This window comes from Papio anubis, chromosome 17 (assembly GCF_008728515.1).
Source record: "Papio anubis isolate 15944 chromosome 17, Panubis1.0, whole genome shotgun sequence".
In the NCBI taxonomy this organism is placed as follows: Eukaryota; Metazoa; Chordata; class Mammalia; order Primates; family Cercopithecidae; genus Papio; species Papio anubis.
This window is the reverse complement of record NC_044992.1, coordinates 23,253,446-23,320,061: the sequence shown is the minus strand read 5'-3', so window position 1 is coordinate 23,320,061 and position 66,616 is coordinate 23,253,446. Positions and strand designations below refer to the sequence as shown.

At 42.7% G+C, this 66,616-nt stretch overlaps 2 protein-coding genes and 1 non-coding gene across 4 annotated transcripts in view; all 3 read left to right on the top strand.

The window, feature by feature from the left end:
* Positions 1-6,353: 6,353 nt before the first annotated feature.
* Positions 6,354-52,137, top strand: BLMH (bleomycin hydrolase). 2 transcript variants are annotated; one of them, XM_003912555.4, is made up of 12 exons: positions 6,354-6,522; positions 6,825-7,022; positions 10,391-10,500; positions 11,934-12,075; positions 12,987-13,075; positions 14,408-14,500; positions 25,789-25,944; positions 27,079-27,237; positions 27,349-27,416; positions 28,595-28,712; positions 33,299-33,368; positions 51,156-52,137. In XM_003912555.4, the coding sequence occupies exons 1-12, from the start codon at positions 6,510-6,512 to the stop codon at positions 51,305-51,307; spliced, it is 1,368 nt and encodes a 455-aa protein (XP_003912604.1). In that variant the 5' UTR covers positions 6,354-6,509; the 3' UTR covers positions 51,308-52,137. The 2 variants fall into 2 exon arrangements, with proteins under 2 accessions (XP_003912604.1, XP_021784583.1); XM_021928891.2 differs by lacking the exons at positions 6,354-6,522; positions 6,825-7,022; positions 10,391-10,500 and adding an exon at positions 10,536-10,680 and having other exon boundaries at positions 51,156-51,596.
* On the top strand, positions 11,705-11,807 carry LOC116271093. Its single transcript, XR_004179539.1, has one exon. It is a non-coding gene; the product is annotated as a U6 spliceosomal RNA (small nuclear RNA).
* Positions 52,138-64,036: 11,899 nt separating the features above from the next.
* Positions 64,037-66,616, top strand: part of SLC6A4 (solute carrier family 6 member 4) — a 38,407-nt gene continuing 35,827 nt past the window's right edge. Inside the window, exon 1 of the mRNA XM_003912554.5 lies at positions 64,037-64,321. The gene's annotated coding sequence lies outside the window, so the exon portion shown is untranslated. The remainder of the gene's footprint in view (positions 64,322-66,616) is intronic.

Genomic DNA, 66,616 nt, shown 5'->3' with positions numbered 1-66,616 from the left:
AACAACAGTATTTTTTTTTCTTTATTTTTTTTTTAACAGGGTTCAGTTCTGTTGCCCAGGCTGGGGTGCAGTGGTGCAATCTCTGCTCACTATAACCTCTGCTTCCCAGGCTCAAGCCATTCTCCCACCTCAGCCTACCAAGTAGCTGGGACTATAGATACACACTACCACCACCTGGCTAATGTTTGTATTTTTGGTAGAGATGGGTTTCGACACAGGATTTTTCTCGGCCACTTTGCCAGCCAAAGACCTCTGGCCAGTGATGCCCCTGCCCAGGCCTCGCTTGGCACTGGGTTTGTTGCAGGAGGCACTCAGCCTACTCGGCCCATAGGCCGTGCCTGATTTGTGCTCCAGCACAGATCCCACAGGCACCACAACTGCACGCTCAGCCCCCAGTGGGAAGGGATGTGTGGGCGAGCGAGTGCAGGGTCTGGCCAGTAGCTCCAAGTGCTGGCATAGGAGAGGCTCCATGTGGTGCCTGTGGTTGAACCACGCCTGTTGCAAGAGACTCCTGTGGTGGACTCTGGCATCCAGGTGAGGGGAACGTGGTGGTGCCCAAACAGGGAAGCCTGTGACCCTGAAGCCCCCGAAGAGTGTGTTACAACATGCTGACAGCTCTTTTAGTCTAGGGTTAACCATTCTGTCAGTCCCACTGCCCTGCTCTAGCCCATGGCTCTGGGGTTCGCTCAGCCCTGCCTTAGTGTGGGGCAGCTGCCAGGTGCCAATGTGGGGTAGAGGGCTACAGTGTTGTTGCCTTTTTGTATTTGCATTCAGCAGGGTCCTGAGTTTTTGTCCCACGTCCAAGAAGAATGAGACTACGCTGACAATCAAAGGGTGAGGATGGAGAAGAGTTTTATTGAGCGATGAAATACCTCTCACTAGAGAGGGAGTGCGAGAATGGTCCCCCACCTGAAGTTGGGTGGTCTCTCTCCCAGGGTGGCTGGGTCCAGGGCTTTTATGGGCTCAGAATAGGGCAGTGTGTGTTGATTGGTTTGTAGGTATGGCAAAAAGGCTAAAACAAAGGCACAACAGTGTAAAAAATCAATTAGGGAAGGGTAGGTATATGTAAATTATGTGAAGGATGGGGTTCAGTCAGAGGAAAGCATGCCAAACAGGAAGAGGGGTTCTCAATTCAGTCCATGGATTTATCCAAAACGTGTAGCTTGGCTTTCAGGCTTTAAACTGTCTTTGGCTTGAAGGTGTGATTTTGCTGGGGACCCGCCCCTATCTGCTTAGGCATTTGACTACCTCCTGTAGCTATCAGTTTCACCATGTTGCCCAGGCTGGTCTTAAACTCCTGGATTCGAGTGATCTGCCTCCTCGACCTCCCAAAATGCTAGGCATGAGCCACTGCACCCAGCCAAAACAATAATATTTTAAAGAGAAGCCAGCTACCCGGATTTGTATCCAAAACTTCCCAATTATAAATATTGTCTCAAAAAAATTTTTCTAAGACAGGGTCTTGCTCTGTCATCCAGGCTGGAGGGCAGTGGCATGATCATGACTCACTGCAGCCTCAACCTCCCAAACTCAAGCAACCTTCCCATCTCAGACTGCCAAGTAGCTGAGACTAAGGTGCACACTATCACACTGACTAATTTTTGTATTTTTTATAGACACAGGGTTTTGCCATGCCATGTTGCTCAGGCTGATCTCCAACTCCTGAACATTCTGCCTGCCTCAGCCTCCCAAAGTGCTCGGATTCCAGGCATGAGCCACTACCCCGGCCAGCTCAAAAATTTTAAATTACCATGCAGGCCAAACAAAACGTCTCAAAGCTGAATTTGCTCCAATAGGTTACCGGTGTGTGAACTCTGAAGTTGACTATCATGTCTGGTGAAATATAAGAAGGCTTCCTAACCAAGGCAAATCTTGGAGTAAGTGGGACAACACTTAAGTATGAATGAGTCTCATAGAATTGGAGAATGTTTGTGTTAGATTCTAGCGTAGACTTCCATTCAACATAAAAACCTGGTCTTTTCTATTGAAATAGAAGTAGTTGTGGCCAGGCACAGTGGCTCACGCCTATAATCCCAGCACTTTGGGAGGCCACCTGAGGTCTGCCCACTTTGTGGGCAGATCACCTGAGGTCAGGAGTTTGAAACCAGCCTGGTCAACATGGTGAAACCCTGTCTCTACTAAAAATACAAAAATTAACTGGGTGTGTTGGCCAGGCGCCTGTAATCCCAGCTACATGAGAGGCTGAAGCAGGAGAATTGCTTGAACCTGGGAGGCAGAGATTGCAGTGAGCCGAGATCGCGCCATTGCATTCCAGTCTGGGAGACAAGAGCGAGACTTCATCTCAAAGAAAAAAAAAAAAGAAGTAGTTGACAAACACATGTCAAAGATTGGTGGACAGCAAAGGAGGAGACACAGGGTGGGCAATCAATTTGCCTTGAGACTGGCCTTGTTTGCTTTAACTTGGTAGAGTGGTGTGGAAGCAACAGGCAGAAGGCATGTCTGCTGTGGCAGATGGTGCTGCCTCACAGGATTTATAAAGATTTTCTTTTCTTTCTTTTTAGAGACAGCTGAGTACAGCAGTGTGATCATAGCTCACTGCACCCTCAAACTCCTGAGCTCAAGTGATCTTCCCATCTCAGCCTCCTGAGTAGCTAGGTCTAAAAGTGTCTGCCACCACATTCAGCTAATTTTTTTCTAAAATTTTTTTCTTTCTTTCTTTCTTTTTTTGTAGTGGTGGGATTTCACTATGTTGCCCAGGCTGGTCTTCAACTCCTGGCCTTTAACTCGAGGCAGGAATCCTCCCACCTCAGCCTCCCAAAGTGCTGGGATTACAGGCAATATTTTCTTTTTTAATATTATGGACTTCATACTAGAATTCTGTTTCTGGTTGCCTTGTCCCATGAGGTGTCACTGGGCTGTACAACATCTCTTCTGGCTGGAATAAGAGGGCTAGAACATAAGAATTTTCTTCTTGGAGAAATGTCTTCCTGGGTGGGTCATCTGGGGGCAACCCACTGGGAAACCAGTTTTATTCTGTACCTCCTCACCATGCCCACATGGGGGCTGAGTGCATGGGTGTGAATTGCTGGGTGGAAATCTGGTAATAAGGGTGCCACCCTGATGATGAGGACAGAGCAGGATGCTGGCAAAGAGATGATGATAGAAATCTCTGGGCATGGGGTGGAGAAATGTAATCGCCAGCATGGAAAGGGTGGCAATAGCTGTAAAACTGGTCCCCTCCACCTTCCCCAGTGATTCCATCTCCTCCTGAGCTCTTACTCTTGCAATTGTATCCTCTCTGACGTATATTTAATCTCTCATCTGTACTGATTCCTTCCTTTCATCCTCCAGTAGACATAAATTTACCCTTTCTCCCCAAAGAGCTTCCTTAATATTTACCTCCCTCTCAACTCACTACAATGTGGCTTCTGCCCACCCTTCCCCTCCACTAAAACTGCCCTCTCTAAGGTTGCCTGCAACCCAGTTGCCAAAACCAATCTTACTTTTCTGCAGCTTTTAGTTCAATTCACTGTCCTCGCCTTGCCTTCCTGGGATTCCAGGACGTAACTCCCCAGGTCTCCTACTTCTCTGACTGCTCTTTCTGTTTCTGCTGGCTCCTCTGTTTTCATCCATACTTTAAACATTATCATTTTCAGAGCTAATGCTACCCCCATATGGCATCCTTATAAGAAGTCGTGAAAGGGGCCGGGCGCGGTGGCTCATGCCTTTAATTCCAGCACTTTGGAAGGCCGAGGTGGGCGGATCACGAGGTCAGGGGTTCAAGACCAGCCTGGCCAACATGGTGAAACCCCATCTCCCTTAAAAATAGAAAAATTAGCCAGGTATAGTGGTGCATGTCTGTAATCCCAGCTACTCGGGAGGCTGAGGCAGGAGAATTGCTTGAACCCAGGAGGTGGAGGTTGCAGTGAGCCGAGATTACACAGCGAGACTCTGTCTCAAAAAAAAAAAAAAAAAAAAAAAAAAGTAGTGAAAGGTACATCATACTCTGTGCACAGCCTTGGCCAGGGTGCATGGCTTGGCAAGCAGAGCCTGGACTGCATTTTAGTCTCTACTCACCACACTCAGCCTGGTGCCCTTGTGCCATGAACACCCTGTGCCACTGCACATTGCAGCCCAGGGCACTATCTGTGGTCTTCATCTCTTTCTCGCTTTATCCTCTTTCCCTCTGTAACCCTGCTGACTTTTCATGGTTCCAACTTGAACTTACGTGTCTCACCTAATCTCTAGGTATCTTTTCATCTACCTCCTGAACTTCTCTTCCTGGGTGTCCTGTGGGCATCCTAATTTTGCTATAGCCCAAACTCAGTTCAGATCTGCACACTTGCAAATATGCAAATATGCCTATTTTTCTGTATGCCCTCTCTTGGTTAATGATACCACTTTCCATCTTCTTATTCAGCTGAAAACCTCAAGATTATCGATGCCTCTTCCCTTTCTGCAATTTAAGGCTTTTGTCCTCTCCCAAGTTCACTACTGGAAGAACCTTCTAAGCAGTTTCCCCATCTCCAGAGCCTCTCCCCTCCAAATCACTCTCCCCACTGCCACCAGGTTTCTTTTTTCACACGGACTTCAGCATGTTTTTCCTTTGTTTCAAAACCCATTTTGTCTTCTAATTAACCATAAGATAAAGTCTAGATGCTCAGGCATTGCACATAAAACCCTTTATATCTTGGCCCAAACTCACACTTTTCCAGTCCTACACCTTGCCTCTGCTCCCAACACATGCCTTGCTCTTAGCCACATCCGATTATGATGCACCCTTTCTCGAACATGATTTTATTCTCTGTGCCTTCGCTGGTGCCTTGAATGCCCTTCTCCTGTTCTTTGACTTATAAAAATCTCATCCACTCTTCAAGATCATGCTCTCTTGTCACTTCTATTTTCAGGCACCCTTTGGCCCTAATTGATGGTGCTCTCCTCATTGCTTCTACAGTCTACAGCGCTATTGGTATGCTACTACAGAGAGTCTAAAAGTTGTTTTGCATTTCTTTCCTACTACACTGAGCTTCTTAAGGGCAAGATTAAGTTTTGCTCATCTCTATGTCATCAGTAGTTTGTCCAGTGCATAGTACATGTTAGATATTGAATAAAAATTTATTATTTGAATTGGACAGGATGCTTGAACATCATTTTGTGAAAAGACCAGTGATTTCTTTCTGTATAATTCTCAGCCTCTTCTTTTTCAGATATTGAAAGAACCTCAGAATACGATGGTTGATGGGCCCACTTAAAATAGTTGCTATGTTATAGCCCCAATTTTTAGCTGAGTCTCTCTAGGGACATAGAAACTGTGCTTTCTTGAATGACTGGTGCCTCAGTATGGATTTTTCCAGATATCAGAGTACCTTAGAACTGCGATGATTTTCAACCTAAGAAGACCTAGATTCTAGGTTACACACACACACACACATAAAACCTTATTGTTTTGAATAGCAGATACGGGGTTTCAGTGTTTTTGTTTTACCCTCTTTGGGTTCTAGCCCAACATCTTACTAAGGGCTGAGATTTCAGGGCATGAAAAACGGAATCAACAAAAACAAGGTTTTTACAATCTCAAAACTTTGGGAAACTGTTATCTTGAAAGCCTAGAGGGGGAAGCATCAGTTAGTTTTGTAGAGAACTCGGCAAAACAATATTGAGGCATAAGGCTAGCCTCTGTCATCCTCCTGGGTTAAACCCAACGGGACATGCTGGACTATACAGGAGACACTCGTGAACTCCGTGAAGACCAAATGGGTAGCGTTCTTGAAATGAGCAGCTGTCTATTTGTAGAACTCTGGTAATAGCTTTGGAGTGGGTGGGAAAGAGCTTGGTTCCAATTTCCCCTCAAAGACAATTATTTGCTTCTGACGAGAATCCAAGCAACCAGTTGCCATTGAGAATGCAGTGATTGGTCAGCAAACGAAGCCTATAGGAAGAGCCTTCGGGTGCATTCCTTGTGACCCGTCCTAAGCCTGATGCTTAATTATGGGACCTCTCAGCTCCTCCCTCCCGCCTCGAGCTCCCTTTTGGCTTCTCACAAGGATTCCTGGGGACGATTCCCCGATGCTAGAGTACTTGGGGTCTGGGCCCGTAGGGAACACGTCAGCCTCCCTCCTCGGAGCGGGCCTGATACCGAGAGGGCGCCCGCGCGGCCCGGAGGCGGGAACCCAGGGGGCGAGGGCTCCGGCACCGCCCTGCCTCGCAGAGCAACTGCGCGGTAGTGCGCGGGGGCAGGCGCGGCCTCGGGCCCCCGGCACTGGCTGACCCAGCGCGTCAGCGAGGCCGCCCCCGTCGGCCCTCCCCCGGGCGGGGCCAGCCCCGACGGCGCTGAGTCAGCAACGCGAGGGGGGAGTTTTGTCCCTCCGCGGACCCCGTTTCTCCCGGCCTCAGCCTCCCCGCCGCCACCACCAAGCCGGTTTCCTTTTTCCGGCGCTCCGGGTGCGAGAGGCAAGTCCGGCTCTTTAGGCAGGGAGCCGCAGCGCAACCCCGGCGCTCGCCCGAGGACCCTGGAAGCTACCGTTACGCCGCCGGGCAGCGTGGGCGCCATGAGCAGCGCGGGTGAGGTGCCGCCGTCCCCCGCCGCGGTCCTCTCTGGAGGAGCTCCGCGGTCCCCGTGAGGCCCGGCGGCGGGGAAGGCCGGGGGCTGGGACCCTGGGCGATGGCGGGGAGGGAGCTTTCGGGGCGAGTTGGAGTGGCCTGGAGGGAGACAGCGCCTTGGAGGAGGATGCAGCTCATGGGCTTCCCCGCTGCAGCGGGCATCCCAGGATGCGCCTGCGAAGTTAGATCCGGGACGCGGGAGCCCCAGATCAGCCCTCTTCCCCCTCTTTTTGGCGTTAAAATCCCGTTTGGTCTCCCAACAGGACTGAATTCGGAGAAGGTAGCTGCTCTGATACAGAAACTGAATTCTGACTCCCAGTTCGTACTTGCCCAGAATGTCGGGACCACCCACGACCTGCTGGACATCTGTCTGAAGCGGGCCACTGTGCAGCGCGCGCAGCATGTGTTCCAGCACGCGGTGTCCCAGGAGGGCAAGCCAGTCACCAACCAGAAGAGCTCAGGTGTGGGCTTCAACTTCTCCCATACTTTCCTTGACCTTCCTGACAGCGTCCCATTTTGGTGTCTTATTTAAGAGTGGTCTTAAATTCGTACTGAAAGAACTGGTTGTAAATTCTTAGAGAGTGAGGCACAGGTACAGGCAGGTCTAAGAACATTACCCATGTGGTTTGTTTTGGTGTTCTGTGGCTTGTTAGCACATGTGGTTAGAATACTAAAGTGACATGTCCACGAGTATACGTTTGAGTGTAATTGACTATATTATGTTCCGATGTTTTGTGGTTTGTAGCCCATGTCTTGGAGATACATGGTTTTGGTCACAAAGCAGAATATGTGAAAAGGTTCATATCCTTGGAGGACTCCCCAGAAATGCCCCGAAGGCCCTATACTATGAAATAGAAAAGATACAATGTAATTACATTAAAATGCCATCAGATGTTACTTTTAAATTTGCTTCTTGGTTACAGTTGAAGCTAATGTGCTGATGGGCTCAGTTCCCACCAGTAGATCAATTTGTAATACAGAAAAAAGTTATATTCTCATGCCTTACTAGTCAAGAAGTCTCGTTTTGCTATCTGCTTTCTAGCACCACTCTCAGAAAAAAACAGGTATAGTGAAAGATTGGATATCCAACAATCTAAATAAGGAGCACATTCTCACAACAAAATTGTACTAAAAGGATTTTTCTAAAGTCTTTATCTACTTGAAGACCCCCAGTCTATCTATATGGACAGGAAGCACATCAGTGCTTGTTGAGAGTTGGTCAGAACTCACAAAGCACACATTTAACTTGAGTACATTTTATTGTATGTACATTTTACCTGAATAAAGTTGATTTTTTAAATGTTAAGGAAAAAATCAAGACCTTACAATAATTAATGTTTTGCTCTAGAAGAAAGTGCTTGGAGTGGTATGGGCTCTCAGGCTACAGATGATCCGGTTAGTAATGTCACAGTGGTCCTACATAGTTTAGATTGCAGTGATTTGTTAGGGAACAGGTCAGGTCTTACACATTTTGCAGTGTCACTTTTATACACAAAAGATCCAAATAGCATGTGAGCTATGTAGTTTATTTTCATGCAGTTTTCACATCACCAGTGCATCCAGATCCCTTCTACTAGAAATATATAGCATATAGAAGAGAGGTGACATACAGGTAAATCTAAGGTAAAGACTAATAGTAAGGCACTGGTGACTTTCAAAAAACACTGTAGTTAACTAGAGTTTTCTTCTTGTTACAAAATTATTTTTGTTTAATGTAGAATATTTGCAAATACCAAGTGAATATTTTTGCTGTATATTTGTCAGGTGTGTGTGTGTGTGTGTGTGTGTGTGTGTGTGTAATGTGGATTGATACCTTATGCATTGTTATGTAAGCTACCTATCTTTTTCACTTACCAATATATTATAAACGTATTTTCATATTAGTAAAAAAGTTATACCCAATACAAGTCAAAGTTTTTCCCTCAGAATTTTGCTTCAGAAAAGAGATAATTTCCCTATACTTAAGACCTTAAAGGATTTTTCTAATGGGCGCTCTCAGTTAATTTATTTTGAAGTAGAGTACAATTTGGGGAAGACGTTACTCTGAAAAACCTCAGATGCGTACTACCTTTGCATGCTTACAGAGATCCTTTGATTGAATCAGCTTTTTTTAAAAGGGGACAAATTAGAATAAATTGATGTTGCATATCATTGTAAATAGACCTTTTAAAGATCATTTAAGTCAGAACAGGAAGTGGTGACATGGAGTTTGTGATTATACACATACAGGACAAATGAATCTGATTATATAGTTGATGCTTGGCATAGAATTTTCAGGGACAGCATCATGCATGGATTCAAAACATTGACTCAAACATACTAGAGGAAGAGAGATGACGTGTGCTGACTGAAAGAGTGGATCTAATGATGGCACAGACACTGATGGCTAGGTACATGTGAAGAGTATGAATCAGTGTGGAAATGAAATGTGAAGTAGGAAAAACAGTACTTCTAAATCAATTTATGTTAACATGATTTTAAGTATATATTTAAATTTATAAAATATTGGCCGGGTGCTGTGGCTCATGCCTATAATCCTAGCACTCTGGGAGACTGAGGCAGATGGATCACTTGAGGTCAAGAGTTCGAGACCAACCTTGCCAACATGGCAAAACCCTGGCTCTACTAAAAGTACAGAAATTAGGTGGGTGTGGTGGCACGCATCTGTAATTCCAGCTACTCAGGAGGCTGAGACATGAGAATCAGGAGGCGAAGGTTGCAGCGGGCTGAGATTGCACCACTGCACTCCAGCCTGAGTGACAGAGTAAGACTCTGTCTCCTAAAAAAAATTTATTAAAATATTATGGGTAGACAATTTACTATTCCTATATGTTTCTAAGTGTTTATAAAATCCAGTTAGGGAAATATCTCCACTTTTTTGGCTTATCACTGGGAGAATGGAGTATTGACTTACGTTAAGGTCAGCCTATACCGAAGCATATACAATCACCCTATATTGAAGCATATTGGAATGCATATTCCAGATTAAAGGGTAGGGGCTTTTTATTTTTTATTTATTTTTTGAGACGGAGTCTCCCTCGGTCACCCAGGCTGGAGTACAGTGGCACCATCTCGGCTCACTGCAACATCTGCTTCCTGGGTTCAAGTGATTCTCCTGCCTCAGCCTCCTGAGTAGCTGGGATTACAGGTGCTCGCCGCCTTGCCCGGCTAATTTTTGTATTTTTAGTAGAGACAGGGTTTCACTGTGTTGGCCAGGCTGGTCTCGAACTCCTGACCTCAGGTGATCCACCCGCCTCGGCCTCCCAGGGTGCTGGGATTACAGGCGTGAGCCACCGCCGGATGGGTAGGGGCTTTTTAAAGCTTTTGCTAGGTATTGCCAAATTGCATTCAGGTATTTTATGCCTATTTAGATTCCTATCGAGATTGATAATGATGTTTATTTCCCCAAATGAAATATAAGAAATGATCTTTCCCCACTTAACAGGTATCTTATCATTAACTTTTACAACTGCTTCTTTGTCATTTGTATCTTTTTTGGCCACTGAATGATCTATTTGTGGTCTCTGTTCACAGTTTTCTAGCTATGTTTCTTTTTCTAATGTGATTTTCTTGGGTGATATGTAATGGATTCTTTATTTTATATGTAAAGAGTGTTTTTGTGTTAAAGATATTAAACCTTTGCACATATATTGCTAATAATAATTACCACCTTTCTTGTTTTGTTTTGTTTTTAATTTTTCTGCTCTTTCTGATTTACTCTTTCTGAATTGTCCAGATCTTGTCATGAGTTCATTGGTGGGAAATAACAGTTGGAGCAGTGCAGTCTATGTGAACCCTCATAATTTCTTTATGTGCTTTCTTGTTTCAGGGCGATGCTGGATCTTTTCTTGTCTGAATGTTATGAGGCTTCCATTCATGAAAAAATTAAATATTGAAGAATTTGAGTTTAGTCAATCTTACCTCTTTTTTTGGGACAAGGTATGGGACGGATCTGGCAAGATTCTTTTTGTATTGATTTCAGCATTGGTAGAGACTGCCTCTTCATTTGTTGCTTTTTCATTTATACCCTGCCCTTTCATAATGGGTGAGACACCTTTTATTCTGACTTCCAGAGTATCAAAAGTTGACTCTTTCAAAGGCAAGAACTGTTTTTGGTTGGTAGGTGGCTATATTTTGCTTGTCTATTTAAAATTTTAAATTTATATTCAATATTCAATTCAGTGTATCTCCCTTTTTAACATCTTTTTAGGTTATTTGTTCTTTTCTAGGACCTAATTTCCCTTCTCAAGTACTTGTCTGAAAAACAGTAAATAATGTTATTTCATTGTTTATTTATTTATGTATTTATTTATTTATTTTTTGAGACCGTCTCACCCTGCCACCTGGGCTAGAGGGCTGTGGCACAATCTCAGCTCACTGTAACCTCTGCCTCCCGGGTTCAAGCCGTCCTCTCAACTCAACCTCCCAAGTAGCTGGAATCACAGGCACATGCTACCATGCCCAGCTAATTTTTGTATTTTTAGTAGAGACAGGGCATTTCACCATGTTGGCCAGACTGGTCTCGAACTCCTGACCTCAAGTGATCTGCCTGCCTTGGCCTCCCAAAGTGCTGGGATTACAGGTGTGAGCCACCACTCCTGGCCATATTCCATTTCCTAATCTTCAAAATGTATATTACTGGCCTGGTTTAGTGGCTCATGCTTGTAATCCCAGCACTTTGGGAGGCTGAGGTGAGAGGATTGCTTGAGCCCAGGAATTCGAGACCAGTCTGGACGTGGCAAAACCCCGTCTGTACAAAAAATACAAAAATTAGCCAGGTGTGGTGGTGCACACCTGTCCCCCCAGCTACTTGGGAGGCTGAGGTAGGAGGATTGCTTGAGCCCAGGAGGTTGAGGCTGCAGTGAGATTGTACCACTGTACTCCAGTCTAGGCAACAGAGCATGACCCTGTCTAAAAATCAATAAATAAATAAACAAAATATATATTACATAGGTGCTCATTAAATGTTTATTGATTAAAGACTTTAGATATCAGGTTTTGTTTTAGCATTGAAATGTAAACACTGTACACATATACGCAATATATTGGAATACATACACAAGTATAAGAAACTTCACATATTCTGATGAAGTCAGATACTGATGTTTATTTACCAATTTTAGTTTAAAAATACTTATGGTTCTTGTTTCAGCATCACAAATACCCAAACTGGAGTGATACAGAAAAGATTAGCATGACCTCTATACAAGGATGACATGTAAATTCACTAAGGGTTCATGTTTTTAAAAATAAAACAAAAAACTATTATGTTGATTCCATGGTAATTCCAAGACTCCCATTCTGTTGATAATGCCAATAAAATTACTAACTCTTTTTTCTTTTAATTTTATTTAACTTTCTTTACTCTTTAGGTTGAGCGCTGTTATTTCTTCTTGAACGCTTTTGTGGACACAGCCCAGAGAAAGGAGCCTGAGGATGGGAGGCTGGTGCAGTTTTTGCTTATGAACCCTGCAAATGATGGTGGCCAATGGGATATGCTTGTCAATATTGTTGGTAAAAGTTCTTTCTTTAATGGAACTGAAACTCAGCATGATTAAGTAAGCCTGTAGTTAGACATGGGCCATTTCTTTGGTGATTATGTACAGAGTAGAATTGGTCTCCAAGAAGGTTATATCGTTATTTCTAAGAACCTTTAGTTCACATTCTCACCTATTAAGTGCCTTTCTTAAATGAGGAGTAAGGAGAGAGCTACTGTGAAGGATGGGTTGGAGAAGAAAAGGTAGTATTAAGTAGAACTAATTTTCCATGAAAAAATTGTTTTCTTCTCCATTGATGTAATCAGGAAACACATGAAAACTGTAGCTGTTTTAAAATGTCTTCAAAACATCTTTTGGGGAAGTCTCATCATGCTGAGCACTTCACAAAAGTATGATAGATACGCTTCATCTTGACCAAAAGGCTGAGAAGTGACAAAGCATAGTGGATAAAAAGAATAGAATTAATTCTAACATAGACAGATAAATATGCACATTAAAAACCTACTTAGGCTGAGTAAGGTGGCTCAGGCATGTAATCCTAGCACTTTGGGAGACCAGGGCAGGAGGATTGCTCAAGCCCAGGAGTTCAGTACCAGCCTGGGTAACATAGTGGGACCCTGTCTCTACAGAAAATAAAAAAATTAGCTGCACATGGTATCATGCGCCATAGTTGTGCTACTCAGGAGGCCAAGCCTGGGAGTTCAAGGCTGCAGTGGGCCAGGATTGTGTCACAGCACTCCAGTCTGAGTGACAGAGCAAAACTCTGTTTAAAAAAAAAACAGAAAAAAACCCCTGCTTAATAATATGAAGTATAAGATTTTCTGAATTAAGCCAGCAAAATATGGCCTATTTTTTGAAACAATCACTATTTTTGCCAGGGTTTCTAATCTTTTACCTTATTTAACACTGGAATTTGTTTTCTTTTAGAAAAATATGGTGTTATCCCTAAGAAATGCTTTCCTGAATCTTATACAACAGAGGCAACCAGAAGGATGAATGATATTCTGAATCACAAGGTACAATATATGAAGCAGGGTTGGATTGAGTTTAGTGTACTTTCCTTAAAGCTTACTTTTTAGAAGGGGTTCCTGGGTATTTCAGTGTATACTGTTTGTGTACAAAATAACTACTGATGTCAATGTCTGTCAAAAGCAATGTAGCTACATAATAACTTTAAAAATAATTAATATTAGAGGGTTTTTGCTTTAAAAAACTTCCACTTTTATTTCTGTTGATGTTAATGTCTTCTTAGGGGGATAGTTAGGAAATAAAGTCCCATGTCCAATTAATACTGGCCGCAAGCACTCAGGATGCTGTGTCTCTCACTTGGTTCCAGTGGAGGTGGGCTAGGACTGCTTTATGTGCTAGTAAAACCAAAAGAACTATTCGCAAGATTCCCTTAAAGAGTGTGCTGTGTTCTGAGACTTCCCCAGACCACATCAATGTGGTTTATCCACCCACTAAAGATTTGTTGTAGTTATTGAACTGCTTTTTATTTGCTTCATTATCTTAATGAATCATTGTGTCTTCTCTACATAACCAGTTTTCCCGAGGAGAATTATAATTCCTACAGGGATGCTGCTTTTCTAGCCAGGCCTCGTTTTTGAGAACTAGGAGTTGCCAGAATCTGCTGTCCTAATCCATGAGGCCAAAATTGGATTTTTCATCTCCCTGGGAGAAAGATTACATTTTAAAATAAACTATAGGTGTGTCTCCCCAACATTAGAAGTGGGCTATTTTCCACCCTGGAAACACTGGGGATTTTTATCCAAAGGCTAAAAGATCATTAATAATATGGCATTTGATTCCATTTGAAGTGAGAGCAACAGCTTCTTTAGCACTGTGGTTAAATTTCAGACTCACCTTTATCTTAGTGAAAAAATGAAATGAAAAAATGAAAATTTTATTGGGGGCTGGCATAACCATAGTCATAGTCAGTTGGCAGAGAAGGAAAAATGGACAGCTATTGAAATTCTAAGTAAAAATCTACTAGAGTAACATAGTGGCATAATTATCTTGTCTCCTGCTTTTTCTGAGTGATAGGCATTATGTAATCATGTGTTTTCCCCATGCCCAGACACATAAAACATCTTTATATGATGTTTGCAGAGCAGGAGCAGTTCCATCTAGTATTTTGGAGGAATAATGTATGCCTTTGCTCCTTATGGAAAGCATTTTTAGCTATGTGTTTAAGTGGACAAGTTGAAGAAAAACACATTTGCCTTTATGAACTTTGCCACGGGTCTGGCCTGAGTTATACTTCAAAATAGAACTTGCGTTGGTCTATGAGACTCATTTGTGATTGAATTTGGGTAACTGTTGGAGTGCTGAATAAGTTTCTGTCATAGATGAGAGAATTCTGTATACGACTACGGAACCTGGTACACAGTGGAGCAACCAAAGGAGAAATCTCAGCCACACAGGATGTCATGATGGAGGAGGTAATAACAAAATTTGGATTTTTTTGTGACCCTTCTAAACAACTCTCAGAATATTCCCATCTATTAAACTAATGATTAGGAAGCTTTAGTCATGGCAACGAACGTTTAGTTGAATTGAAAATTACTTATTTTACACTGAAAAAACTGAGATTAAAACTTACTTTGCCTTTTAGTATAGGACTTGGACTTAGGTTTTCTAATGGCTAGTTTAGTGGTCTGTATAATCATTCTTTTATCATTTCATAAATACTAAATACCTTCTATGAGTTTGGCACTGAGGAAACAGGTGAGAAAGACATAGTCACTGCTCTTAAAGAGCTCAGTCTCTTGGGAAAAACACATCTATAATTAGAATAAATCCTATGCTAGATGTGTAAAACTGATTTGGTGGTCATAGAGCAGGAAGTGACTAGCTCAGTGAGCTGAAGGTTTCATAGGGAAGATAGCTCTTGAAAGAGTAGTCAGAATTTACCAGGTAGATAACAAGACCATTCTAGGCAAAAGGAATTGTATGAACAGTGCCATGAACAGAGATAGAACCTTCAGGGAATCGTGTGGCTGAAACATAACTTTTGTCAGTATGATGGGTAGCAAATTAAGCTAGAAAGGTAGAGATACAAGGGATGTTGGATAGATGCCAGAACATTTGGCTTCTTTCTGTAGAAATAAAGACAGGGAGCTATTGATGGTTATATTTGTTAAAATAATGTATGTAAAAACATTTTGGAAAATGTAAAAATCACTAAAATATGTGGTGGTAATATTATTTATGATCAAGACAGTTAAGAATCTTTATTATTAATACTATCCATGTCCAGAATGAATATGCATAAAACTGAAATTGGTTTGAGAAAGAATAAATGTATCTGTTTGTCAGCCAGTGGGCCCTTAATTAGGCTTCGTTTCAAGACTGTATGGAGTTAAAATGGCCTACTTTTTTTCACTGCAGTGGAAAACACTAATGCTTCACTCCTGTTTTCCTTTAAATTTTAGAGACGCAGCATAGTGGAGTAGTGGAGGGTGTAATCTCTGAAGTCAGGCTATCTGAGTTCTAGTCTTCTCATTACTTAATAGCCATATATCCTGGGACAAGTTCCTTAAGCTCTAAAGACTCCGTTCATGTTTAACATGTCTAGCCTAGTGCTTGACGCAATAACTGTTTCTTAAATATTTGTTGAGTGGACAAATGCAGAAATTTCATTTACCAAATGCATGTAAATAATCTCATTTTTATCTCTTAAATTCTTATGGAAGAGAGGCATCTTAGTATAGTAGGAAAAAAATAGGCTTTGGAGTCAGACATACATGGGTTTAAATTCTGACTCTTTTACTTAACAGTCTGTGATCCTAGGTAAACCTGTCTGAGATTCAGTTCAGGATCTGAAATATTTTCCTTATTGGATTTTTGGGGAATCTGTCTTGCAGAGGCTATATCTGCTACATAATTTGCCTTTATTTAGGGTTAGATTAAGATGGTGGGGGCCAGGCACAGTGGCTCACGCTTGCAATCTCAGCACTTTGGGAGGCTGAGGCGGGCAGATCACAGGGTCAGGAGATCAAGACCATCCTGGCCAACATGGTGAAACCCCGTCTCTACTAAAATACAAAGAATTAGCCAGGTGTGGTGGTGTGCGCCTGTAGTCCCAGCTACTTGGGAGTTTGAGGTGGGAATCACTTGAACCGAGGAGGCGGAGATTGCAGTGAGCCGAGATCATGCCACTGCATTCCAGCCTGGCAACAGAATGAGACTCCATCTCAAAAAAAAAAAAAAGATGGGGGCATAGTAGGAATGAGGGTTCTGCAAACAGTTATGGAAAACGGCCTAGATAATACTTGCTGTAGATCATAAGCATCCTTTTGGCCTTTGATGTTTGCTTTAATGATCTTTGAACTAATGATGTGTCTAAGATTGATGTCCTCATCATTTGTAGAGCATGGTAATTGGCTGATAAGAATTAGGGCAGATATGTTTCACATGTTTTTTTCCTCCCCTACTCCTGCCTCTGAGAAATAGTAACATCCAACTTTACCAAGTCCTGAGTATGAGTATTTTATAGGATTATTTACTTAATGATTCTGCCTAAACTATTTACTACAGAATTCTGTGTGTAAGGGTTTTTCCCCCCTTAGAGACAGAGCTCACTTTGTTGCCCAGGCTGGAGTGCAGAGGCGCAGTCATAGCTTACTATTACCTTCAGCTCCTGGACTCAAGTGCTGCTTCAGCCACCCAGGTAGCTGGGACTACAGGTGCATGCCACCATGCCCAGCTCATTTATTTAAAAAATTGTGTAGAGATTCAATCTCACTATGTTTCCCAGGCCTATCTCCACCACCTGGGCTCAAGCAATCCTCCCACCTCAGCCTTCCAAAGATTGCATGTATTATAAAGTGTGAGCCACCATGCGTGGCCCTGTATATAAGGTTTTAAAATTTTTACAGTTCCCCAGATGACTTCTTTTCATTGAACCTGACTCTTTGGTAATGAAGAGTCTAGCTGCAGTTTTAAAGCCACAAATTAGTACCTATGATTTGTGTAACCTTGTAGGCAAGTCAAAATGATGACTTAATCAACAACCATGAAGCTCAGATAGCTTTGAATAAAATGTGTTTATGCTAAAGGCATTCTTACTGAGAAGTGAGGTGTAGACTGCTTGTTGAGATGACAGGCAAGGCAGATTTGTTTTGGAGATGTGTGGTTACCTCTATTGCAATGTTATCTCAGTGTCCATTTTTTTAGCCTGCAGATCCCCTTAAGATTATTAATGTATTCTCAGTTGGGCGCAGTGGCTTGTGCCTATAATCCCAGCACTTTGGGAGGTTGAGGCAGATGGATCACTTGAGGCCAGGAGTTCAAGAACAACCTGGCCAACATGGCAAAACCCCGTCTCTACTAAAATACGAAAAAAATACCTGGGCGTGGTGGTGCACGCCTGTAATGCCAGCTGCTTGGGCAGCTGAGACACGAGAATCACTGGAACCCCGCATGTGGCAGAGACCAAGATTGTGCCACTGCACTCCAGCCTGGGTGCCAGAGCAAGGCTCTGTCTCAAAAACAAAACAAAACAAAAAACTTTGTCTGTTAAAAAGCAAAACATAGCCAGGCATGGTGGTAACACTTGTAAATTTTTTGTTTTGTAACAAAAAGAATTCTCTTTTTTGTTTTGTGACACTTGTAGTGCCAGCTACTTGGGAGGCTAAGGCAGATCACTTGAGTCCACATGCCCAGGAGTTCAAGTGCTACCTGGACAACACAGTGAGACCTCATTTCTAAAATCAATCAATCAGTCCATCAAAGACCAAAAACAATATTTGTTGGTGCCACAAAAAGGGAAAAGAAGCCATTATGATTGACTTAGGAAATTCTATAGCAGTGGCTCTCAGCTATTAAAAACAATATATAGGCCTAACTTGTCCCAGATCCACAAAGTCAGTTTCCCTGAGAATAGAACCTAGTTATCTGTATTTTTATTTTAAAGACATCTTTGATTAAAAAATATTTTTTTAACATCAAATATATAAAATGTTCAGATGTGGTGGCATATGCTAGAAGGAGGCTGAGGTGGGAGGATCACTTGTGCCCAGGAGTTCTAGGCTGCAGTGAGCTATGATTGTCACCACTGCATTTCAGCTTGAGTGACAGAGCGAGACCCCATCTCAGAAACAAAAAATTTTTCAGGATATATTTTGGAAGTGAAGCTGTCAGGACTTGCTGATGAACTGGATGTGGAGGACGAGGAAAAGTACTGGGATAACGTCCTGGGATCTTGAAGGGTGGACTTACAGATAGGAAAGAAGGCTTTTTGGCAATTAGGGCAGTGTGAGGGAACCAATGTGTAGAAAAGGATAGCAGGTGTGAATGAGAGAAATAATAATTGAAGAAGCAAGGTTTTGGAAGAGAGAAAGAGTAGATGTGGTCTAAAGTAGTGCCATCAGACTTTAATGTGCACATGAATCACCTTGGGATCTTGTTAAGATGCAGATTGATTCAGTAGGTGTGGAGCGGGGCCAGATAGTCCACATTTCTGTTTCTTTCTTTGATAAAAACACCTCTAGAAGTAATCTCAAGATCATTTAACTATTATCATCTATATGAGTTCATTCCCTTTAACATCACAGAAGTGCCTATACTTTTAAAGTGTACCTTTTTATGTCTTTCTGTGCCCGAAAACATATTTAATGCCTCCAGAAGGCATCTGCTTTTTTGCCTGCTTTTGCAAGCTTAGGTGTTTTACTTTAAAAACAAACAAACAAACAAACATCTTTGCCCTTCCTTCATTCCCTACCAGAAAGTAGTAGAGAGCTGTCTTCCCTTCTCCTCTTCCTCTGTGAATAAATAGTCACTAAGGTAGGTTCCTTATTCCTTCTCTCCTATAACTGGCTCATTGTCCCACGGCACTGAACCTTTTTCAGAGTTGAGCTGTTTTCTGTGACTGCTTTAGTGTTCTCGTGACCATTCTATTCTTTGATCAATAGGTTGTTTTACCCTTGAGACTATTTTCTCCATCAGTAAAACTAAAAAAAGCTGGAGTAGGCTGTGCACGGTGGCTCATGTCTATAATGCCAGTGCCTTGGGAGGCCAAGGCAGGAGGATCACTTGAGCACCGGAACTTGAGACCAGCTTGGCCAACACAGAGAGACCCCATCTCTACAAAAAAAATGAAAAAATTAGCTGGATGTGTTGGCGCGTGCCTGTAATCTTAGCTACATGGTAGGCTGAGGCGAGAGGATCACTTGAGCCGAGGAGTTCAAGGTTGCAGTGAGTGCAGTGAGCTATGATTGCACCACTGCACTCCAGTCTGGGCGACAGAGTGACACTCTGTCTCTTAAAAAATAAGTTGGGGTAAATGATTGTAGGGCTTTGCATTTTATATAATAGAAGTAACTAATATTTTTACAGTGCTTTAGACTTTACTGTACTACTTTCTCAACAACCCAGTATTGCAAATACAAATGAAGACTTAAGATTCTGTCTCTTCTGCGGTGGTTTCAAGCACTGAAATCTTTTAGCCTTAACAGTGGAAAGGTAAAATTAGACATAGATAAGAACTTAGAGTACAAGCATGAGAGTTTGCCCCAATTCAACAGGCAATGAGAAGTCAGGAAGATTTTTGAGCAGAAGAATGACATGAAGTTTTGCTGTCTTTCAAGTAGTTTGGTTGTCATCTTCGAACTACCTTACTATTCTAACCTCTCCTTCTTTCTGTGTCTGCCTGTAGCTGCCTTAAAAAACTGTTTCAGGTTCTCAGGCTTCTAAGATTTATGCCTTACTCTCAACTGCTGCATCTTTCCTTCTTCCTCTCATTTGATGTCTGTCATGGGTATGGGAATTAACTTAAGTCCTGTATCATTTGTCTTTAAGTTGGGATCTACACTTACTTTCCCCTTATTTCATGTCTCATTCTTTTACCTTTCTCTCCTGATTCCGCTGCTTTTACCGTGTTGTACTTCAGCAAGTCGTTTAAAATAAACAGATCTCTCCATTAGAGAGATTTATTTTTTTATTTTTTTGAGATAATGTCTTGCTCTGTTGCCCAGGCTGGAGTGTAGTGTTACGATCACAGCCCACTGCAGCCTCAACCTCCCAGGCTCAAGTTATCCTCCCACCTCAGCCTCCCAACATGCTGGGATTACAGGCATGAGCCGCTGCATCTGGCCTGAAAATATTTTTAGAGATCAGTTACAGTGGAGCTCCTTTATAAAATGAGACTTGAGAGGAAAGACCCTTCTTTATAATTCACCTTCTTATGAAATATATTTAAACTGGAAATAGGGCTTGGACCTTTCTGGCACCAGCTGCAGTTTTTCCAGTTATAGGTTGCTAGAAAGGGACTATATATAATCCACATTGTTGTAAGTTAGTTTAAGTTCCCTATTTAATTAGCTAAAGATACAAAATCTTAATCAGAAGACAAATGGCCCCAAGAGACAGGTACAGATGCACTCAGCATAGCTTCCCTTGACATACACCTGCCCCCAGGGTATCAGCGAAGGGTCTCCATCAATCAAAAAATTTAGCTCAATTTTGGGCAGGCTGTCCTTTATACTCTGGGACTCGTATCACAAGTTTAGGGGACCTTTCTCAGTAATCTATATTTAAGGGAATAATTAGAAACATTGGCTGCTTCTGTTCTTTTTAAACCAGATTCAGAATTAATAGGATCACATCATTATTTGTTTAAGGAGTTGAGGAAGAGCAGAATCTGTTGCCAGGTGTCATTGAGCCATGTATATCTTTGCCTTCAGCTTTCCAGCATTTTGGAAAGTCCATATTCCAAGTCCACACCCTTTATCAGTTTGGTTCTAAATTTGGTTTGAAATGACAAAAGTGCCCGGGGCTGGATGTGGGGCTGGACGTGGTGGCTCACGCCTATAATCCCAGCACTCTGGGAGGCAGGTGGATCACGTTGGCCTGGCCAACGTGGTGAAACCTTGTCTCTACTGAAAATACAAAAAATTAGCCAGGCATGGTGGGTGGCGCATGCATGTAATCCCTGCTACTTGGGAGGCTGAGGCATGAGAAACGCTTGAACCTGGGAGGCAGAGGTTGCAGCGAGCCAAGATCATGCCACCACATTCCAGCCTGGGTGACAGAGTGAGGCTTTGTCCCCTGCTCCGCCCCACAAAAAAGGAGTCATGTGTTCGGTAAATATTTCTTAATATATGTACCTGACACTATTCTAGGCATTGGAGATTGAACAGTGAACAACGCAGAAAAGAATACCTACCTTTGTGTAGTTGATGTTCTAGTAGGGAAAGACAAGTGTATAAGACATATAATATGTCAGAAGATAAATGCAATGGGGAAAAGTAAAGGAGAAAAGATGTGAAGTACTGGGATGGGAAGTGAGCAATTTCAATTAAAGTCACAAATACATTTCCCTAAATGGGCTAATTGTTGGTTTTAATATTAATTTAATGTGTAATTATATTCTGAGGGATGTGGTTGTACTCTTATTTTATTCAATTCAATATAATCTCTTGTGTTCAATGTCCAGCATCTTTTTCTGTGCTGAATGCCAAATAGATCTTGTGAGAAGCAGGTGACACTCCAGTGTTGCCCACCAGAGAGCAGACTTGGATATCTAAAGCTCACTGCCCAGGGAATGTTATTTCAGAACTGCAGAGTCTCTTATCAAAAAAATTTAGTATCAGAGACCATGGAAATTATTCTTCAGAGCATTTTTTTTTTTTTTTTAATGGGAGCTTATTTAATTAACTAGTGTTGTTTGGCTCAGAGTCAGATACTCCTTACAGAGTGTTACAGACTGACTTAAGTATTAATGACTTTGGATAATTTATAGTCATGGTAAACAAATAGTATAAAGCAATGCAGCATATCTCAAGTTACAAAGTTTTACTAAAATCTAAAAGAAAGAAATATCACCCTTATCCTTACTTATGCCTTAATTATATCTATTAAAATTCAGATTTATAAAATATATGTGAAGGTCATAAGTATTGTCTTACAAAAGGACTCACTGTAGAATTCATTTAGATAGCAGAAATGCAGATTTCCTCTAAAGTATTTGGGAGAAGGAGGAATTTAACCCTTTTTACTTTAAATAGGGAGTCAAGTACATAATAAGGTATTTTGCAAATTATAGTGTAAAACATTTGTATTTATCTTTAGAATATGTTTAAAAGTAAACAGAAATTCACTTAGTTATCTTCATCTTAATTGGACCTGGCCTTGCGTCTCCTTTTTTGGCCAGAGCCTGGCTGAGCTGATTTTACCACCCTTGGATAACTGAGAATTGATCGAAATGATTCCATTACTACATGTAGATACACATGTAACAATAGTTACTAGTTGAAAATACACATCGTTTAGGTCTTTAAAACCTTTCTAATCTAAGTATGTTCTTAGACCAAGTAACTGTGTAACTTTGGAAGGTCATGGTGTAAAGAGAAGTCAGCAAGGGAACTTGAGAGAAGGTAACTTCTGCTTTATAAGGAATCAAAATGTGCCCTGAAAGTGTTCATATCTTGATGATGTATGTTCAGATTTCCCTTCATTTGTCATTCAGATTCTTCTGCAGTAAAATGTCAATAACAGTAATTTGTGGACTCCATACCCATTGAGTTGACCATAGTTACCAGTGGCAATGTCTTCTTCATAATGACAGATGCCTAAAGTTGTCATTTGTAGTCTTGGCACTGAGCAAATGCAAAATGACTGTGAATCCCAAACAGAGCTCATTAATCCTTGGCTAGAGTAACTCAATTACAGTTGCTTATGTGATACTCTGCCTCCTTTCTGTGGTAGAAACCAACTTGAGAAGGATATAATGTTAAAAGAGAGATGGTTTAATGACCAAATGTTCAGGCTCATAACACACACAGTAAATCTTAATAAAGGAAGGTTCTATCTTGGAAAACAGAACAAAACAAAACGACAGGCAAGCATAACTTCTTCTCTAAGTTAACTTGCTTCTGTTAAGATAGAATCACAGCAGTGAAGAACAGATTGCTGACATACACAGCAATGTGTGTGAATCTCACAGACATTATGTCAGCCAAAGGAAACCAGACACAAAAGATATGTTCTATGGATACTTTTATACGAAGTTAAAGGACAGGCAAAACTAATCAATGGTTATAAAGTAAAAATAGTGGTGATCTGGTGGAAGTTGTGGGTTACTTAACAGCAAAGGGACCAGAGAACCTCCAGAGCCTGGAAATGTTATGTATATTGATGTGAATGATGGTTACATGGATATATATGTATGTTTTTAAAAAACGAATTGTTAGTGTGTTTTACACACTTAACATATGTTACGCCTAAGTTAAAAAGTAAGAAAAAGGAATTAGGTCACGGAGTTTGGATTTGTTGTGGGAGGTAGTAAGGAAACATTGGATCTTCAACAGGGACGTGAGTTGAGAAAAGTAGTCCTTTTAAAATTCTCCTATGGTGATATGGAGAATGGAACAATGTTCAGATCAGCTGGTATATCTATGTCATGTCGCCAGCATTGCTAGATGCTATAAAGGACACGAAGTATCCATGATCTGGTTCTTATCTTTAAGAAGTGTATAATCTTTTATGAGAGACAAGTTATATGAAAACTAGAAAGTTACAGTAAATGGCAAATAGATGGACTTTGGAAACAGCATATTAAAGTCAGCCCTGAGTTCAAATCCTGATACTGCCATTTACTGGCTCTATGACTTCCAGAAAGTGATTTATTTCCCTGAACCTGGATTTCCTTATCTGTAAAAGGGGGATAATATCCACCATCTTTGTTGAGAGGCTTAAGAGATATGGTAATGAAAGATAGTACAGCAAAGTAGACGGTCAGTACATCTTCCCTTTTTAAATCCTGTAGCCAAGGAGCAATACTTTGTTGTTGTTGTCGTTGACAGCATGTGACTTCAGTTTAGATTGTGGTTTTCCACTTGCTGGCTGTGTGACTTTAAGTAAATTATTTGGTTTCTTTGTGTCTCAATCTCTGATTAAAAAAAAAAGAAGAAAAAACAAGGTGAAGCGGAAGTGGAGGGAAATATACCTTGAGAGGGTATTACGAGAATGAAGTGGACCTAGCAAGTACATAGTATCTGGCACAAAATAGGCACACTTGGTAAATATAAAATCTGTTTCTCTTGAATGTGATAGCAGATACAAATGTGTGGCGTAAATAATGCAGGTAGTAGATGATTGGATCAGGGTGGTGACTGTGGATGCAAAAGGGAGAGGCCGATCATAGTGTTATGTTTTTAAAAAGAAGGACATTTGATATAGAAGATGAAATACTTTTATTCTGTCCTTGTGCAGGGTGTATCTCTTTTTCTATTTTTGCATTGCTTTTTTTTTTTTTTTGAGATGGAGTCTCACCCTGTCACCCAGGCTGGAGTGCAATGGCATGATCTCAGCTCACTGCAACCTCTGCCTCCTGGGATCAAGCGATTCTCCTGCCTCAGCCTCCTAAGTAGCTGGGATTATAGGCGCATGCCACCATGACCAGCTAGTTTTTTTTGTTTTTTGTTTTTTGTATCTTTAGTAGAGACGGGGTTTCACCATGTTGGCCAGGCTGGTCTTGAACTCCTGACCTCATGATCCACCTGCCTCAGCCTCCCAAAGGGCTGGGATTACAGGCGTGAGCCACTGCACCCAGCCTTATTTTTGCATTTCTATAAAATGAAAAAAATATAAAATATATCCTTGGATTGTAATGATGTTAACTTGAAGGTGTTGTGACATCATTAGAAAATATGTTGTCTCACAACCCAAAAAATTATACCTTATTACTAAAAGTTACTCCTTTTCTTTTTATTTATGAGACAGGGTCCTCACTCTGTCACTCAGGCTGGAGTGCAGTGGTGTGATCTCAACTCACTGCAACCTCTGCCTCCTGGACTCAAGTGGTCACCCCACCTCAGCCTCCTGAGTAGTTGTGACCACAGGCTCAGGCTACCACGCCTGGCTAATGTTTGTACTTTTTTTTTTTTTAAACCATGATTCAGCCCTCAGGAGATCCTGAGAACATGTGCCCCTAATTTTTGTATTTTTTAAGATAGGGTCTTGTTCTGTCACCCAGGCTGGAGTGTAGTGGCACGATCATGGCTCACTGAAGCCTCTGCCTCCTGGGCTCAAGCGATCCTCCTACCTCAGCTTCCTGAGCAGCTGGGACTACAGGCATGAGCCACCGCGTCCAGCTGATTTTTTTCTTTTTTAAGATGGGATTTCACTACGTTGTCCAGACTGGTCTTGAACTCCTCAGTTCAAGCGATCCTCCAACCTCAGACTCCCAAAGTGCTGGGATTATAGGTATGAACCACTGCACCTAGACCTCCTCTTCTAATACTTTTAATAGGCATTGTCATCCAACTGCAGCTGAAAAATTAGTTACTTTCCTATAAGTAGAGACACCTGTTGTAATAAGGAAAACATCAATGTATAAAGGGAAGGAAATCCATTTATAAAATTTGTCATTATTTGTTACTTGAAAAATAATCAGCAGAGCAGCAACTCAGATCTTGCTGGGTATCAATGGTAGGCAGATTCTTGGCTAAGGAAGTTTTAATTTTCAGGACAAGTACTAAGCACTAAATGTTAACATTTCAGAATTGCATTGTTCACAGTGTTTATTTGAGAACTCATAAGTTGACTGGTACCAAATCTCAGACATCAGCTTTCTAATTTTTGACGCAGTATTAGATTTCTTGTGAAATTTTTAGCTTGAATTTAGCCACTAACTTCTTGTGTTTCCTAAGCTTAAGGAAAAAGAAGAGGTGAAAAAAAGAACATTTCCCCCTAGCCATTTCTCACCTTTCCTCCTCCTCTCTTCCAGATATTCCGAGTGGTGTGCATCTGTTTGGGTAATCCACCAGAGACATTCACCTGGGAGTATCGAGACAAAGATAAAAATTATCAGAAGATTGGCCCCATAACACCCTTGGAGTTTTACAGGGAGCATGTCAAGCCACTCTTCAATATGGAAGATAAGGTTGGTGAATGGCACTGGTAGTCACTGGCTGTTTACTTTCAAATGGCTGTTAATCACAGGGAATGGTATAAGATTCTTGGTTAGCATGCATGAGTATCAAACTAGACAGCAAACATTTTTCCCCACTTCCTTAGAAGTATTTTATGTAGCTAATGAAGTTGGTGGTGCCAGGATTTATCAGCCTTTCCCCAGTGTTCCTCTTCAGAGACTTTTTAAACTGTAAGCCAGCAGTGATTTTAATTCCCACATACGCTCCTGTGTAGTACCAGAATCATTCTCAAGTGCAAAGACAACGAAAGTGTATCGGGTATTTCTTACCATGGAGTCAGAGCACTTTTGCACTGAGGTCCCCTTGGGGAACTCTCTTGTTGAAGGGAGCAATCTTCATTTTTCCTGTTCCCTTTAGGTCTTCCTCATCTGCCTACCAGGATGATCAGAGCCTCTTCCTTTTATTGGCTTCTTGATCCTCTTCCAAGCAGATGCCTGTCTCATAACTTGAGAGCAGGGGCCTTGTGATTAGCTCTCCAGTTTTTCTTACTCAGTGCATGTAATTTTTCAAAATGAGTTTTGAGGGCCGGGTGCGGTGGCTCACGCCTGTAGTCCCAGCACACTGTGGGGCTGTGGTGAGTGGATCACCTGAGTTTGGGAGTTTGAGACCAACCTGGCCAACATAGTGAAACTCTGCCTCTACTAAAAATACAAAAATTAGCCAGGCGTGGTGGCGCACGTCTGTAATCCCAGCTACTTGGGAGGCTGAAGCGGGAGAATCACTTGAACCCAGGAGGCAGAGGTTGCAGTGAGCCGAGATGGTGCCACAGCACTCCAGCCTGGGTGACAGAGTGAGACTTTGTCTCAAAAAAAAAAAAAATTGCTTTTGGAGCAGTTCTTGCTAGTGGGAAAAACAGGTAGATGCGTCTCCTAAGTGTGTCTCTTACAGGAATCAGAATAAGCAAGGACTTCTCTCACATGTATTTTGTCACTTTTTGTTTCTTTGTTACTTAACAATGTGGCTGTAGTACTTAGCTTGTAGGCAGAGATGATGAGCTTGATGCAAACATGAACCTAGAGGAGAGCTGTGTGTTGCTTGACATTCCTGGTTTTATGCCCTAATCAATATGTTTTTGCTCTCGATAGATTTGTTTAGTGAATGACCCTAGGCCCCAGCACAAGTACAACAAACTTTACACGGTGGAATACTTAAGCAATATGGTTGGAGGGAGAAAAACTCTATACAACAACCAGCCCATTGACTTCCTGAAAAAGATGGTTGCTGCCTCCATCAAAGATGGAGAGGTTGGTATTGTTTTTGTATTTTGCACATTGGGGTTAAAACATCTTTTACTTCTTTGGTATAATAGGAAGATGGGGTTATGTTGACTTTCTTCCTCTCTCTTCTGTTTCTAGGCTGTGTGGTTTGGCTGTGATGTTGGAAAACACTTCAATGGCAAGCTGGGCCTCAGTGACATGAATCTGTGAGTGCAGGAAATTTAAAATAGAAAGTCATTTGTGGGTTGTTGCTGTTAGAGTGTGCTCTTGGTACAAAATGACTCTGCCGAGGTTCATCCAAAGGTGAAAGTTGGCCTAAGGGCGAGTCTCTTTCTTTGCATCCTGTAGAGTTTGAGGATTCATAGCAGAAACTCCACATACTTAAATACTCTAACCCGAGACATCAAGATCACAATACTTTCTATCTGAGTAGAAATCGTTGAGTGTTCCTAAAAAGCCATCCTCTATGAGAAAGACACTTTAAAAAAATAATTGAGTACTGTGTAAATGTGTTCAGTACATTTGGGAATGTAATGAAAGATTTTGCAGGGCTCCCATTTGCTGTGTTACTTTAGTGGCTGAGTATTTTGTCTTTGTGACAAGTGGGACTAATTTGCATGCATACTTTAAAGCATTCCTCCTGGTCATTTATGACAATGAAGGTTAATTTGTAAACTAAATCATATAAGATACCTTGACAGTTCACCATTCTCCATTTTAGGGTTACTTTTAAGTAGTTGTTACTTGTAGGAAGTTGAGTAAATATCTTGATAGTCAGAGAAATCTGCTAAAAAGAGAATTAATGAGGTTTAAAAAATTTTTGAAAGCAGGTAGATGCAACTCCCAAGTGTGTCTCTCACACTAACTAGAACACGCAAGGATATCTCTCACATGTATTTTGGCTTTTGTTTCTTTGTATTTAACAGTGTGAGTGTAGTGCTTATGCAAAAATATTCCCCAATATTTTGGGCATTATTTATTTAAATTTTAATCAGCAATGATTTAAATGAATTCAGAAACTGGTTGGTTCTACCAGCTCAAAAGAGACCAGTTTTCTAAGAAGTTACTTCAAAAGCTTTTTTCATTATTTTTTAAAATTTTCTTGCCTCAATGACAATGTAAACTTGTCAGCTTCTGATGTGGAGAATTTATGTTTAATCATCTCCTTTTTTTCCTGCATACACTTGTGACACGTAGAGAATGGACTCCCACTGAGAGACTAAGTTCTGCATGTTCCATATTCTTTCTGAAGAGCTGCAGCTAGAGCCTTATTTATTTGGAGCTGTTGAGCCCCTTCAGTTTCTTCTGAATTCCTTTTACAACCAAAAGCCAGTTTTCCCTATGATCATACTCCCTTTATTTTGTACTATCATTCTTTTTACAGCTATGACCATGAGTTAGTGTTTGGTGTCTCCTTGAAGAACATGAATAAAGCAGAGAGGCTGACTTTTGGTGAGTCACTTATGACCCACGCCATGACCTTCACTGCTGTCTCAGAGAAGGTATGACCCTCAGCATGCCTGCTGGAGTGTTTGCACAGATGGATCTACATTCTCCTGCAGACTGTTTACCCAACATAGCTTCATTTATAGTGTATATGATTTCTGTTAAAAGTTAGTTTCCAAGTAAGACATTGTACCTGCGTCACTTGGGGCTTGACTGCGTGCTTAGAGGTAATATAAAAATAGAAACTTTCTATGAAGAGAATTCGGGTCAGCAGGGAACGACCAAGTAACTGTGTAACTTTGGAAAGTCATGGTGTAAAGAGAAGTCAGCAAGGGAACTTGAGAGAAGGTAACTTCTGCTTTATAAGGAATCAAAATGTGCCCTGAAAGTGTTCATATCTTGATGATGTATGTTCAGATTTCCCTTCATTTGTCATTCAGATTCTTCTGCAGTAAAATGTCAATAACAGTAATTTGTGGACTCCATACCCATTACTAGTTATATACAGAGCTTCAGGAAATTGGATATAAAGTATTTTGAATTTCCTGTGAAATAGTGTGTATAGTAATACCGCTTTTTCTAGGATACACAGTTGGAAACAACTGAAATTTTATCTTTCGCAAATAAACTCCTCACTTCCAGTCAGTAAAAATAGATATTTTCCCCTCTGTGCTCAGGGATCATCAGGAAGGAAGAACTTGAACTACTTTAATTCCTTACCACCACAAGCAAAAATATTCTCTTTCTAACCTAATTCCTGGAAACTCACAGAATAACTACCTTGCATAAATTGTTCTAGAAAATAGTTTTGGGTTTGTTTTTGTTTTGTTTTTGTTTTTTTTGAGACGGAGTCTCACTCACTCTGTCATCCAGGCTTGAGTGCTGTAGCGTGATCTCAGCTCACTGCAACCTCCACCTCTCAGGCTCAAAAGATTCTCCTGCCTCAGCCTTGTGAGTAGCTGGGATTACAGGCGCCTGCCACCACGCCCAGCTGATTTTTTGTATTTTTAGTAGAAATGGGGTTTTGCCATGTTGGCCAGGCTGGTCTCAAACTCCTGACCTCAGGTGATGTGCCCACCTCGGCTTCCCAAAATGCTGGGATTACAGGCGTGAGCCATTGTGCCCGGCTAGAAAATAGTTTGATAGAGAATTGTTTTTGCTATCCTATCCACTAGACTTATGATCTTTAAAATGTTCAGAAATATCTTAGCATATCATTATGCCACATTTTCATAACTAGCCTATCTAAAAGTCCTGATTTGTTTTTTATACTCTATGCAGAATTGTGAGTGGAATGGCGTTTTCTGTCTGTACCTTTTTCTCACCTCTTCCAACTACTTCACTTGAAGGGTGCCCTTTCAACCCCACAGCATGTAAGATCCCTGTGCTCTCTCCGTATTCAAAACTTGGTCTTAAAGGTTTAATTACATTCCTGCAAATTATAAGGCTAGTGCTTTAAGCAGTAGAACTCTGAGGTATTCTCAGTTTTATATGAGATCAAACAGTATGGTATAAAGGTGCCCTGAACTTAAGAGGCAGTCTTAATGCTGATATTTCTGATCCTCATGTAGTTTTCATAAATAAATGTAAAGATTGAGGTCTTACAAACCAGCGAGCTGTTTTCCTCATTATTCCATTCGTCGATAATCTCAGCTCTGTAGTTAGCGAGACTCCCACACCAAGAAACAGGTTTTCAGGGTTACCCAAGAGAATGTGTGGAGTATAATTTGCATTACTTATGTAGATCAGGAAAAGCCATTTTAAAATAGCAAAAGGTGATTTAAAAGTGTTATCACCCCAATTTAACAAAATTCTCACATTTGAATTATAAACAAACATAAAGTTAGGTTATAAAAGGTTTTTTAGACCGGGTTCAGTGGCTCATGCCTGAAATCCCAGCACTTTGGGAGGCCGAGGCGGGAGGATCACCTGAGGTCAGGAGTTCGAGACCAGCCTGGCCAACATGGTGAGACCCTGTCTCTACTAAAAATACAAAAATTAGCTGGGCATGGTGGCACAAGCATGTAATCCCAGCTATTAGGGAGGCTGAGGCAGGAGAATTGCTTGAACCTGGGAGGTGGAGGTTGCAGTGAACCAAGATCATGCCACTGCACTCCAGCCTGGGCGATGGAGTGAGATTCTGTCCCAAAATAAATAAATAAATAATTTTTTAAAAAAAGGTTTTTAGCTGGGCACTGTGTCTCACGCTTATAATCCCAGCACTTTGGGAGCCCGAGGCGGGAGGATCACTTGAGGTCAGGGCTTCAAGACCAGCCTGGCCAACATGGTGAAACCCTGCCTCTACTAAAAATACAAAAATTAGCTGGGCATGGTGACATGCACCTGTAATTCCAGCTACTCTGAAGGCTGAGGCAGGAGAATTCCTTGAACCTGGGAAGCGGAGGTTGCAGTGAGACAAGATTGCACCACTGCACTCCAGCCTGGGTGACAGAGCAAGACTCTGTCTCAAAAATATATATATAAATAAATAAATAAAATACATGAAAAGGTTTTTCAAATAAGGGTGCTTTATAACTAAACTAAAGCTCTTTAAATAAATTTTTAAACTATATAGAGTTTGTCTTTGTTTTTTTTTTTTTTGGAGACTGAGTCTTGTTCTGTTGCCCAGGCTAGAGTGTAGTGGCACAATCTCAGCTCACTGCAACTTCTACCTCCTGGGTTCAAGCTCTTCTCCTGCCTTAGCTTCCCGAGTAACTAGGACTACAGGCATGCACCACCAGGCCTGGCTAATTTTTTTTTTTTTTTTTTTTAAGTAGAGACAGGATTTCACCATGCTGGTGTTGAACTCCTGACCTCAAGTGATCCACCTCCCTTGGCCTCCCAAAGTGCTGGGATTACAGGCTTGAGCCACTGTGCCCAGCCGAGAGTTGTTTTTTTTTTTTTTTAAACAAACCAACAATACCTGTTGTAATTTCCAAGAGAAATTCTGCTTTTTATCATTTCTGTCTCTCTTACAGAATATTCCTATTTTTCAGAGATAAAAATAATGAATACCACTGTCATTTTCTTGGGAACTTCCGTTCTTTGATTAGCATGGTTTATTTCCTTAGGAAAATGGAGCTACCTTACGTGCTAATGGTATAAAGCAGAATTTATATTATTTTAACAAGAATTTTATATTGAACATTTTCTCTTCATTCCACTAGAGTTTTTGATCCCAAAAACGAGTTTGAACTGCACTTGAGTAATAGTACAGAGGTAAATGCATACTAGTGGTTGTAGTTCCACAATTTTCTTTCTTTTGTCGCTGATATCATGGAATCCCTATAAGGGAGTTCCAGGTATTAATAATTTTGTAATTGTAGATGACCCAGAGAACAATTTGATCTAGGTCACTCCAGGAATTCATTGGCCAACGGGAAAACATAGGAACCATTTTAAGACTGAGAATACAAGTAACTATATCGCTTTAGATGACATTGATTCTAACAGTGATATTTAAAAGGAAAGTAAAGTTGGACTACAGTGGGAGGAATGGAAAACCAAAACAGATATATGCCAGCTGCAGAATGTATAGTATATAACGATATGGTTTTAAAGGATTTTGGGGGCAAAGAGTAAGGATTAGTACAGGTAAGGGTGTCTGAAACTTGTGAGTTTGTTGGCGCTATTTGTGAGACAGAAAATTACTGAGATCCAAGAAAACTGCCAAGAGTGGAGTGTTTGGGTTAGCAGAGCCAAAGAGAACCAGATCCCATATAGATGAGACTCATCATATAGTTATTTGCAAGTGGGAGTTGACAGATGAAATCATTAGGCGATAATACAGGAGTCAGTGCTTTTCTCATGCTACAAAGATTTAAGTTGCTTTGACATCAGTAAATGTCCTGAATAAACATGAAAGAGAAGTCTTTTCCCAAATGGAGCATTCCTCTTGTCTCTCTCTGTGTCACTGTAGTAAAGGCTGTAAATGAAGGTTATCATGATGAGTATCACTGTACCTTTAAGAAGACAAAAATTGAGCTTATGTTAATAATGAAGATGGAAGAAGGAGAAAAGTAGAACTGCCTGGCTTTTGTTTATGAAAATGGTCTTTTTACTTTTGCTTTGCCATTCAGTCACTTCTATGAAATTCAATATTTGTGTAACTGGATCAGTAAAAGAATGCATTTGGAGAGTATCATTATTTGGTTTCCCCAAGTAGAAAATCAGGCAGATGATGAGTTTATTTTGTTTTGTTTAAAAAAGGCTGACCAGGTTTTAGAATTATTCCTAAAATAAAGTAGGATGCATTTGCTTTAATCAATATTGATTGATTAAAAGCAAGAATCCCTAGCTTCAAATGGTGTTTACTGCTTTTAGTAGCTTAATACAGTTTTTCATAGTCAAGTAGCATTTTTACATGCTTATTTTATGTATAGAATAGAATAGAAAGGATGAAATAGTATTTATTGCTTTGTTAGTTTATTATGTTTTTACCCCAAGAGATTCAAATTCCATTTCTATTGAGAGTATCTATCCCTTTAGTGATAGTAGGAAACTTATGGCCCTGACCAAGTACATCCTGCCTGTATAGAGCAGGCTGTTTCTTTCAAGTGGCTACAGAAGAGCTAAAATTATATGACACCTCAGCAAGGAGAATCTGGCTTCATACTACTCACCATCATCCACTTTTTTGCAGGATGATCAGGATGGTGCTTTCACAAAATGGAGAGTGGAGAATTCATGGGGTGAAGACCATGGCCACAAAGGTGAGCTCAGTTTGGTAATACTAACTCCAGGTGACTGAACCTGCTCTACTCTGCCTTTCTCGGTGTCAAGCTGCTCTAGTGTGGAGGATTTCTCAGTAATTGGCTCACTGACTAGACTATTCTACAGAAAAATCTGAGGATCTGATTTGCCCCCAGAATTCCCCTGACCATTATGGCGTGCCTGAACTCCCAGGTTGACTCTGAGACCGCTATGTGCTGCATTTGTTCCAAACTATGTTAATCCTCCCCTCTTTGTAGACCACTTGGCTAGTGAGGAGGTTGAGGTTGAGTGCCCTTGCCAGGACACTTGCTGTATGGCGTTTGATGCATTTTCTTCTTCTTTTTTTTTTTTTTGAGACTGAGTCTCGCTCTGTCACCCAGGCTGGAGTGCAGTGGCCAGATCTCAGCTCACTGCAAGCTCCACCTCCCAGGGTCACGCCATTCTCCTACCTCTGCCTCCCGAGTAGCTGGGACTACAGGCACCCGCCACCACGCCTGGCTGATTTTTTGTATTTTTAGTAGAGACGGGGTTTCACCGTGTTAGCCAGGATGGTGTCAATCTCCTGACCTCATGATCTCCTCTCCTCGGCCTCCCAAAGTGCTGGGATTACAGGTGTGAGCCACTGCACCCAGCCTTGATGTATTTTCATCTACTACATCAGTACTCTAGAAAGTCAGAAGCCTTCTATATGGGAGAATGGGACTGGCAAGAAGCTTTCTTTAGGCATTTATTAGAGACTCCGTAGAAGTTACCATTGCCTAAAGTGGAAATGAACACTTTGCTTACCACTTAGAACTTTTTTATACTGACAAATCAAAACCTAGGGAGAAGTCATAACTTACACTAGGTAGACTAAACAAAATAACAGATAATATGTGAGTTGTGGAAAAATTTTAAAATATAGATAAAAAGTCTCTAATAATCCAACCGCCTAGAGATCACCATTGATTAACAGTTTAGGGTGTATTATTGTAAAATTTTGAGACCATATTTTTAAAGGCTGTCTTTAGTAATAGCTTTTGAAGGAGATTTTACACTTTAATTTTTAGGGTTCCAAACCAAAAGTGGTGACCACCATGGCATATGTGTACATATGAACACGTAGATGTGTGTGTGCTGGGGGCATTTTGTAGCCAGCTCTTCCCCAGAGTCCTTTTTCTTTTAACCAATGAATTCTGGCTAGGAAAAACATTAACTGCAGCTTAGTAGACTAGTTAGAAAACTGAGAGAAAGCAGGTAGGAAAGCCAGAGAATTGACATGCAGAGATACTTGGAAACAAACTTGAGCATACATTTTACCCAACAGGAATTAGGCATTTTATTTTTTAAAAAAGAAAGAAAAAGAGACTTTAGCAACTCCTTGTTGTTGCCCCTCTCTGTGTTTAGAATAGTGATTTTCCAGCTATGTTCCTCACAGCGCTAGGATTTCCAAGGGTAAAAGGTAGAGGACGGGGTGCGGAGGTTTGGACGTGAGCGTATCTCACTTCCATAGCTTGTATTTGAAAATTGCTGTTTTAGAAGAGTCTGTTAAGCTAAGTTTTGAACTTGACAGCACTTTAGTATGCTGATTGGGCAGCACAGGCTTGTATATGATAGCCAGAATCTGAAGACCATTTATTTGTCATTCTAGGGCTTTTCATCTCCCTATGAGAAAAATCACTGGTGGGTTTTGGCTGACTGTCCCTGGAATCTGCTGTGAAACTCAGCAGCCCGGTGTTTATATGTAAACAAATACAAATGCTGTTACTGCGTTTCTCTTCATCATCAGATAGTTGCATGTCTACCTTCTGTGATGTCTATAATTGTTCTGTGATTTCAGGGGTGCCAAAGTTAACTATTATGAATTAGAATGCAACATTTTAAAATGGGCAGTTTCTTGTAAGGTTAATTTTATTTTGAGACAAATACACAATAGGGTCAAATAGAGAAGGGTTTAAACCTCAGCAAAGCTAGCAGACAGAGTAAAAATAACTCACAATTTAGTCGTATCTGTAAGTTGGCGATAGTGAAGAGATGGATACTTGTCTTAAATTTGAATTTGATTATTTGTAGCAAACATAAGATACTGAGTTAAAGTTTCCTGTTGCTTCCAGTGAACCCCCTGCAGCTTCTGTTTCATTTCTGGTCTAATTGGGTTTGTTATCATGTAGCTTACCACCTATGAGAAGAACTAAAGTTATATTTGTTTAGAAGAGCCTGGATCCGTCAGCTTGCTGCGATATTTTTCCATCTGTAATAGTGAGTGTGAAGATAGTAGTGTTATCTGGTTAATAGAGGATAAACACTTGTAAAATCAGGAAAATGTGTTTTATGTAGTGTGAGTTACTGTCTTTATTATTTTGAACCTAAATACTTAATTTTAGGTCACTTTACTGTATATAATTTTTCCATTTAGCTTTACCTCTTAAAAGTTTTGCTTCTGCTAACTTAACTCATTTCGTTATTATGCTGAGAGAACTGTATAATACAGGATCTTGCTATCCCTGTAACTCTTCTATAAACCTTCTTAGTGAAATCTGCAGCTATCTAGTAAAGATTAACTTTTTTGTTCTCAAATAACTGAAATGCCCGTGATTATACACAGCAAAGCATTTCAGTAGAGAGCCAAAAGATAAGAAACAGAACTGGAGTGGAGGCAGGGAATCATTCATTCAAGCCAAAATAAATTATTCTCATGTATTTCTTGGTAATGTTCTTTCTAACTTAACAGGAAGGAAGGAAAGAAAACATGATCTAATTTAATTGGCACACTTGGCCTGACCTTAGGAGAGCGCATAGTATGTCATTATGTTGGCAATATGTGTTTACCCCAGCAGGGCCTTCTTGTCTGTCATCCTAGTGGACATTGGCTGGCACGTCTGAGGCAGGACCTCTGTTTATGCTCTCTTGGGAGACATGACAACCTTAAGAAGCATTGCTGGGATTTTGTTTCTGTAGATAACATTGTTAACAGTTTGTTGCTGTTCTCTTTGGGATTTCTTACTGTTAAGATTGATGTTTCTGAAAAAGCAGTGTTGATAATACATGCTGGAGATAAACAGAGCAAAGATACCTGGGCAAGCTGCCTTTGCCCAGCCCTGGCTTTGGTTCTCCCCATTGGTTATGTTCATGGCCCTCCTGCCCAGAAACTGTTTTGTAACAGATAACCTGACTGTTTCATAAAATAGACAGAAGGTTTCTTCTCCCCTCCTTCTTAAAATACTTGACTATCCATTTTGTACCTTGTTAATGGATCATATCAGAAATGGATTTCACAATTAGATGAGGGAACAGACTTTGGGATTTGATATATTATCTTTCATTTTGAAACATTGATAAAAATATTTTGTAAAATATTTAAGAATTTAAAATCAAGGAAGTCACTTTTGATTCCTCTAACTATTAGTCAGAAATTCATCTGAGAAGAGCCTAATCTTTAAGCCAAAGTGACCTGCAGATCCCCTAGCTAGTAAAGATAGAGCCAGAATTATAACCCAGATGGCCTGATACCAGAGCCAGTTTTCTTAACCACTAAACTGTGCTTTTTCTCAGCTTCTCTGTTCTAGTAGCGTGTCATCCACTCATGAAATAACAGGTCAGTTCATGGTCATTGGTGACCAGAAACAGTGGGTGAGGGGATATAAAACTGTATGAAGGACCTGGAGATGTTATGTAAATGTCTGACACTGGGAGAAAAGGCCCCTAGAGCATCATTTGTGGCTGGGAATCTGGGTAAAGAGTGAAGAATGGGGCATTCTCTGAGGGTTTGTCCCATGTTAGCACATTTGTGACTTAGGCAAGTAAGAAACTATGCAGCCACCCAAAACCTCCCTGAATTTTGTCCATACTGCTTTATAATAAGGTTATTTCGTTCTTTTTTTTTTTTTTTTTTTTTTTGAGATGGAGTCTTGCTCTGTCACCCAGGCTAGAGTGCAGTGGCACGATCTCAGCTCACTGCAAGCTCTGCCTCCCAGGTTCACGCCATTCTCCTGCCTCAGCCTCCCGAGTAGCTGGGACTACAGGTGCTCCCCACCATGCCTGGCTAATTTTTTGTATTTTTTAGTGGAGACGGGGTTTCACCAGGTTAGCCAGGATAGTCTCGATCTCCTGACCTTGTGATCCGCCCACCTCAGCCTCTCAAAGTGCTGGGTTTACAGGCGTGAGCCACCGCACCCAGCTAAGGTTATTTAGTTCTTAACTTTTTATCTTGGACAACTTTAAACATATATAAAGTAAACAGGATTGTATTAAAGAACCCTGCATATGCCTGTCACCCACCTTCAGTAGTTATCAATATTCTGTCATGCAAATAATAGTGTATTTGATAGTCAGTAAATAAAATTCCTAGATGGTCTTTCTAATGAACCAGTCTTACTATGAAACTTTACTTCTTTGTGATTGGTTCACTTAGTTATGAGATTGTATTCCATTTCTAGAGCCTGACACAGCAGAGCTCTAAATGTGAAATTATCAAAATATCGTTCTTAATGCTTATTTGGTCTAGTTTCTCAATATGATAAGTAACAACTTTTAAGTGAAGATATGAGGGATATTTTCTAATTCTGCAATGTTCACTGAAGGAAAATACTTACCTTTAAAAATTCAGTCTCTTCTGATTTTCATTTTGAACCAAGATGAGTTTTCCATTTTTCACATTGCTTTTGTTCCTTTCAGATACATGAACATTTGAAATTGTTTTTAACCCACATTTTTAATCTTTTCTTACAAATGAGCCTCTCTGTTCCTGATTTCTTTCATTTTAGGAAAATTTTCAGACTTCCTTCTAGAAAGGAGCCTCTAAATGGTTTCAGTTAAAGAGCATTTGGCATGTTAGAGATTAGAAAGAAACATGTTACCAATTCAGATTATATCTAGATTTCTGCTGCTTCCTAAAAACCAACATTATGACCTTTAATTGTCTCACCAGCCAAACTGCCACATGTGATTTTGGAGATGGTATATTCAAAGCTAGGCATAAAAACCATCATATTCTTCATATAATGCTATGTTGTAGAACCAGGTGAGTTGAGAGACAGTTACTAATAATTAATTCTTGATTTTAGATGCAGGGCAGTAATTTAACTCATTGTAGTGTCACATTTCTATATCAATAACATGGACAATTTGTTTCTTTATGAGCTCCTACAGTTTGTATGTAGCCATCAAATGAAATAATATATGCAAGCATTTTTCAAACTGTATACTGTTATATAAATCTAAGGAGTTATAAACAGCCCATATTTCTTTTGGAGGTAGTCGAGACATAAAGCTACAGGGCATCTTGCTTCATGAGAATTCAAAGTTCACTAATAATTTCTATATATTTATCCTCATGACGTCAGAGTAGAGTAACTCAGGATGTGAACGGGGGTGATTATACCCAGGTTTTATGTGAAGAAACTAAAACTTACTGACAGTTGTGTCTTGTTCGGGTTCCACAGAATCAGAGAGAGAATTGGAATTCAAATCTCTTAATTTGACACAGATAGCTTCCCTAAAAGTATATATTACTTACAAAAGACAATCAGTTATTTGTAGGTCTCTTTGAGGTTCAGTTCTGGATCTCTAGTACAATAATGGAAATTATAGGTAATGTTGGGCCAGACTTGCTGAAACGAGAGTGAATTGTAGAACTTAAAACCTCAGGTTTGGCCGGGCGCGGTGGCTCAAGCCTGTAATCCCAGCACTTTGGGAGGCCGAGATGGGCGGATCACGAGGTCAGGAGATCGAGACCATCCTGGCTAACACGGTGAAACCCCGTCTCTACTAAGAAATACAAAAAATAGCCGGGCGAGGTGGCAGCGCCTGTAGTCCCAGCTACTCGGGAGGCTGAGGCCGGAGAATGGCGTGAACCCGGGAGGCGGAGCTTGCAGTAAGCTGAGATCCGGCCACTGCACTGCACTCCAGCCTGGGCGACAGCGCGAGACTCCGTCTCAAAAAAAAAAAAAAAAAAAAAAACCTCAGGTTTCTGATTTCCGAGAAAAGGGCAAGATGCAAATTTGTTTTGTCACCTTGGAGGGTTTCATGTCTCTCCAGGCTTGGGAAAAAGTGCTGCTACCAGCAAATCTGGATTCTGGGTTCTTTCAGAAGGGCTTTTTGTTGCTGCTGTTGTTACTGTTGTGACGGAGTGTTGCTCTGTCTTCCCAGGCTGGGGTGCGGTGGTGTGGTCTCAGCTCACTGCAACCTCTGCCTCCCAGGTTCAAATGATTCTCATGTCTTGGCCTGCTGAGTAGCTGGGATTACTGGTGCCCACCACCGTGCCCAGTTTTTTTTTTGTTTTGTTTTTTGTTTTGTATTTTTAGTAGAGACAGGGTTTCACCTGTTGGCCAGGCTGGTCTCGAACTCCAGACCTCAAGTGATCCGCCCACCTCGGCCTCCCAAAGTGCTGGGATTATAGGTGTGAGCCACTGTGCCCAGCCTTCTCAGAAGGGCTTTTCATCATACATCTTTATTAACCAAAAAGCCTGTATGACTTTGGCTGAGAAATAGTGTATGTAGATGGAATAGAGGAAGCATGTACTCTCCAGTTCACTGGTGCTTCCTGATCAAAGTATGTGACTAAGAGAGGATTATCATTATGTGGGCAAGGACAGACTGTGTGACAGAGCTCTTAACCTGCAATGAAGCATCTGCTTCAGAGAGAAATCTCGTCATATCTAAAGTAGAGTTTTGTGTATAGATGTGCTTTTACCTGTAGATAGGATCTATAATTTTCACCAGATTATCTCCAAGGTGTGTTTGCGTTGGCTTAAGAAGGATGGAGGTTTAAGCACAGAATCTGGAGCCAGACCACCTGGGTATGCATCCTGGCTAACCTATCTATATTGGCTGTGTCACAGTGGTCATTGACATTTAACCTGTCTGAGCCTCAGCTTTCTCATCTGTGAAATAGGGATAATAATTGGACCTATCTCATAGGGTTGTTGTGAGAACCATGCCAGGCGCATAAGAAGTGCTTAGAAATATTAGAGATCCCATTGCTACTCTTGTTAATGTTTTCTATAGACTAATGAGGGCAAGAGAACAAGAACATGAAGCTCCCTAACCTTTCCCTTCAAGAGGAGGGCATCTAACTTGCCCCATGGTTCCAGTTTCAGATCTCTAAATTCAGTGCCCTAGTGTGATCATTATGCTACATCACCAGTGTACTGGGTGGATGACCCATAGTGTGGGCTTAGTGTCATGAGAGAAAGCAGTGAAAGTGAATAAACCTAGTGCTGAGGAGAAACCATTAGCAGTAGCATCAACTCACATTTATTGATGGGATGCAAGGAACCGTGCATGGGCCATGGTGGAGTGAATGTCTCTGACCCTCAGAGGAATTTATACTTACTCACCTGTGACACAGGAAGGGGATTTGAAGAGGGCTGTGATGTGACAGAAGTGGCATTCATGGTGTGCTCCTCAGACTGTAAGATATAGAATAAATAGACCGAGAAAAGCAGAGAAGGGATGAATTTTTTTCCAAGAAGGCAGTTGACAGAAGAAGAACTAGGGAGTACCTTCCCTCAGTGGGGAGACAATAGGAAGACATGGAAGCTGAGGTGATTGAAAAGGGTGAGGGGTTGGAGAGAGCACCTTGGAAGCCCAGGACTAGAGGGCGTCAGGAAGAACATGGTGGTACATAGTGGAACAGCAGAGCAGACAGAAAATGGGTCAAGGAGAAAAGCTGTTGGGTTGGACTTAAGGTATTTTTTTGAAACTTTAGGAGGGGTCAGGGTGCAAGCCCAGCTATCCTATTATGCTCCATTGGCAGCATGTCAGTACTTCGTTCCCTCAAAGGCTACGTACAGTGGAGTTGCGAGGAATTGAAGCTGGGACAATTAAGACTGTACGTCTTGGCCCCATATGGTGTTTGTAACCTACTGTAAGAAAAAATCTGTAAAACATAAACACAAGAATAAGTGCAGAGTCACACACGGGATAAACTGCAAGGGAAGTGGTCAGTGACTGGAACTGTGAGGCCTCCGTAGGGATTCTTCAAGGGTGACCCTCTTTAGGGAGGATTTTAGGGGTGTGGCTTTTTTTCTGTAAAGGGAGAGGGAGGCCAGCCAGAGAAATGGTGGCTGAGAAGTGCAGCTCTTGGCATTTGGAGCATGCGTTGAACAGGTCAGAGGAGTGAAGCCAAGAAATAATGTGACTTGCCATTCATAGAGCTTTTGAGGAATGACCAACAAGCAGACTTTGTCTGAAACAAATAGGAGTAGCGATAGTTTGGGGTGAGAGAAAAGTCACTGAGTTTCAGTGGGAAAACAAGACCCTTGGATGGCATCTAAATTTGTGCTTTCCTCTCTGGGTTCGCCCTCAGAGATCCTGGAGAGCTGTGTGTGCCCTCAGGGCTGCCTGGCTCGTGCTCATTGGTCTAGAGAAAGAAGTCAGCCGGGAGGTGAACAGGCTGCTTCTGGGCTCCTTAGCAGAGGGCACTTCTCAGGCTGTGGACACTTCTGCTGACTGAACTTTGTGGTGGATGGGTTTAAAAAATACAAACCACAAACCAAAACAACTCCTTTTCTCTACCGCATTTTCCACCCTGCATTTTTCCTGGTATATTTACTGGGGAAATGGTACTTTCTAACCTTTGTTTCTGAAAGAGGCCACAAGTAATATCCGGCTATAAGAGTATCTCTTCTTTTATCAGCAAATGGTTTATGAATGTAAATGTGTCCTCACCACATAGCCAGAATTTTATGTTTGCTCTGGAGGAAGAAGAAGCCTCTTCTCAGATCACTGTTTCAAATGGCAGTCATACTTATAAGTGGTGGTTTTGGTTCCCTTCCTCTGGCCTTTTTTTTTTTTTTTTTTTTTAAAACATCCAACCCATCCTGTTATCTATCTTTCTAAATACATGCACTTAGAACACATGGTGTCTCTTGTCTCTTTGATTTAAACAGACAAAATAGCTAGCCAAACATGGTAGTATGCACCTATAGTCTTAGCTACCCAGGATGCTGAGGCAGGAGGATTGTTTGAGCCCAGGAGTTCAAGTCCGGCCTGGGCAAGATAGTGAGACTCCATCGCTAAAAAATAAATAAATAGAAGATACAAAATACATTATAAATGGACCCAACAAAAACTGGGTTCCTGTTTGTTGATATGGGATTTGTGAGCAGATGGAGTTGGTTTCAAAGTTAGGTACCTGAGCTAGACTAAGTGCTGTCTGTTGCTGAAGCCATAACTACCTCCCAAGTCTCTTTGCCCACAGAGTGCTCAACTGGAGGAAGCTGAGCCCAATGAGAAAGACGGAATTTGAATTTAAGACCTGGGTTTGATGTCGGCTTTACTTACTGCCCTCCTGTCTGACAGTATTGTTGTGAGGATTAAAATGAAAACCAGGATAGGGATGTGAAATTGCATTGTGAAGTGTAAAGTCCTCACAGAGTTTTGGGGGTATATATGTGTGCATTTTTTTGTTTTGTTTTCTAAAGTGTAATTCTTTTAGTAGATAATGAAATTACATCGTTCCAAAATCAAAATATAAAAAGATATATGAAAGAATTTTGTTTCCATCTCCGTCACTCTTCATTCCCCTGCCTCTCTCTTAGGTTATTATTTCTATTTCTGGTATGTCTTTCCTTGTTTTTTTAGTACTAACATTACACATATTTAAGTATATTATTGCCTCCTTTTCTTACACTAGTGGTAGCACACTAGGTCGCCTGCTCTGCATCTTGTTCTCACTTACAGCGTATCTTGGGGACATTTCCTTATCAGTACATCAGTATAGCTTCATTATCTTCCATTGTCTGGATCTAGCACAGTTTATGTAACCATTTCCCTTACTAATGGGACTTGAGTTGTTGCAGTCTTTTGCTATTACAAACAATATTGCAGTGGGTTATTATATATATGTACAGTGCTTAGAATAGTGCCTGGCACATGGTAAGTGCCAAATAAATATTAACTTTGTTGCACATAAATTCATATTGTATGCATGTAAGTATTGTGTATCTGTAGCATGAAGTCCCAGAAATGACATTGCTTAATGAAGAGGGTAAATGCATTTGTAATTTTTCTAGATACTGAAAAGGACAGATCTAACACCTCTGGACACCATTCCATAGGCAGTGTGTCATTTTGCACATTTGCAACATAACCTGTACAAATTCAAGGAAGTATTAGGTCATGCTTCACCCAGTGGATACCTAACAGAAGTGGTTGACAAATTATCACTACTTAATTATCTGTTGAAATTGTCTGGATTCATAGTTGGGGACTATGCCAAGGCCTTAGTGAGTAATGGAGTTTTTCGTTGAGAGTCTTGTTTCTGATGTTTTCTTATCGATTATCCTTCTTTTTTCTTGTATGTTTTTCATTATAATAGCAGAAAAATGTTTGTAAGCATAACACCAGTTAGAAACCAAAAAGAAAAAGATTAATAAATTTGACTTAATAAAAACAAAAATGGGCCGGGCACAAAGGCTTAACACATGTAATCCCAGCACTTTGGGAGGCCGAGGCAGGTGGATCACCTGAGGTCAGGAGTTTGAGACCAGCCTGGCCAAAGTGGCGAAACCCCATCTCTACTAAAAATACGAAAAATTAGCCAGGCGTGGTGGTGGACACCTGTATTCCCAGCTACTCAGGAGGCTGAGGCAGGAGAATCACCTGAACCTGGGAGGCAGAGGTTGCAGTGAGCTGAGATCACACCACTGCACTCCAGCCTGGGCTACAGAGCAAAACTCTGTCTCGAAACAACAGCAACAACAAATGTTAGTAGGCTAGAAAATATAAACTAAATTAGAAGGCAAATTACATAATAGGAAAAAAATGTTTGCAACCAATATAAATATAGAGTGTACTATAACTGATCACTATGAAAAAGAAGAAAGCTCCAATTTAAAATATGCAGAGGGCTAGGTATAGTGGCTCACACCTGTAACTCCAGAGGTTTGAGAGGCCAAAACAGAAGGATTGCTTGAGCCCAGGAGCTCAAGACCAGCCTGGGCAACATCGCAAGACCCCATCTCTATGAAAATTAAGAAAATTAACTGGGTGAGGAGGCGCATGTTCATAGTCCCAGCTACTTGGGAGGCTAAGGTGGGAGGATCGCATGTCCGCAGGAGTTTGAGGCTGCAGTGAGCTATGATTGTGTCACTCAGCCTGGGTAACACAGTGAGACTTTGTTTCTCTCTTTTTTTTTTTTTTGAGACAGAGTCTCACTCTGTCACCCAGGCTGGAGTCCAGTGGCACGATCTTGGCTCACTGCAGCCTCCACCTGCCTGATTTAAGCAATTCTCCTGCCTCAGCCTCCCAAGTGACTGGGACTACAGGCACGTGCCACCATGCCCAGCTAATTTTATGTATTTTTAGTAGAAATGGGTTTTACCCTGCTGGCCAGGCTGGTCTTGAACTTCTGACCTCGTGATCTGCCTGCCTCGGCCTCCCAAAGTGCTGGGATTACAGGCGTGAGCCATCATGCCTAGCCAGACCTTGTCTCTTAAAAAAAAAAAAAAAAAAAAAGAACAGAGTTCTCAGACACTTTAGAAAATAAAACTGTCAATAGCAAGCAAACACATAAAAGGAGAAAAGACTCAAATTGGATCCAAGAAGAAAGTTAGTAATTATGTATACCAGATATTGATTAGGATATAAGGAAATTTAATACAGTGAAGCATTGCTTAAGACAGGGATCTTTTCTGAGAAATGCATCATTAGGTGATTTTGTCATTGTGTGGACATCATGGATTGTACTTAGACAAACCTTGATGGTGTAGCCCATTGCCCCTAAGCTACAAACCTGTACAGCATGTTACTATACTGAATACTCTAGGCAGTTGTAACATAGTGCTAAGTGTTATTTGTGTATCTAAACATAGAAAAGGTACAGCAAAAATACCTTATTATAATCTTATAGAACCACTATCATATATGTAGTTCATTGCTGACCAAAATGTCACTACGCAGTGCATGAATGTAGATGATTAAGGGTGTGCACAAAGATTTACCTACAGAAATGTTTATAACAGTATTGTTTCTAAGCATGAAAAAACAGTCCGGATTCCAACAATAGGGGACTGATTAAATGTGTTTTGACTTAATCATGTAGATTCAGCACTTAAAAATTATGATGTAGATAGATGTATTTCATTATCAATAAGGAAAGAGATTAATTGGAAAACAGTATGTGTATTAGTTTGTAATACAAGGCCACCATGTAAGATGTCTCATTTTTATGAAATTTATAGCTTCTAGTACATATAGAAACTTTATCAAGGATCCATGTAAAATTTGACAGAGCTTGAGCATGTGTCCCAAGGTGGTGGGATTGTAGGCAGTTTAAAAATTATTTGTCTTCTCTTTCTCCTCCTTTCATGTTTCCAGAATTTTTTATGATGAGTCTCTGGGTAATTTTTAAGGAGTTAAAAAGCAGTGTAACATTTCAGAAATTTTGGAGAGAAAATCTCCTATCCCATGGCATAAAATTCTCAAGTTTTATTGCTGTTCATGGTTTTTTTTTCTCATGTACATCTATATTTGTAACGTAGTTGTAATTATACAGGATATGCCACTTTATTTTTATTACCTAAACATTTTTTCATGTTGCTACACAGTCTTTACAACTTCATTATAAAGTGATTCCTGTTCTGTGAGGTGGTTTCTCCCTGGTGATTGGGAAGCTTGAAATAGAAGACAAGTGCCAGTGAGATTCTGCTTTCCTTTCTGGGAGCCTTGTTTCAACCTTGAGTTCCGACCGCCAGGTGAAGGATTGGCAGGGACTGAATGAAGGGTTGGTGGTCCAGCTTCTTAGTTTCATGCTGCCAGACAGACCGTTAGAGCAGAACAGATACCTTCATTTTGTCACAACTTTTTAAAAAATGGCAAAAAATAACAGCCACATATAGTTTGTTAGTGAGGTGAAATACCTCATAGAACATAGACAACAAAGAATATAAAATATTTCTAATATGTTAAAATATAAGTATTTTATATTCTTTGTATTCTTTAGTCTGAAAGGCTTAAATCTTACATCTCTGGTGGAATTTCAGAAAGAAAAAAAAAAATGTTTTCTTAGGTAAAGTGTCTTTTTTCTCTTAAACTAGCCCATGTGAAACTCTTCTGTTTCTGAATGAATTTCATCTAACCTGTCTACAGCTATATTCACAGACACTGTTTTTCCCTTTACAGACCGACCCTACCCTTTCTGTTACAAAACACAGAAACATTGCCAGTGTTTTTTGGTTGGTTGGTTGGTTGGTTGGAGGTGTTTTGTTTTGAGGACTGTTCACTTTTCTTTCTTTCTCATTGCATGTAAACAAGACATTAAAGTTTAAACAAAATTTAATTTCACCTTAGTTCCTAAAGCTGACTTTCTTTATCTGTTCATCTATTTGTTTCCCTCAGTGTAACCTTGGGATCCCTGGAGCAGGTTTTTATTTTGTTTTCTTTTCTTTTTCCCTTGGAATGCTTGTGTCTCATGGCCAGTGGGCCTAAGGGTTAGGAACCGTACCTTCCCACAAATGAAAAGTGCCACCCGAATCCTGCCTGAGCCAGTGCTTTGCTGCTTCCTACACAGATTTCAGACATGCTGATCCTAATCTTCTCAGTCAAACTCCAAGACACACAGTGTCAACAGTTACGGCAGCCGCAAGTTCATTATCTACATAGGGCGCAATTACTTGGCAGCTACCTAGACTGTGAGGATTTTGTGGGTCCCCAAAGAACTCATATCCTGAAGAGAGAGACTAATCAAGGTGGGTCCTCTTGGCAGGGACATTGAAAGGGTGGATTACAATTGATAGGAATTTTAATTTGTGAGGACTTAATCTGATATGCTTTTGGAACAAGATAGTGTAGATGTACTTATTGTCCATATTCTGGGAGCATTCTTTGAAGATTCATTTGATTGTATGGTGATAGTATTGTTGAAAGGACACAGAATTTTATTACATGAATCTGCTTCTATCCTTCACCTGCCTAACTGCCCAGGGCTACTGCAAGTGTTTATTCAGCCTGCATTGTGGTGAGGGAAGGGATGACTAATGTCTCAAACAGTGCGGTGTTCCCTAGTGTTCCCTAGCCTGCTCTCCTGCTTGCTGAAAGCTCCTTTTTGGGAAGGCAGATGCTGAGTTTTCAGGAAGCACTCACTTAGGATGCAGTGTTTTAGTTTTAAATATATGCACTAGTTGACCTTTGAGCGGACAGAACTTTCATTGCCAGAACCTGGTGGCACTGGTGTGAGTGATGTTAATTAAGGGCCAGGTCCTGACACCAACAAAGCCAGAAAGTTTGGAATATATAATCAAGACAAGCCGGAAGTAGCACAGGCTGCAGAATGGGCCTGTACCCTCCTTCCGTCTCTTATCTATTGAAAGTAGGGGCCCTGGGTCCAGGAGGCCAGCTTATCAAGAGACAAGGATGCATTCCTTTATCTGCCTTGGTCGGAGCACTTGAACACTTTTACAGAGCACTCCCAACCCCCACCATTCCCACCCCCAAGGCAGGATCTCACTCTGTTAAGGCTGGAGTGCAGTGGTGTGAACTTGGCTCACTGAAACCACAGGCTCAGGCCACCACACTGGCGAATTTTTTTTATTTATTTTTATTTTTATTTTTATTTTTTTAAAATATTTTTTGTAGGGATGGGGTTTCGCCATGTTGCCCAGGCTGGTCTTGAACAACTGGGCTCAAGCAGTCCACCTGCCTCGGCCTCCTAAAGTGCTGAGATTATAGGTGTGAGCCACTGCTCCTGGGCTCCAGTGTTTTTGAGGGTAAATGTATGCGATGCCACATCAGGATGATCTGTCTCTGACTTCTGTCAGAGGTGAAAAACAGGATTGGGCATAGATGACTTCACAAATCAATTGTGTTTTCAGGTTAAATAGTGCCCTTTGTCACACCATTTAGCATACAAAATTAGACTTACCACTATAGTTGCCTTTTAATTATTTAAACCAGTCTTGCCTCAAGAGCAACAGTTCTCCCTAGGGCCCTTTCAGGGGGTGTGCAGGGTCTGCCCTTGAGCAACGTATCTGTGTGAGGCTGGATTTCCTTCATCTGCTTCAACCAGAACAACATACTGCAACAGATTAAACACAGATGCAGATACTGGAATTCAGCTGTCTTCTACAAATCCAGATATTAAAATGTAAAACAATGCCACTTTTCTAACTAAAAATATTTTTTTACAGAATATAATTATTTTTTCCTTAAAGTATATTGTTTATATTCATTTTTCATACTTATTTTTAAATGAATTAATATTTTTAGCTTTCTGTTTTAGTTTCTGGTATAGTAAGTTATGATAGATATTAGTCCACATAAAGAATGTTTTAGGTCCTTAATAATTTTAGGAATCTAAAGGGCAGGGCTTGAGGCCAAGAGGCTTGAGAACTGCTGCACTAGGGGACCCTCTTGGTAGAAACACCTACTTCTCCTTTCCCTGGGTCCTGTGTAGTGGGAAATGGTATAGCACAGGTCTAGGTTGATACAAACTTTCAGAGAAAAATGGCTCTGGTGTTTACTGTAAAACAAGTATCAGATACAGTCAGATGACAGTCGTGGTGCTGATGGCCATTGCTAGTCCAGGTAGCCCTTGGATGTGTGTGCCTGCATTGCTCTTGATTCAGTACACATCGTTTGCTCTGTGTTCTGTCTGTGACCCAGCAGCCCATTCTTGTTAAATATATGGACTTCAGTCTTTCACATTAATTTTGCTCTTCTTATTAGCAATGGCTTGGGTAAAGCATTTTTTTCCAATTTAAGTTTTTTTGGAGATCTGTTCCTGAAAGAACAGATTTGTTTGTTTTTGTTTTTTTAACTTTCAATCGTTTTGGGGGAAGAGGTGGGTTTTGTTTACATGGATAAGTTATTTAGTGGTGATTTCCGGGACTTTGGTGCACCCAGCACCTGAGCAGTGTACACTGGTATGTTGTCTTTGTTTTATCCCTCCACCCCTCCCACTCCTCCATCCTGAGTGCCCAAAGTCCATTATGTCATTCTTATGCCTTTGCATCCTCATGGCTTCGCTCCAACTTATATAAGTGTTTTCCATTCTTGAGTTACTTCATTTAGAATCATGGTCTCCAGTTCCATCCAAGTTGCTACAAAATACATTATTTTTTTCCTTTTTATGGCTGAGTGTAATATTCCACAATATGTAAATGTCACATTTTCTTTATCCACTCGTTGGTTGATGGGCACTTAGGTTGGGTCCATGTTTTTGCAATTGTGAATGGTGCTGCTATAAGCATGCGTGTGTGCATGTGTCTTTTTCATTTAATGACCTCTTTTCCTTTGGGTAGATACCCAGTAGAGGGATTGCTGGATCGAATGGTAGATCATTAGTTCTTTAAGAAATCTCCATACTGTTTTCCTTAGTGTTTGTACTAGTTTATATTCCCACCAGCAGTGTAAAAGTGTTCCCTTTTCACCACATCCACGCCAACATCTATAATTTTTTTGCTTTTTAATTATGGCCATTCTTGCAGGAGTAAGGTGGTATCACATTGTGGTTTTAATTTGCATTTCTCTGATAATTAGTGATATTGAGCATTTTTTCATGTGTTTATTGGCTGTTTGTTTGTGTATCTTCTTTTCCAGATTGTCTATTCATGTCCTTTGCCCATTTTTTGGTGAGATTTTTTTTTCTTGCCAATTTGTTTGAGTTCCTCGTAGACTCTGGGTGTTAGTCCTTTGTCGAATTCATGGTTTGTGAAGATTTTCTACCACTTTGTGGGTTGTCTGTTTACACTGCTATTTCTCTTGCTGTGCAGAAGGCTTTTAGTTTAATTAGGTCCCATTTATTTATGTTTTTGTTGCATTTGCTTTTGGGGTCTTAGTCGTGAATTCTTTGCCTAAGCCAATGTCTAGAAGCGTTTTTCCAATGTTATCTTCTAGAACTTGTATTGGTTTCAGGTTTTAGATTTCAGCCTTTGACCATCCTGAGTTGATTTTTGTGTAAGGTGAGAGATGAGGATCTGGTTTCTGAAGGGGAATTTGTGTTGGCCTAGTGGAGCCTGAGATGCAGGTTAATCCTCCTTATGGAAGACGACGATTACTAGGATGGGTACCCGATGACACCACACTTTTTCTCTCAGCTGAGCTCTCAACCTTAAATGGGGCATTAGTGCCAGGACACCTCTGTATAGTCCTAACCCACTGGAGAGGCCTTCCTAAGGAGAACAGGTTAAGCAGATGTCTCATTCTTCTAGTTCTGCCTGATCCTCATCATAGATTTCCTCCTAGGAAAGCAAGGACTGCTTGATCATTTCACTCCCACAGTATCATCTGCAAATAAGTGCGTATCTAGGAATGATGACATGACCCTATCAAAATGCTCACAGCATTCTACCTGATTGTTGTAGGAGTGTGTGATAGAAAGGAATGGGGGAGAACAGCCATTGACACTGGTAGGGTAAGAAGGGAAATGGGGTGCTTGCCCTTCTGACCCTAGAAATTTATGCCCTAGATGTGGCTGTATGAATGAGAAGTTTTTCTGCCTCCCTACTAGTATACAGGTAGTCACTCACCATCACCAAGGCAGCTGAGGAAGAGAGCAGCAGCACAAGATCTGGTGTTAAGTTAGCCTTGGGTCCAAGGCTCAGCTCCAAACCTCACCATGTGACCTGGGCACATCACCTAGTTACTCTAAGACCCAGTTTTCTAATTTTTCTAAAAATAGAGCCATGCCTGTCCTGTCTGCTTCACAGAATTGCTAATAAGGTTTTAAATTAAATGAAATTTACAGATGGGAAAGCTGAAAAATATGTATGAATATCAGTTTTGTAAAAGGTTTATCCTACAAAAAGGGTTTCTGCTCTTTGCCCCTTGCCATCTGTACTCATAAGTCTTCTGTTTTTTTTCTCCAGGTTACCTGTGCATGACAGATGAGTGGTTCTCTGAGTATGTCTACGAAGTGGTGGTGGACAGGAAGCATGTCCCTGAAGAGGTGCTAGCTGTGTTAGAGCAGGAACCCATTGTCCTGCCAGCGTGGGACCCCATGGGAGCTTTGGCTGAGTGATACTGCCTCCAGCTCTTTCCTCCTTCCGTGGAACCTGACGTAGCTGCAAAGGACAGATCCAGGGACTGAAGCCAAAGTTATGCAAGGGACTATGTGTTGCCACAGGACACAGTCAGATTTCCAGTCTCCACCAGGAACCTCTTTGGGAAGTGTGGTTTATGCTGAAACAGAATACTCTTAAAGAAAAAAAGGAGGGGGAAAGATCAGGTCATACTCTCTACTCTCCTCATCTCTTAACAGCTCAGGATCTCTTAGCATTTTAATCAGATGTAATTGTTTGTCTTTAACTGTCAAAAAGTTTGGTTCTGTGTCTGTGTTTTAATAAGACAAGAGAGGATGAGCGATTGAGGTGTATGGAGAGAAAACAGACCTAATGCTCCTTGTTCCTAGAGTAGAGTGGAGGGAAGGTGGCCTAAGAATTGAGCTCTCGGAACTGCATGCTGCTGGACAGTATCACTGTCTTTCTTAGATGGCAGTCACTGAATTCCATTTTTTCAAGGTAATTTCTGGTGCCTCTAATAGCCCAAAAATGGGAGGTTGATCGGGTCTGACATGATTCCTTCCTGTTCTGAACTGTGGGGTGTGCATCTCTGCTTGAGTCAGGTTTGAGTAGAGGCTTAGAGACAGTTGGGTGAGAACAACCAAAATCTTATCATGGTCTCAGTTACAATCATTAGGGGGAGCTCTAGCCAAATGGTTTAACTTCTGCCTTTGGAACTGGGGATTGGGTGGGCAGGAAAAGGTGATATCCATTCTTTCTGATAACTAGATGGTGCTGAGAAGCTTTTGAATAAAAACTTTGCTAAATGAAAATAAGCTGATTTATGGGATCTGTCTAAGAAGTGTTTGTTTAACTACCAAAGAGAGCAGCCAGGTGGCTGGCTCATGTTCTTGAAAGTGAAAAACAGGAAAAGGGCTTTTCCCTCCTCATCTTCTCCGCAAGATGTGTGCTCTTTCCCAGACTGCCGGTTCTCACCGGCATCTGCAAAGGGCTTCCAAGTGCCTGTTTAAGGACTGTTCCCTACCATGTAAATGTTCTGCCCAGATCCAGGGTCCCTGAAAGGGTGGGGAGTGAGGCTCTGTTGGGCCCAGCCTTAGAATAGGTCAGTAAGTTATCTTACTGAGATTGGCCCACCCTTTCAAGAACAAGGGTGAAATAGAAGACATTTTCACAAAAAAAACTGAGTTTGCCCCAACAGAAGGGAAGTGATCATATGGAAGGGTTGAAATGTATCAAGGAATGTAGAATAAAGAACATGATTGTTATGTGGATCAGCTACACAAAAAGCAACTATAGATGAGTCTTACAGGGTTTGAAAAAAGGTGAAACTAAAATCCATGAAGGTAGCAGATAACTAGGGAGGGGAGGTAATAGGAATGAACATACTCTAAGATCCTTGGGTCTTTCAGGAAGAAGATAAATACATTGTTTAACTTCAGACTTTGGTATGTAAACATGTGTGCCAAAAACTTCTGTAGTATCTACTAAAAATAAGCAGAGGATACAGTTTCCAGTCAAGATAAATAGAATGGAAAAATGCAATCAGTCCATAAGAAGACAAGATAGGGTAGAGAAAGAAAAGGCAGGACAAATAGAGCATCCAAAATAAGATACTAGAGAGAAATCTAAATGTGCCAATAATTATATGTAAATGGACTAAATGTTCCAGAAAAAAAGAAAAAAAAAAAAAAAGCCAAACTGGATTTTTAAAAGAAATCCAGCCATATGTGATGACAAGAGAGAGACATAGGCAACCTAGAATATAAGAAAGGATGGAAAAGATACATCAGGCAGATACTAACCAAAATAAAACTGAGAAGTTATATTCATAACCCACAAAATTAAGGCCACTCCGAATAACGAAACAGACGGTCTAATTCCAGGGTATGCTATTTGCATAACTGTAATGTGAATGTCCTCCCTAGAGCTGTGGAACACCGCAGCCCTGGAAACAGGCCTTAAGACGAAAAGCATTACTACAGATAGAACCACTACATAATGATACGCTTACCCAATTCTTCAGAAAAACGTAAAGATTCTAAGTTACGTACCTAATAACATTGCCTCAAAATATGTAAAACGAAAACAGCTATATGGAAAAATAAGAAATCCAACATCATAGTGGGAGATTTTAATATACTTCACATAGACCAAGCAACAAAAAATTCAGGTAAGTATGTAAGAGATTTAAGCATTTAGCGAGTTTGGTAAAATGGACATGTGTAGAAGACCACATCTTCATCCTGAAAGCGCAGACGTGTGGAAACCAATGACCGAGCATAAACCTGTTTAAAAAAAAAAATGCATCTAACAACTGCACTTTCATGTTGATCACATATGGAACTTTTTCAAAAATTGACCACACGCTGAACAGTAGAGTCAACCTCAACAAATTTGAAAAGGTTGTTGCCACGTAGACCACACTCCAACCACAGTGCAATTAAGTTAGAAACCAAAATTAAAAGATTACAAGATGACCTCTGTATGTTTAGAAATTAACTGATGGGTCCAAGAAGAAATCATGAAGAAAATTTAACCTGAACAATAATAAAAATATGTAAAAATGAGGGATGCAGCTACAACAGTAATTTAAAAATTTTACAGCATTAAATTAATGTTACATTAATGTATTAAGATTACAGAATTTTATAGTTCTGAATAATAGAATAATGTAAATTATTCTAAATCTAAATATAAAAATTATGCTAGGATGTAATAAAGGCTGAAAATTGAGCTAAACATCTGTTTCAAGAAATTAGAACAGCAAAATAAACCTAAAGAAAGTAGATATGCACAGAAATTAAGCATGCCATCAACAAAGCCAGAAGAAGTTGGTTCTTTTAAAGAAAAGTTGACAAATATTTTTTAAGTACACATGGAATTAAAAGGATATTATAGATGCTGCAAATATTAGAAAAATATTAGAAAACTAGAAGATACCCTCAAAGCAACAGTAAAGGGATTTGTTTAGAAGACAAATCCGGCCGGGCACGGTGGCTCAAGCCTGTAATCCCAGCACTTTTGGGAGGCCGAGACGGGCGGATCATGAGGTCAGGAGATCGAGACCATCCTGGCTAACCCGGTGAAACCCCGTCTCTAGTAAAAAAATACAAAAAAAATAGCCGGGCGAGGTGGCGAGCATCTGTAGTCCCAGCTACTCGGGAGGCTGAGGCAGGAGAATGGCGTAAACCCGGGAGGCGGAGCTTGCAGTGAGCCGAGATCCGGCCACTGCACTCCAGGCTGGGCGACAGAGCGAGACTCCGTCTCAAAAAAAAAAGACAAATCCACAAGCTCGGGAAGGCCAGGAGAGGAGTCAATGAAATATTTAAACCCAGAAAGCAGATGCAGACCTTGGAAGATTTAGCAGAGCTGAAAAACTTGAATTTCACTGAGCCCTGGTGGAGAAAGCCGGTGATAAGCAAATCGGTTTACAATGCATCGTCCCCCGAAAAGCGCAGATACGGTAGCAACAGAAAGCATGACTTCTGGAATTGGGTGTGAAGGGAGGGTTACCAAAGAGTTGAATGTCTGTTGGGTCCCCTTCCTATACCCACCAGCTTGGTGACTGCCCTTCCTCCGTTCATCAGCCCATTAGAGAGAGAAAAAGTGTAGTCTAGGTGTCAGGTGAATCCCCAAGGGGATTAAATGAGCATTTACATTCTGAATCTTCTTGCCATCCTTGGCTCCTAGAACTCTAGTAGCCAGGAAGTTGGAAGTCTTCTCAGGAGCAACTTGATTAGCTCAATAGGCAAGATGTAAAAAATGACTTTATGGCCTAAAGAATGATTTTATGAGGGTGGTATAACCCTGATAAGGATAGTGGAAAAAATACATGTAAACCTCACCCATAAACATAGATGCAAAGTCCTAAACCAAATGCAGTAATATGTAAAAAAGATAATCTTCATTACCAAATACTTAATAAAATCCATTTTTCAAATGAAATTAGGATCCAGAGGGGAGAATTGAAGCATGGTGGTTTTATCTTCTCTGCTAAACGATCAGGGAAATGGGCTGAAGTTGTAGCTAGAAGTCTCAGTTGGAAGAAACTGCTAATATTTGGGTGACGAATGAGGAAATGGGAAGGCATGGAGTTGTCTTTTGCTTTAACTCCGAATCTTAAGTGTCACCAGAGGAGAGCTTCATGACTGTGGCCTCTGGGAAGTCCTGGCCTGAGTAATGGTGACCCTACATGTCCAAGAAGCCAAGACATGATAATGAGACATGCCTTCAGGATGTGGTGTGGCCCCATCTGCTTGCCTTGGCTTGTCCGTAAAGAGCAACTTAATTCTAATTTGCTGTTGGCAGCACCAGGGCACTCGTACTTGAAGTCCCGTTCCTCCAGTGTGCGGGTGGGCACCGCTGTCCACTGCGGCTCTGGTTAGTCATTTGTTAAATTAGATTCCACTAATTTTTAAAGTAATTCCAGATGAGCATGGTCATATTTAGGACAACTTCTCCAAAACGAGTAAGTCTTTTAAGTTCTACTTGCACAATGACAGGTACACACAGCCTCTCACTGTGGCCCCTGCCCACCTGTCCACACTCGACTTACTCCCCTTCTTGTACACTCTGCTTCGGCCAACCACTGACCACCTCCTACCCTGTCCCGCACTTTGTCCCTCAGACACACCATGCTCATCTCCAACTCCTTGCTGTTCCTCCTTGCTGTTCCTTCTACCTAAAGCTCTTCCCTCAGGTCTTTGCATGGCTGGCTTCTCATTCGGGTCACGCCTTCAGTGTCAAGGCCATCTCTGACCACCTTATCTAGGGAGCCAACTTCCTCCTCCCCCTGCCTCTGCCACCTCCATGCTGTTACAGGGTCTATTTTATTCACAGCACTTACCACTTTCTGGAGGTACCGATGTATTTATATGTGTATTGTCTGTTTTCCCCAAAGTCAGTTACTCCCTGTCAGCTCCCAGGGGCGGGAACCTTGTCCTGCTAGTGACTGTATTCTCAGTGCCTGGCTCATAAGAAATATAGGGTAGGCTGACACTGAGCACACCCTCCATTCTGACAGCTATAATTAATGAACAGTTTTTACATAGACCTGAAGTCAGCTTCACTGTAACTTGCTCAGTAGAGACAACTAGAACGAGAACAAAGCCCCCGGAGATCTTTGTATTCCAACATTTCACATTAAGGTCTCAATTTCATTTCATGCAGGTGCGTGGCAGCGGGGAGAATAGGTAGGGAGAGAACAACAGAGGCTTACCTGGCTTCCTCACTGCTTGAACCTTGTTTCAAATCAGCCCAACACAATGGGAAGACCAGGGCCTTTGGACTCAGATATGCTGGCCTTGCCACTTGGCAACCATATAAGTGCTTACACCTGGCAAGCCTGTATAAATGTGGAGAAGCTACTTAACCTCTCTGAGCCTCCATTTCCGTACTTCCTTTGTTGAAAAACAATATTAAAATTTATTCACTTTGTGAGGCCGAGATGGGTGGATCACAAGGTCAAGAGATTGAGATCATCTGGCCAACATGGTGAAACCCTGTCTCTACTAAAAATACAAAAATTAGCTGGGCGTGGTGTTGCACACCTGTAGTCCCAGCTACTTGGGAGGCTGAGGCAGGAGAATCGCTTGAACCCAGGAGGCAGAGGTTTCAGTGAGCTGAGATCACACCACTGCACTCCAGCTTGAATGACAGAGCGAGACTCCATCTCAAAAAAAAAAAAATTATTAAACATGAGAACTCAGCCTGAAAAGGAGGAAAACCGTAATTTAGTTTTTGATAACATATATAGTTATCCAAAAATAATACCAGTTTATATTGCATATTTCCCATATGGTAGAAAAGAGACAGAAGATAATTCATATAATGTACCCAGCAGAGGCTCAATAAATGGCAGCTTTTATTAAAAACAGTTCTCATGGAGCTTCTTCAATGTGTCCAGTGTTGTGGGAGCCCCTCTAGGAGTTGAAACGATTCGCTTCTCTCCAACCAAATTAGTCGTTTACTTGGGAAAATAACATGTTTATGCATGAACCAGTTGAAAAAGAAGGTGACTTTATATGAGAGAGGTCTTCCAGTAAACTCCGTAATAATTGTGAAAGGGCTTGACGTTGGAGAAGGAAACGTGCTGACTGGTTTTAAAGTAACTTCAACCTACAGTGAACACAGACGTCAAGGGTGAGGGTGATCAGCTCACCAAGAAGAAAGTAAGGGAAGCCCTTCCTAGATGGAGAGACACAAGTTACCCTGAAGTTTGCTGAGAGGAAGAAGAGCCAAAGAGAGGATGAGTGTCTTATAAACTTGAGCAGGAGAAAGAAAAATGGAAATGGGATACAGGAGAGAGGATTGGCTTCAGGAGCTGGGAGCAGAGGGCTTGAGTTCTCAGAGTGGGTCTAACTCTTTGATCAAGTCTTGAGCAAAGCCTTGGACTTCACCTCTTGGCTCCCAGCATCTTTGCTAATAAATAGGAAAAAAAAAGTACTCCTTAAGTGAACAGCACTGGTGATGTGTAATGTGGCAACATTAGTGGGGTAGTGCGTCTGCTGTAACATGGAGCTGAGCTCCTTTGAACTCCCTAGGGCTCCTCCCCTCTTTGTGAGACGCCTGAGGCCCCTTAGAACATGTTTTTTCCACTTCTCCTCTTTTCTTTCTTTTCCCTCCTTTCCACCCTTACCCCTTTCTTTCTTTGCCTTTTATAATTTAAAAAATGCTTTTCTGAAAAAGTTTCATAAAAATATCACCTGTACATGGCAAATATGTAAATAGTATAGCAGGGTAGACGTTGACAAAGGGGGTTTCCTTCCACCCTAATAACCTCTTCTTCCAAGGCACCTACTGTTCCCAGTCTCTTCTGTGCACTTACAGATTTCAATACACATATCAGCCCCCATGCCTCGCCCTCAACAAATTGGAGTAACACCTGTTCTGTACATTTTTTTCCCTCCATTTATAATAAATCTTGAGAACTTCCCCAGATCAGCCCATAGAAAACTGCCTTACTCTTTTTACCTGCTGCATGGTACTCCATTGGTGGATATGTCCCTGGGGCCCTGGTTTTATGGCACGAAGTCTGGTAAGACTCAGAGGCATTTTCCAAGCCCTTCATTGCCAGTGTGTACATTGATGGAGGCTGCTGTGCGCCCACACAGTGATAGGTGTTGAGGCATGGAGACAGGCAGCAAGCACTCTGTCCCTTGGGAACCCAGAGTCTAGGAAATTCGGAGAGGGACCAATGTGCTCCAACAGCTCTGTGTGTGTACAGGGCGGTGGGGCCCTCCCTGGTTCTCTGTGCTTCTGGCGTCAACATCTCCACCAAGGTGGAAGGGAAAAACAGCTGCCCTCCAGAGTGTGGCCCTGGCTGATGCAGTCAGGGAAGGGAATCCCCTAGGGAGGAAGTAGAAATCATAAACCCTTAAGGAAGGAGACCACCACTTCTCCTGCTGCCCACCTCCCCCTCTCCACCTTCCCCCTGCCACCCCTGGCCCACGCCTAGTTTATAAGACAGAAGAAAATGAAAAAAGCAAAAAAAAAAAAAAAAAAAAAAAAAAAAAACCAGAAGTAAGATAAATAGCCAGATGACCTTGACACCACCCGGTCCTGGTGGTTAAAAAATAATAATAATAATAATAATATAATAATATTATCAACCCCTGACCTAAACTACAACTACTTGTGCTATCTGTAAATTCCAGACATTGTATGAGGAAGCATTGCAAAACTTTCTATTCTGTTAGCTGATGTATGTAGCCCCCAGCCACGTTCTCCACGCTTGCTCGATCTATCACGACCCTTTCACGTGTGCCCCTTAGAGTTGTAAGCCCTTAAAAGGGCCAGGAATTTCTTTTTCAGGGAGTTCAGTTCTTGAGACATGAGTCCGCTGATGCTCCCAGCTGAATAAAGCCACTTCCTTCTTCAGCCCGGTGTCTGAGGGGTTTTGTCTCCCGTTTGTCTTGCTACACCCTGGCTCACAGAGATTGCAGCTAGATCGAGGGGTAGTCACAGTATCTGTAAAGTCTGGGGGTCACCTACAACCTTGATTTCTCCTCATGTGTGAGTGTCCTTCAAGCTGGGCCTTTCCACATCAACCACTCCCACCTTTCCCCCTCTTTTAGAAAAAGTTCTCCATGAAGTCTGAATATACAATGAGTTAAGCAAGGGTAGCAATGGAAACTTACGTCGACGCTAATCTGAAAAATACTTCCTGATTTTAAACAATTATGACTGTGCCTCTCAATGGGGTTGTGGAAGCAGCAGGGGCGCCCCTGGTGAAGACTGAGGGAGTCAATTATGGGCCTTAGAAAGCGCTTTAAAAGTCTTAGTTATTGTTGTTGGCATTAGCATTTGCCCAGCAAATGCTTCTGGGAGGGTTTGGGGTGCTATCGTAGAGTGGGTGGTGTGGTGAGGCTGCTGCCATAACACGTGATAAGAGATAACGGGAGTTCAAGTGGAGAGGACAGTGCGGCTGGGGAGAGGGAGGTGGGAGGCCGGGGTGATGGGGTGCTAGGAGGAGGGTTTAGCAAAGGCAGAAGGCTCTGAAGGAATATGGGGGGAAGGAGCTAGGAAAAGTGACCAATGACAAAATGAACCTACTTCCAAATGTTTCTGACCTTCCTTAGGGCCGAACCTGATCTGTTCCTCTCCCACACCCCCCGCATTCCCAAAGGGACCTTGCTTGGAGTTCCCTTTAGCTTGCTTCATCTGGATGGGGTGGGCCTGCTAGGGGCTCCCATGGAGACCTCTGTAGAGAGGAGCCCAAGGTTCCCAGTGGCAGCAAGTCCTGCCTTGGAGGTGCCACTGAACATGAATGTAGAGTCACCAAAACCACGCCAGGTCCCAGGAAAAACTGGGGGTGTCGGGGAGGCGCTGGTGGGAATGGAGCAAGACGACACTCTAAGGACAGAATACTGTCAGCATTTTCCTGGGCCTGAGAAAAAGCCCACAAGGAGGGGTGGGCCTCCTTCTTCCTTTATTGTATAAACAGGGCAGAGGCAGGACAGACAGATGGCACCAAAGGCTTCCGGAGGGAGATCACGGGATTCACATGGTTGGGTCCTGGCTGGCTCCACCGAGGACTCACTGCTGGCCTTTGAGACTCCCAGTCAGTGGGTTTTCTTGGCGGTGTTTGGGGCAGGTGTAAATATTTATGTGCTCCTTACCTCTCAAAGCGAAAGCCTATGTTTATTCTGAGCCCCAGAGCAGCTTCTAAGCCCCACTATTTCTGGGCTCAAGCAGGTGAACAAAGAAAAATATTGCCGTGCGGTGATCGCCTGGCAGCCTCTTCCCAGCTGCCCAGTACCTATCGCCCTTGACATCTCCATGGCTGTCCCTATACATCACCAGCACCAAGCTTCGCAGGTGCCTGCTGGGTTTCTGGCTTGCATCCCTTCCCTGCGGCTGGCTTGCATCCCTTCCCTGCGGCCACCCGCTGACACCTGCATTCACATTCTAAGGAACCCCAACCACCACGACGCTCCCCGCTGTTTGTTACCTGCAGCGCACGCAGGTCATAGATATTAGATTCTTCCCCGAAACACTGCTTCCCTCCTGCCGCGCTCAGGGCTCCCTCTTGCCTTCCACGCCCAGGATAGGGTCTCCCAGCCTCCCCAGGTCTCTGAAGCAACAGAGGTTGTGACTTCCTCATGCTGTCAGGCTCAGGCTGGGAAGGAGCGGCCCAGAGGTGCGGGAGGCAAGGGTGCGGGGCTGCCCCTTCCCGGGCGGTGGACGCTGAAACCTGTCCACCTGAATTGGAGGTGGGGAGGGGCAGTCGACTGACCGCCTGGCAGGGGAGCACGGTGCGGGTTCAGAGGGAGGGAGTGGGAGGCCCGAGAAGGACAAGGCGCTTGTGGCGATGAGTCGAAGGCAGAGCGGGGCTGCTCCAGTGGGGAGAAGGGCTGGCCCTGTGGAGGTGAGGACCTGCGGGTGGGCCTGTCCTTTCTGTGGGATGGTGCCTAGGGCAGGAGAAAGAGAAACACCTGTTTAAAGAGAGGGGGAGGGTCTGGACCAATTGTGTGCGGACTCTGCCAGGGAGGCAGGGGGAATCAGGGTGGGGCCGTCTGTGTAATTCTAATGTCGTTTGCTAATGGTGGGTGCCTGCAGCCAGGGAGCAAGAGAGGAGGAGATGGGATCACTCGGCCAGACAGAGGATGGGTCGAAGGCCCCCTTGGAGGAAGGGCCCAGCGCACAGGGTCTGCAAGGAGTTGGTCCCTTCCCCACCCACAGCTGGGCAGTGCCCACTGAGATCATCCTCCCTACTTCGCAGACAGAGACACAAAGGCCAGACAGCTTGAGGTTAAGGAGCTCGGCCAAGCCCACACGACTGTACAGGGTGGGGGCCGGGATTTGACCCAGGTCCACAGGGTGCCCACTCTCTAGGCAGCACCCGCACAGAACAGGGCAGTGCCGTAGGGAGGGGCTGCGCGCTGGGCAGGAATGGATGTTCGGCTAGAAAGAATCTAGAAGGAAGGCCAGGAGTGATGAGGTCAAGTTCACGAGACTGCACAGTTAAAAAGTATTAAGTCACACTGGACAGACCTGGTCTTGGTGGCCAAGCGCTAAAGTCACCCCTGCCGCCATCCTCCGCTGGCGTCTCTTCCCAGCGCCCCTGCCCTCCTCCTTTGGCCCTCCTGGAAACAGCACCTCGCGTTTTTTGTTGCCCTTGCCTATACGGCACAAATATGCTCATTCAAGAACGAGAACTAGGGGCCGGGCGCGGTGGCTCAAGCCTGTAATCCCAGCACTTTGGGAGGCCGAGACGGGCGGATCATGAGGTCAGGAGAGCGAGACTATCCTGGCTAACGGTGAAACCCCGTCTCTACTAAAAAAATACAAAACTAGCTGGGCGAGGTGGTGGGCCTGTAGTCCCAGCTACTCGGGAGGCTGAGGCGGGAGAATGGCGTAAAACCCGGGAGGCGGAGCTTGCAGTGAGCTGAGATCCGGCCACTGCACCCCAGCCTGGCGATAGAGCGAGACCCGTCTCAAAAAAAAAAAAAAAAAAAAAAAAAAAAAAAAAAAGAACGAGAAGTGGAACGTGGGAGGCAGCAGACAACTGTGTTCATCTGAAAGGAGGAGCCCCCACCTCACGCAGGCGCTGCCCCTGGGGACAAATTCCTGCTTGCTGGGGAATCCCCCGCCTGGCGTTGCCGCTCTGAATGCCAGCACCTAACCTCGACGAAACCCCTGAAGATCTTAATTCTCCGATCTCGACCCCATCCTCCCGTGACCCTTGAGGATCCCCGACCTCTCCCCTGATCTCCCCTGCAGATCCCTGCATCCCTTGTGACCTCCCCGACCCCCTTTGCCTCCCCTGTACCCTCGCATCCCCACCTCCCATCCCCTCTTTATAGATCCCCTGTGAACCCCCACCCCCCAGCCCCCAAAGACCTCTCTCAGACTTGACTTCTAGTTCTTCCAGATCCTTCTAGATCCTCCAGGATCTCCTCCCCTGTAACCCTATTACATCACCCCTGCACCCCTCGCGGCATCCCCTTCACCCCCAACATACCCTCTGCACCCCCCGGAATCCCCCCTGCACCCCTCCAGCATTCCCCTTGCACCCTCCCAGTATCCCCCTGCATCCCGGGCTCCAAGCCTCCCGCCCACCTTGCGGTCCCCGCCCTGGCGTCTAGGTGGCACCAGAATCCCGCGCGGACTCCTCCCGCTGGGTGCCGCCCTCGCTTGCCCGTGGTTGTCCAGCTCAGTCCCTCTAGACGCTCAGCCCAACCGGCCGCACAGTTTTCAGGGGTCAGTTCCTCCAAGTACAAGGGGCTGTGGCTTCTCTGGAGCTGCAAACTTGTTACTGCTATTTCCTTTCAGTCTTCTACTTCCTATCGTTCCTGGCCTCTTCTTGGGGAGAGGTAGAGCCTTCTCCTCTCTGCCTCAGGGACAACCCAAAGCAAGTACTGCATGTGCCCTTTTTAAAGTTTTAAATAATTTTAGCAAAAAGGGTATTAACATTAAATCCATTTTTAAACTTTTTGAAAAAAATTATCAAAATAACATGCACATGGTTCAAAACAATAGGCTCCTGCTGGGCGCTTTCAGATAATTCAAATTGTCACCCAGGTTTGAGTGCAGTGGCTCCATCACGGCTCACTGCAGCCTCGACCTCCTGGGCTCAGCTGATCCTCCACCTCAGCCTCCTGAGTAGCTGGGACCACAGGTGCGGGCAACCACGCCCGATTAATTAAAAAAAAATTTTTTTTTTCTGGAGATAGGGTCTTGCTGTGTTGCCCAGGCTAGTCTCGAATTCCTGGGCTCAAGCGATCCTCCCCTGCCTCAACCTCCCAAAGCACTGTGCTCCGTTTTGACGCAGCTTTGAACAGTAGCTGGTTAACAAAATGAGAACCAGTTCTTCATTCCTTCATTGTGGAAGTCTTTATTGTGAGACTCTGGGGACAGAGAGGAATTAGACAAGGCTAAGCTGAGCTCACATCCCAGCAGTCAGATAAACGCATGGGTACCAAGTACTGTTAACGTCCCAGGAAGAAAAAGCAGGTTTCGGGATGGGGGCGATGGGGAGGTGTTGGAGGTCAAGAGGAAGCGGCACCAGCAGACCCCTATGTGCCGTCCTGGGGGAGGGGGGCGGCAGGGGAGGCGCATACCCCGTGCCCCGTTGTGCAGCCTCCCCCCTCCCGCAAAGTTAAAGAGCAGGAAAGTCAGGATTCCTCGCTCGGCCCTGCCCTACCCTGCCTGCTGCTCCGCGCTCCGCGCTCCGCTCCTCCCTGCGAGCGTGTGTGTGTCGGGGGTCCCTCCCCTCCTGGCGCTGGGGTCGGGCGCGCACTCCGCCCAGTAGCGCGGCCCCTCCCGGGCGAGCGCAACTCTATCCAGCGGGAGCGGGGAAGCATTAAGTTTATTCGCCTCAAAGTGACGCAAAAATTCTTCAAGAGCTCTTTGGCGGCGGCTATCTAGAGATCAGACCATGTGAGGGCCCGCGGGTACAAATACGGCCGCGCGGGCGCCCCTCCGCACAGCCAGCGCTGCCCGGTGCCTCGAGGGCGCGAGGCCCGGCCGTCTCCCCAGCCCGGGACCAGCCTCCCGGCACAGCCCTGCAGGTGGGTCCGCTTTTCCTCTCCGCCTCGAACCCACGTTTCTTTCCAGAACTTCTTCCCCGCCTCAGGGAGGGGGAGAGAACCGCTGCGCCTCACCGCCAGGCGAGGAGGCGAGGAGGCGAGGACGTGTATGCACCCCAGCGGTGGGCGCCGGATCCTGGCCCTGCGCCCTCCAAGCTCAGCAAGAGCCAGAGCTGAAGCGGACCGGCCGGGGTGGGGGACGAGGAACGTGGAGTGCTCAAAGGAGCCTGGGGGGCGGGCGTAGGGGGTTCCTTTGTGGTTGCAGTGGCTTTGCAACCTCTTGAGGACCCCCGAAAGACCCCTTAAAGAGGGTCTTGAGCAAAGTGCTGTCCTGCGCTTTAGGAAAAGTTGCTTTCGTTTCAACTCATGGTTTAGGTTTGATCTTTACTTTACTGTCATCGCGTGCAGGTGGCTTTATGCAAAGGGAGAGTTCTGGTTGACACAAATGCCCGGATAGCTAGAGAAATCTCTGAGTGGCGCTTAAGTGGGCCCAGTCTCCGCGCGCTTGGGTGGTTTCACTGTCAGAGCTGAGGCGCGCTCAGACATCTCACAGGCCATTCAGAATTTATGTGTAACTCCAACTGCAATGATTGTGCTGCGTGGTTGAAGGGTATAACCATCATTTGCTTGAAAATTGTGTACATTCAAATTTGTTCTTGAAAAAAAAAAAGCTCTCTGGAGCTCGAGAGTGGATTTGGGTCTCGGGCTAAGGAGCAGATTTTCTTCTGAACTGGGGCTTTTGCATATTGAATTGTTCCTTTTCCATTTGGGACTGTGAAGAATTTGAGAGGGGTAGAATTTCTGAATCAGACATTGCAAAGGCTTTGTGTGTGTATTTTTACGATCAGTTTTGTCCAGAAAAGTGAACCAGGTCAATGGATTATTTATGAGCCTGCTAGCTAACTCTCATCATAGGAAGACGAGATCAAATATTTAATGTGTTTTGCCTTCAGTTACATAGGAAAAATGTCTAAGAAGGTGACATTGGGACTTGTGTTTAATGAAACAGAGAACTGTGGGCAGCGTCAATGTTGGGTTTTTAGGAGGGCAGGGAGCACACAGCTTTGACTCTTTGTCCCATTACTTGCTTCTGTGAAGCCACTGAGGCCCCAGGGTTTGGGTTTTCCTACCACGCACTCGGGTTGCAGTGACCGTTCCAGCATGGATGAGTGAGAGGCAGGTTCTTAGGAAGTTTGTGTAAATTGAGCAAGCCACTTGGGGCATGGGCTTTTCTATTTTCTTTCTTTCTTTTTCCCACTAAAGAACAGATTGGAACTGCTTCACAGTTAATCAAAAGTTCCCTCAACACTCTGGTGATCCATCTAAGACCTCTCAGAGATGTAACCACCAACACAGATATTCAAACACATTTTTTCCAATCTGGTTGTTTAAGAAATATATGTATACTAGGAGTGGGATAGAGGGAATAATGTTGATGTTTTAATGGAATCCGAAAGACCTCAGGAATTCCTCTTGGGGGATGTTTAGAGTCGTCTGAGCATTTTGATGAAACTTGGAGAGGCATGTTGAAGAGTTTTGCAAATGGGTGAGGTGCCTGAAGAATGGGGATGCTTGGCTGGAGGGGGGGTTAGTAGCATGGATCAGTCTCTTTCTTATAGCAGGTGCTTGCTTCCCAAACACCCTGGATGTCCCCTGCCAAACAGAAACACAGGTAACTCCAGACATTAAGCCAATACGTAGCGGCTCCTTCTGCTTCCTACTTGTGGAATGAATGGTATAATTGGAGAGAACATAGAAGGCAGGGTTTCCTGAAGAAGCTTAATTTTAATTTGGCTTCATGAATCAACAGGATATGGTCATGACTTGACTTTTTCTAAAGATGTCTGGACAGTCAGAGCAAACATTATACAGTCATTTTTGGCTGTTGTTGAGAAGGTAACTCAGACCTTAGTTATTCCCAGTAACACATCAGCTCCTCGTGGTCCTCAGCTCTAAATGAGGGGCTATGAGGAGGCCTGCCTAACACGATGTCCGAATCCCCTTCAACTCACTCTGCAACCGTGACCCTAACCTCTCCACTTGAAGAAAACACGAGTTGAAACGATGGTGCAAAAATGCTGCAGGGCTAGTACTCTCTACCCAGAGATCACCTTCAAATCAGGGTCTCCTGGGGATCCCCTCGGGTTTCACTCTAAGGCAGAGGCTGTGCACACTCTGACACACGTAAGTGAGTTAAGCCCGGCACCTTAACCACATCCAACCAACAGGGGCCCAATAACCCCCCAGCTGCCCAAATGCCCTTTGCAAGATGCCCAG

Bases quoted from the DNA above. Each gene is read 5' to 3' on its own strand.
- BLMH (XM_003912555.4), top strand. The intron at 28,713-33,298 runs GTATGACCCTCA...ACTTTTTTGCAG, and splicing joins TCACTGCTGTCTCAGAGAAG to GATGATCAGGATGGTGCTTT. The intron at 33,369-51,155 runs GTGAGCTCAGTT...TTTTTTCTCCAG, and splicing joins TGAAGACCATGGCCACAAAG to GTTACCTGTGCATGACAGAT.